The sequence below is a fragment of the Xenopus laevis genome, chromosome 3L (genome assembly GCF_017654675.1).
Source record: "Xenopus laevis strain J_2021 chromosome 3L, Xenopus_laevis_v10.1, whole genome shotgun sequence".
In the NCBI taxonomy this organism is placed as follows: domain Eukaryota; kingdom Metazoa; phylum Chordata; class Amphibia; order Anura; family Pipidae; genus Xenopus; species Xenopus laevis.
In genome coordinates, this window is record NC_054375.1 from 17,535,597 (window position 1) to 17,607,685 (window position 72,089).

The 72,089-nt window shown below is 41.9% G+C and overlaps 1 protein-coding gene across 2 annotated transcripts; it reads left to right on the plus strand.

The window, feature by feature from the left end:
- The first annotated feature begins 1,156 nt into the window (after window positions 1-1,156).
- itk.L (IL2-inducible T cell kinase L homeolog) lies at window positions 1,157-54,094 on the plus strand. Of its 2 annotated transcripts, XM_041586019.1 has the most exons (17): window positions 1,160-1,596; window positions 20,008-20,112; window positions 20,744-20,822; window positions 26,900-27,028; window positions 37,888-37,928; window positions 38,812-38,957; window positions 39,175-39,240; window positions 40,066-40,120; window positions 43,418-43,497; window positions 43,933-44,066; window positions 44,178-44,252; window positions 51,834-52,005; window positions 52,433-52,649; window positions 52,762-52,826; window positions 53,229-53,347; window positions 53,485-53,642; window positions 53,887-54,094. In XM_041586019.1, the coding sequence occupies exons 1-17, from the start codon at window positions 1,459-1,461 to the stop codon at window positions 53,956-53,958; spliced, it is 1,851 nt and encodes a 616-aa protein (XP_041441953.1). In that variant the 5' UTR covers window positions 1,160-1,458; the 3' UTR covers window positions 53,959-54,094. The 2 variants fall into 2 exon arrangements, with proteins under 2 accessions (XP_041441952.1, XP_041441953.1); XM_041586018.1 differs by having other exon boundaries at window positions 1,157-1,596; window positions 43,933-44,252.
- Window positions 54,095-72,089: the final 17,995 nt, after the last annotated feature.

The following is a 72,089-nucleotide window of genomic DNA, read 5'->3' on the forward strand; positions in this document are numbered from 1 at the left end:
TGGGGGCAGCCATTCAAACACAGGATACACAGTAGATAACAGATAACATAAGTTCTGAATAATTTTATTTAAACTAAAGAGTTTTTCTGTTATCTGCTGAGGAGCCTGTGCCTTTTCTCCTTTTTCATCTTTGAATGGCTGCCCCATGGCTACGCAGCCCCTTGTTTATATAAACTATAGTAGTACTTATCTGTTATCTACTGTGTATCCTGTGCTTGAATGGCTGCCCCCATGGATACACATCAGCTTGTTTATATAGTGAATAAAGTACCCCCTTTTGTAAAATATAGGGATATTATAAGTTACCGAGGAGTTTCATGACCATATAAAAACACGAGGCCGAAGGCCAAGTGTTTTTATACAGGTCATGGGACTCCAAGGTAACATCTAATATCCTCATATTTTACAACTGGGGGTACTTTATTTATTATAATACACAAATTTCAATGAGTCATGTGACAGAAATGACATCAGAACTCACCGTTTATAACTGATGACATCAGAACTCACCGTTTATAAGGATATAATTTACAGGATATTCATGGCTTTTGTGTATTATATAAACTATATTTTCTTTTTTTTTGAGGCACAGTTTAACCAGTGCAGCACAACAGTACATTATATTTGCATTACTTTTAATGTTTTGGTGTTACTGTTCCTTGAAGTTTAAAATCCTACAAACCATCCAACACGCTATTCCATTTTAACACTTTCCACAGGCCAGGGCCACATGATAAGTTCTCTGTATGACACTACTTGATGCAGATGACTACAAAGAAGAATTTGGTCATTTTAAGATTTGAGTCACTGCTGATGCTCTGGGGCGAGTGAGGGCTCAAAACATGAAGCTTTGCCTCCCAGTATATAGATGCTATGTACCAACTGTGTAATTCACCAGTTGCCTACTGTTTTTTTTTTTTTTTGCTAAATAAGCCATAGGGCTACCCCGTAAAGCATGTAACCAATATGGCCTAAGCCTTTAAATATGTCCGTCATAATTCATAAGTTAATTCTCATAAAGGGGATGGACCTGTTGATGTAAAGGTATAAAGCTCAGCAGTGGGTAGTACTATGTGTGAAATGTGCTAGAGAGAGAGCCCCGGCTGTACAAAAGCAACTTGATAAAAAAAAAAAAAAAAGAAGGATGTGGTTGAAACTTGAGGTCATAAAACAAGTTTTACACCTTGCTCTGCTCACTGATGGCTCGATAAGCAACTCCCCCGCTCTCTATGACAGCACCCCTTTCCCTACTCTGCCTCCTCCTTGAGTATTTCAGCTAACAGTCTCATATAGTCATGTAATGGTTTAGCCTTTCTGTCCTTTGCAGAGAGTATTCTCTAAAAGCCTCCTCGGTGGTCTCATTTAATTTTTTTTTTTCGACAAAGTTAAAAAGACATTTTCTATGTGATCTGCCTCGGGGTCATCTGGTGACTCTGGGAACAGGGTCTTGTATACCAGATGAATAACCCTGTTATCTTCCAGCAACAGCTTATCAAGAAGTCGCAGCAGAAGAGGAGGACGTCCCCGGCCAACTACAAGTCCAGGATCTTTATCCTGACCAGCACTTCACTCAACTACTATGAGCATCGGCAAGGGGTGAGCATATGTGGCACAAGGGTTTTTGTAAGGCACGAGGTTGGAATGTTGTTGCACTCTTTGGCTTCTTTGTTTTCAGTGTTCTTACAAACAAGGGTTGATGTGATGGTCCCATATATATAAATGCTTGTTCGTTTTATTCAGATTTGTGCTATGTCCTTGTCTGTCTCTGCCCCATCTTGACACCCTGTGTCTTTCTCTTGTCTTTATCATACCATTAACGACCTGCATAGCTATATTGGTTATATCCTTGACATACTGCTAAATATATTTATGAAGCTCCTGCAGTTTTATCTTACTGCAGAGCAAGGACTTCATAACTCTATTGTGATCTCTGGCCTCTACAAAACTGTCAACAAAAATTGCATAATATACCCCCCCCACAATGATAGATACCTTGAGAGCAGGTAAATGCATTCCATACATATTACTCTCATCTGGTTTTATCCGTCTGTTTTGCTTCACAGTCCAGACAAAGATATTTAAGTTTTTTCCAAACCAGAAGAACAAAATAGGCAGGGCACACCACCTCATAAAATAAAAGCAACTGGGGGTACTGAAGTGTAATGGCCGCCTAAGGCGTTTCAGGAAAACCCCTTTATCCCCTTGGAGCCTACGATTAAGGGGTGTTCCCGAAATGCGGTATGTGGCCATTACACTTCAACCACCTGGTTTTAATGTTACACCAGTTGTTTTTATTTTACGAGGCGGTGTGCCCTCCCAATTTTTTCGTCTAGATTTTAGTTACGCAATGGAGGAGATCTACATGATAGTGGGCACACCAAATCCTCTACAGTGCCTCTGGGATTTGTGAAGGGAGTCAGGGTGAGTCTATGTTGAAAGTTCCAAATATTTTCATTTTATAGCTACCAGCATTTTTCTTACTGGGGCATTGTGGGATTGTAGTTCTGAAACAACCATTGCATCATTACTTGCCGGTATCTGCTCGTTACCATAAATCATGTGCCCATTGTTTATTATGATATATTGGAGTAAACAGGGCTCATTTACATAGACCCTGGCATTTACATAGACTCTGGCATTTCTGGCCAGGGTCTGGGAATACTCTACACCTTGCATTTGAAAAATAAAAAAGATGCAGAATGAACAGATCTGGAGTGGAAGCCAAAATAGATCCTGGCATTCCAAGTATACAGAGGTCCAAACAGCCCCCACCAGCCCGATAAATAGTGACTCTCTGTGGCATCTTAGAGCAGCCCCTTTGGCATTTGCCAGAATCCACAGATTGCCAGTCCTGGCCTGAGAGTGAAGCATCAGCACCTGCCATAAGGCAAGTGTTATGTACAGGGCCCCAGTATGGTTTGGATCTGCCACCACTCCTTAACTGGCAAGTCTAAATGGAATGAAATATAGCGGGAAGTCTGACGTTTTCTACAGTGAGAGCTGTGAATATGTGGAATTCTTTCCCTGAATCAGCTGTACTGGCTGATACATTAGATAGCTTTAAGAAGGGGTTGGATGGCTTTTTAGCAAGTGAGGGAACACAGGGTTTTGGAAGATAGCTCATAGTACAAGTTGATCCAGGGACTGGTCCCATTGCCATTTTGGAGTCGGGAAGGAATTTTTTACCCTTCTGAGGCAAATTGGTGAGGCTTCAGATGGGGTTTTTTGCCTCAACTGGCAGTTAGACAGGGCAAAAAAAAGTTAAAAGGTTGAACTTGATGGACATGTGTCTTTTTTCGACCTAACTTACTATGTTACTATAACTGAAAACGATGCTGTAGGTAACACTGGAGTAGGAAGGGAGCTTCAGGTCCCCTGTTAACCCCAGCAGACAGAGTTCTGGTGAGTGAATACTTGGAAATGCACCTACTGCCCTTTCTTAAGCCTAACTTATGTGTCTGCCATTATAATGTGAGAGTGAACATTTCTTTTTATAGTTACAAAATGTAAACAAAGAAGTGTCATTTCATAGCGGTATTCCACATTTATACAAAAGGATCCACATAGCTACTCTATTCCAGGCTTCCCATTTTTGATCACATTTCCTAAGACTGCTACAGTTCTTAACTGTAATGTATCAACCCCTCTTGTGAAATTGAAAAAGTTAACAAATACAGAGAACCCTGGTCACTGTTCTTGTTTCCTGCTTGGTACAATTAATAATCTGGCCACAGCTAAAATATGTACAGCTAATGAATTTCCTTGTAGAATTCAAAAAAGATAGGTCTAAATTCAGTAATGCCAGTCTAGCCATGGCCACATTCAGACCATAACAAGGATGTTTCACCTTTAATTGAACTTTTAGTATTTTATTAGAATGATCACTTCTAAGCAACTTTTCAATCGGCCTTTATTACTTTATTTTTTTTTATTTAGGAATTATTTGCCTTCTTCTTCTGACTTTCTAGCTTTCGAATGGGGTCACTGACCCCATCTAAAAAACAAATGCTCTGTAAGGTTACAAATCTATTGCTATTGTTACTTTTTATTACTCATCTTTCTATTCACTCCCTCTCTTATTCATATTCCAGTCTCTTATTCAAATCAATGCATGGTTGCTAGGGTACTTAGGACCCTAGCAACCAGATTGCTAAAATTGCAAACTGGAGAGCTGCTGAATAAAACGCTAAATAACTCAATAAGAGATGAAAACCAATTGAAAATTGTCTCTGAATATCACTCTCTACATTATACTAAAAGTTAATTTAAAGGTAAACAACCCCTTTAAGGAACCCCAAAACTGTTCTACCTTACCATATTCCTGCCAAATTGGAGCCCTATTTTATACATTTCCTCCAGCACTAGTTGGAGGTGGAATGTGGAAATAATTTAAAGTAACGGGATCTAAGTGCCACCTATACATGAGTTTCGCAATACTTCCGACTTAATCATAGAACAAAGGAGGTGAAAATGCACCAATCCATTTTCTTTTCAAAACATTTTTATTGATTATCTGTAGATTTATTAAGGGTTGAATAGTAAATTCGAATTCAATATTTTTGGCGTCAAAATTCATACATTCCAATTTTAATCCCCCAATTCGAATGTAAATTTGAATGTAAGATTTATCACAGCTTTACCAAAGAAATAGTCCTAATTTGAATATTTGCCACCTTAAACCTGCGGAGTTCATTCACAATTCGATGTCAGTCCGTTTGAACCATTTAAATATGTTAATTGCCTTCCTGACATTTAAGTTTTTTTCAGAGGGAAAACTCAATTCTAATTCAATTCTAAATGGATTAGAATTTTCAGTTCGGGACTATTCAGTCAACTATTAGACGTCCTAAATTTTTGTTTAATAATCTCCCAGTCGAATTGTGAGTATATTAGAGTAAAAAATTATATAGATATTAGAGTAAAAAAAATTCACACAAATTCGACCTTTGATAAATCTGCCCATCAATGTGTTAAGCAGAGTTTTTAAATTTTAACATAAGGCATTCAAATGTTCTTCTGCGCAAAGGGTAGCACTTACAGTATGTTGTAGACAGTTATGGTGTACAGGAATATTATATAATACAGTAACAGTAAAATTATTACAATGAATTGAAAAAAAAAATTTAAATTGCAAATTAGACCTTCTCTATCTTCTTCTCCGTGTTTCATGCTATTTTTTTTAGAAAAATATTGGCATTTTAGGGTTCCATGTTAAATTTAACTAGGGAAACAACCTCCAAGTTTAATTTTCCGATTTAGAAGTTCCACCACAAACCTGCTTTTTATGGGAATTGTGATTACTTTCTACATATTGGTTCTGCTAACATATGATAACCAAGGGGCCCAAATTTTGGGATAAATATCTCCGGTAACACTGAATACTCGTTTACCATTATTCAGTTCATTTTGATGCGTAATGTAATTAAAGGAAACAAACTTTTTTTTTTACAAGAAGCAGCTATAGTTTGCTTTGCTGCTATAAATATAAATTGAATCAATTTTCGCTGATATTTGATACTGTAATTGGTTTGTTGAGTAATACATGGGAAGGGTCTTTTCAAAGTTTAACCCCCATGATTATATCTATTAATATAAATATTCTGCACCAAAATCTTATTGCTTCTCTGCATTGCCACCAAATACAGATTTGGATCTTCATACCTTTAGGGATATTCCACACGGGGAGATAGCGACGCGTTTGCGGTCGCGGCGACAAAGCGCCGCGACAGTCGCCGCGACCGGCGCAGGCGACAGTTTGTATGGGCGCCTATGTAAAAACGCCTGTGCTAACCACACGAGGCGATGCGCTTTTCAACAGTCGCCTGAAAATGCCTCGCCAGGCTTTTTCATGTAAACATAAAATTAACCAAATAGTCTGGTTTTGCCTCCAATAAGGATTAATTATTACTTAGCTTGGGATCAAGTACAAATTTTTCTTGCTTAGAGAGCCAGGGTAGTACAGCAGGAACTAATGGTTTAATCCGTTCAAATTCAATTTCTGCCCATAATGGAATATTAGGATGATTAGAAAAATGAATGATAATAATAGTCAATTAGGAACATTCTGTTAGAGCCATGCTTGCTTATGACCCCATATAAATCTTATTTTTCTCTGCATAGCAGTTGAGTCTTGTAGTGGGACCTCTATTGGGAGCACTCGAAAAAAGTATAATATTTTAGGCAACAATACAATTTTTACTGCATTTTTTTTTTTACCAAACCACAAAATCTGTAATTTAGACCATGCCAATAATATATTATTGAGTTCTTTCCAAAGCTGAGGATAATTTGCTTGATATAGCCCTTCTAATTAAGTGGTAACATTCACCCCTAAGTAATGTAAATATTTTTCTTTCCACTGAAAATCTAAATTAAGTTGGATTAACTTTTTAACTTGTTTATTCCAAGAGGTAAGGCTTCAGATTTTGCTGAGTTCACCTTCAGCCCAATCTGTTTTTGCAGTCTCAGTTCTATGTTAAAATCAGATTAATTTTACTGGTGTGAAGACTGTGAGTCTGTAGCAGGAATATGTGTGGGGAGCTATCTTCCATAACCTTGTAATCCCTCCCTTGCTAAACACCATCCAACCCCTTCTTAAAGCTTTCAAATGTATCAGCCTGTATGACTGATCCAGGAAGAGAATTCCACATCTTCACAGCTCTCACTGTAACACACACTTTTCAAATATTTCTTTATTCTAATCAGAATGAATGCCTTTGTGTCAGCTGGAAGGACCTTCTTGTATATAAAGCATTAGACAAATATATGATACCCTAATATACTTATACATAGTTATATATGCGCACGTCTTACCCCAACTCGGCCTGTTTTTTTTTTCTTAAAAATGAGACTTCCTGTAACCTTTACAAGCTTAGTTTCCCTTCTTTGGGCTTGCTCTAATTCAATAATATCCCATTTGAGAAATGGAGACCAAAAACGGCACAGCATATTATAGGTGTGGGTTCTTACCTGCGCTCTGTAAAGTTAGGGCACAATCTTAATGAAAATCTATCAAAGTGGTCTCCATCACTCAAACAGGACATTATTGTATTAGAGAGAGTACAGAGAAGGGCAACTAAGCTGGTAAAAGTTATGGAAAATCTTAGCTTTGTGATGTTCACACTGGAGAAGAGGCATTTAAGGGGTGATATGATAACTATGTATAAATATATAAGGGGATCATATAATAATCTCTCTAATGCTTTATTTACTAGTAGGCCTTTCCACAGGGTCACCCATTCCGTTTAGAAGAAAAGAGGTTCCACCTAAATATTCGGAAGGGGTTTTTTACAGTGAGAGCTGGATAGATGTGGAATTCTCTCCCTGATATCTGATACATTAGATAGCTTTAAGAAGGGGTTGGATGGCTTTTTAGCAAGTGAGGGAATACAGGGTTATGAAAGATAGCTTATAGTACAAGTTGATCCAGGGACTAGTCTAATTGCCATTTTGGAGTCAGGAAGGAATTTTTTCCCCCTCTGAGGCAAATTGGAGAGGCTTCAGATGGGTTTGTTTTTGGCTTCCTCTGGATCAACTGGCAGATAGGCAGGTTAAAAAAAGTTAAAAGGTTGAACTTGGACGTGTGTTTTTTTTCAACCTAACTTACTATGTTACTATGTTAAGCAATGAAAAAAATTTTTAGGCAGGGAGATCGGCCAAAATAAATATGAGATCTTAGGTAGTAAATAAATATCTATACAGGTATGGGACCTGTTATCCATAATGCTCATGACCTGGGGTTGTATGGATAATGGATATTTCTGTCATTTGGATTTTCATACCTTAAGTCTACTAGAAAATCCTGTAAACATTAAATAAACCCAATAGGCTGGTTTTGTTTCCAATAAGGATTAATTTGTAAGTTTGGATCAATTACAAGGTGCTGTTTTTTTTAAAAAAAATATTTTTATTTATGCAGTCTTTCACAGAAATATAATGCATTGTACTTTTTGTTGTTACTTTTATACATAATACGATATCTGTTGTCAGAGTACAATATGTTTTCAATGTTTCAGAACTACATTTTAAGTATAAATGCATATCATTGTTCCATCAATAGCGTCAACAATATAACATCTTGGTACAATATTTGTAAAAAAAAAAGAAAACAAAATAAACGGTTGTCGTAACCAAACTGATGGAGACTAACTTATTATAGACTGTTTATTGTATTTATTTAGATTTGGAGTATATTAATGCCCAGCTTCAGTAAACTGTCAAACGCTCCCTGAGATGGTGCCATTGAACCTATATCTGACCCAAGGTTGCCAAATTTTGTTTATCATCTGTAATCTATCTGTGGCCAACACAGCCGTTCATTGACGTATATCCAATCATTCTTATTTTTGAACATAGTGTAATTAACACTTGGGGATTTCCAGCATTTTGCTATTGTTTGTCTGGCCGCTAAGAATATGTGATTCAATAATTTGCAAGTCATTTTCGGGATATCTTTAGCAGGTAATCCCATTAAGGTTTCTTACGGGTTCTTTCTTAAATTTATCTGAAAAACTGGAAATATCAGTTGGTAACCTCTCCCCAGAACCTAATTACCTTTGAGCAAGACCACCAAATATGCCCCATCGTGCCTGGAATTCTACATCCTCGAAAGCAGTGGTTATTGGAAGTGTGATAGAGCTTTGCTATTTTTGCCGGCATTAAGTACCACCTTGTTAAAACCTTATATCCTGCCTGCAATAGGACTGTGTTAATTGAACTATATTTTAAATTAGACCAGACCTTAAACCATTCATCTTCTGTTAGAGCACTCCCTAGTTCTTTTTCCCAGAGTTTAATATATCCTAAATTAGTGACTACCTTGGGAGAAATCATATTTCTATATAATAGTGATACTGTTTTAGGAGGTATAGTTTCACCAGAGCACCATCTTTCAAAAAAAGTTTGAGCGGCAGCATCTGGGTTTTTTAACTGCCACCTCTCTTTAACCCAGTGTAATAATTGAGAGGCTCTAAATAATTCTGAGTCTGGGAGGTCTTGGGATTCTTGTAGATGGGATATAGAACAGGGGCCCCTTACTGTATACAAATTGGCTAATCTGGTTCGTTTTTTGGAAATCCACCAAGTAAAAGGCTGGGAGGGGATCCCTGGATTAAACATGGGGTTACGTATGATCGGGGCTACCGGGAGATGCGGGGATACTAATGCAAACTTCTTGGCATACCTGTCCCGAAGAAGGATGTGTGTATCAAACTTGGGCTTAGATTCAGTGGTCTGGCTTTTCGAGGGGCCCACACAAGTGCCTCAACTGAGTATGGTATGCCAAAAAGTTTTCGAGTTCAACCCAGAGCGGAGGTAGGTGTTGCACATGAAGTGTTGGAATCTGGGCTAATTGAGAAGCTATAAAGTATTTATTTAAATTTGGTAAGCCCAGGCCACCATCCAAGGGTCTTCTAAAGAGCGTAGCTTTATTTACTCTTGGGGACTTACCCTTCCAAATAAAAGCCATTATACTTTTTTCAAACTTTTTCAAATCATCTACTTTGATATTTGTGGGGAGCACCCTAAACAAGTAGAGAATCTTTGGAAGTAGTGTCATTTTTATCGCTGTGATCTTTCCTAGCCAGGAAATATGATTACCCCAATCTTCCATTGATTTTTGCAATTTTTTTGTAGATATACGGATAATTAACGTGATATAATTGGTTATATATCGGGGTAAAACGGATGCCTAGAATTGTAATGTACTTCTCGCACCAGTGAAAATCAAAATTAGTTGATAACAGTTTAACTACTTCTGGAGGGAGGTTTATATTTAGGGTTTCCGTTTTGGAGGGATTTAGAACTTGGCCAGATATAGATCCAAAAAGTTGTAATATCCTATAAAGATTAGGAAGGGATGTAAGAGGGCGTGAGATCAATGCTGTAACATCATCCGCAAATAGACTCAAGATATGCCCGTTGGGCCCTAAATGTAGCCCATGTATATCAGGGTCTGATCTAATTGCTATTGCCAGCGGTTCAATCATCAGATCAAACAGTAGGGGGGATAAGGGCAGCCTTGTCTGATTCCTCGAGCTATAGGAAACGTAGGTGAAGAATGTGGGCCTATAGTAATTCTGCCCAAAGGATTGTGATATAATGCTTCAATCCATTTAATAAACTTACTTCCAAACCCCCATTCGTCAAGTGTACGGTTTAGGTATGACCAATCTACTGAGTCGAACGCTTTTTTTTATGTCCAATTTTAATAACATTGTCGGGATTTTAAATCGAATAGCGTAATTTGAAAAATAGGGAGTCTACGGATAGCATCGGCTGCTTGCCGCCCTTTTACAAAACCTCCTGATACCTGTGAATTATAAGAGGGAGAATTTCATTCAATCTTGCTGCCAACATTTTTGCTAAAAGTTTTACCTCAATGTTTAAAACAGATATTGGGCGAAAGTTCTTACAATCTGAGAGATCAGTGTGAGGTTTCGGAATAGGAGTAATATTAGCTGTAAGGGTCTGCTGTGGTAGAGAATCTCCCTCTAATAGTAGATTGAACACTTTTGTAAGATGTGGGGTTAAAATGTGGGAAAGTTTTTTTATAATAAATGGCTGTGAGCCCGTCTGGGCCTGGTGCTTTGGAGAGTTTGAGTGCTTTAATAGCCAACCTGACTTTGTCTTCAGAAACCATGGATTTAAAATCCTCTGAGATTTTTGGAAGGTTTAGTTCTCTAAAGAAGGAGTCAAGCCGAGTTTGTGCCGTTGAGGAAGGCGAATTGTATAGCTGTCGATAAAACGTTAAAAATTCTTGTAGTATCTTGGGTATTGCATTAGTTACTTGCCCTGTAGAGGTTCTAAGGTTGGTTATTGGGGTGTAGTCAAGCCGATTTCTTAATCTTCTAGCAAAGAGCCTACTAGGTTTGTTAGAGTATTGGTAAAAGTGGTGTTGGGTCCATTGGTTCGCTACTTGGGCTGAAGTGGTGAGCACTAGATCTAATTCAATTCGAGCTTTATGTATTTGGCTAGAAAGATCTTTTTCAGGGTTATTAGTTTGAGCTGTAACCAAGTCCTCTAATTGGTCAGCTTATCCATTTCCGCGTTTCAGAGTTTTTTCCGAGCGACACCCAATCAAATTAAATGACCTCTTACAACTGTTTTATGGGCTTCCCAGATTTTAGCATAAGAGGGTATAGATCCCAGGTTATTCGCGAAATAGTCTTTGATGACCTTCTCTAATTGTGAGATATCTTCCTCCTTTTTTAACAAGAGGGCGTTTAATCGCCATTAGTCAAATGTTTTAATTATTTCCTGTATCTTAACCTTATACGATATAGGGGAGTGGTCGGACCAGTGTATCGTTGAAATTTTGGATTGGAGGCCATCGACTGAGATACCCAGATATGGTCTATTCTAGTATAAACTTTGTGAGGTGCTGAGAAGTGGGTGAATTTTTGACCCCCTGGTGTTGCTCTCTCCAGATATCTAACCATCCCATGTTGCTACATATTTTGCCAATCTTACAACCTTCTTTAACCGAAGGCGGCAAAGCAGAGTTAGTTGTTGTAGAGTATGTCTGTCTGTCCCAATATTTGTCGACTACAGCATTCGTGTCCCCCCCTATTATTAAGTCACCTTCCACCCAGTTAGAGGTAAAAGTAACCAGCTTTTCAAAGAACTTTGATTGGGCTGAATAAGGTGCATAATATGTGATCAACGTAATTTCAACATCATTGAACCAAACTTTAAGAGCCAGAAACCGCCCCTCTGAATCTTCATATTTGTCTATAATTTGAATGGGAAGGCCTGATCTGAAGCAGATTGCTACTCCTTTAGTTTTAGAGTCACTATTTGCCATATATACTACAGGAAATTTTCTGTGCAGATATTTAGGAAGAGACGTTTTTGAGAAATGCGTTTCCTGTAGAAAGACAATATCAGCATGGGCTGATGCATAGTAGGAGAAGGCTTTTCTCCATTTCAGCGGAGAATTCAGCCCCTCAGCATTATGTGAGATTATTTATAGACTCATTTTGGGTTTTAATGAGATTAGCATCACCGTTATTTACAGTTACAGGGGGGGTAAACTGGCTCCCATTTACAGTGAACATAAGGTATACAGGGCAATAATAGCAAATTACACTCCTTTTCCAAAATTCAAGTCTCCAACACTTATCATTTAACAAAAACTGTTGAAACATACAAAAACTTGTCTTGAAATTTCTAGAACCAACACAGGAAAGCCTGAAATCTGAACCACACGTCTATGTGTAGTCCACGTAGTGGATCTTACTCAGGACTTGTCCTGATACGGACACCCCTCACTACGATATAGGGGGAATCCAGACTGACCCACGCAGCCCAACTGAGTTGCCAACTGCCACTGAAAACTAATTTTTAAACTAAAAAAAATTAGGTAGAGTAGAGGTTGAAGTTTCATATATATCTGTTTAACTGAAATATATACTGACACTTTCTACAGCTCTCTGTCACATTTTTCAGGAACATAATCAACTATCAAGATGAACAACATTTACGGCAGACTTCACTTAGGATAGAGTTAACACCAAAATGATACTTATGCGTCTAGTAATCAGTCTTCAGGGTTTCCAGATCATAAGGGCGCGACAAGGAGACCCATAGTTCCCTTGTAGATGAAGTAGTTGCAACTTATCTTTGTATAATAGGGTGAGAGATGAGTCAATACTGGTTAGCTGCGTTGTATACATCCCCCATTGAAGGTTAAAACTGGAAGGAGTCTTGTTAAGTTTGCCATGATGGAGAGCCTCGATAAGGCTATAGTCCCCCAGTATGGAGAAAATTTGTATGTCCACTTGAACAGCAAAAAAAAAAAAAAAAACTTTATATATTGAGCATTGTGTGGCCCAAATCTTGAGTTGTAGTAGGAATCAGTTCTAGTCAAGTAACTAGTAAAATATAATCCAAAAGCACTTTATCAAGGTCAAGGAGGGTCCGACGACTGTGGCTCTGACTGAGGTTTACTCGGGTTGGACGTGGATCCATTAACCGTGGTCCATATTGGATAAATACGACTGGGAGATGAATGCTGGGATGCTACTGGGGAGCTGGGAACCGAGGCCTCCGTTAACCGAAGTTTACGTAGTAGTTTGAGGCCTTCTTGGTGTTTTGTTATGCGATAGGACTGACTATTATGTGTAAACGCAAGACCAAATGGGAACAACCAGCGGTATCTTAATTGTTGTGATTGTAGGATAGATTTGAAACTTCACTCCGTCATGAATAAGGGTGGCCGAATGGCACCGGGCAGCTTGAAGTGCTTCTGCCTGAGTTTTATGAAAGTGAAACCGTAATATAATATCCCGTGGGGGATCATTAGTTCTCATTGGTCGTAAGGCCCTGTGGATCCTATCACATTCAATTGCCTTTCGCATCTGGTCTTGCAGTTCGCAAATATCTTTTTCGTGAGCGTCCAGAACCATAGTGATATCATCCACTTTATGTTCCAATAAGTCGGTCCGCCGACCCAGCTCCTGTATCTTTTTGGTAATGTCTGTAGTAATGGCGGTAGCGGTCGCAAAAAGCTCCTTCTGTAATAAACTTTTAAACTTATCTAAAAGTGCTGTCTCCCGATCCGATTGAAGGTCTTTTGAGGATGCGCTCGGAATTTGGCTAGGCATCAGCCACGAGTCATCTTGCGACGCCATACTCGGAGGGGAAGGAGGTTGAGGCCTTGTTAACATGTCCGCTATGCTTCCGCGGGTCCGCGTGTGTTTGACTGGCGGCTCCTTCTGTTCCTTCTTTTGCCTCCGGTTTGCCATATAATATAGCTTCCGACTTCCCAAGATGTAATTTATTTCTTACCACTACTCAGAAGTTAAAACCGAGGTGATTATTAAGAGATTTTGGCTGCGTGGGTGAGGAGCGACCCTAGACTGCGGCCATCTTGGATCACGCCTCGCTAGCGCCCCCAAGTACAAGGTACTGTTTTATTATTACAGAGGAAAAAGGAAATCAATTTTAAAATCTGGATTTTTTGATAATATAATGGAGTCTATGGGAGATGGCCTTTCCGTAATTCTGAGCTTTCTGGATAACGGGTTTCCGGATAACAGATCCCATAACCATGGTATAAATAATATTAATATATGTAATATAGTTTAGTTAAGATGTTTTTTTTTCTGTAGACACAGTAAGCAGATTTACTATTTGATCCATATACTGATAAATGAAACAAAGGAGAACACTACAAAATTTGAAGAGCTTTGGAAGGCCCTAAAGATATTTTGCTATTGAGACAATAATATCTCATGAGACCACTGCCCATGGTATCCGTGAACTTGTGTCTGATACCCAAAGCAACCAATGATATCTTTGCTTTCCTTTCCCAAATACTAATTTGTGGTTAGTAATTGGCCAAAATGTAAATATTAGTTTCAAATCAGGTTATCCAAGACATCTAGTGAAATTCTTCATGTCTTTCAATTTGGAGTAGCACAATTTGCTTTAGTTTGGGCTTCAGGCCTATATCACACCTGGCATGCTTCTTCATACTGAAAATGCCACAAGTAGTGTCCATTCTGCAGTTGCAACTCAATTGATTTCATGTTCTTTTGGGAAGTGGTTTCGAGTCATACATAAGGCACTATTCCGGGGGCAATTTTCAGGGTATTTTGATTGAGCCTTAAAGGGGAAGGAAACCTCGTCGGCGCTAACCCCCCTTCCCCCCTCCCGTGTATTGCCCCCCCTCCCTCCTCCCCCCTGGCCTACCCCTCCCGCTGGGCAAATGCCCCTAACTTGTTACTTACCCTTCTGCGCAGGTCCAGTCCAGGGAGTTCACAGACGACATCTTCTTCCACGCGATCTTCTTCCTCCTTTGACCGGCGTTTTGGCGCATGCGCAGTAGGAGCATTTCGCCGGTACGGATCTACTGCGCATGCGCCAAAAGTCACGCGCATGCGCAGTAGATCGTACCGGCAAAACGATCCTACTGCGCATGTGCCGGTCAAAGGAGGAAGAAGATCGCGTGGAAGAAGATGTCGCCTGTGAACTCCCTGGACTGGACCTGCGCAGAAGGGTAAGTAACAAGTTAGGGGCATTTGCCCAGCGGGAGGGGTAGGCCAGGGGGGAGGAGGGAGGGGGGGCAATACACGGGAGGGGGGAGGAGGGTTAGTGCCGACGAGGTTTCCTTCCCCTTTAAGCTGGTCATTTCAAGGCAGATCTTGTTAAAAGGTGCTTAGAGGTGATCTTATAAAGGCACAAGGCTGAGTTATACAGGGAACACTGACCATCACTCATTTATTATAAGGGATAATGTACCCCCTACTGTAAATCATAAGGATATTAGAAGTTACTGAGGTGTTCTGTGACCATAGAAAGGCACAAGGCTGCAGGCTGAGTTATACAGGGCAGGGAACTCTGTGTATAAATTATGTATTATAAGGGATAATGTACCCACTACTGTCAATTTTAATTATAAGTATATTAGCAGTTGCTGAAGAGTTACATGGATGCATAAAGACACATGATATGCTGAATCCTCAATTTTTAGATCCATATACTTTACTTCCCCCCCATACCTCAATCCCAAAATATCTCCACCAAATAAATGTTACCTTCAGTTGTAGCACCCTAAAAGACAGTAACTGTAACTGCAGCACTGTGCTAAAAAAACAAGTGATAACTGTAGCTCTTTAGTCTCTATCTCTCAGCTAATTTAATATATTGAAAGGGCATTATTGTGAATACACTATAGAAAAAAAAGCAGTTTTTGCACTAAACCGTTTCACATACAATATAAAGAGCAAGAAACCATTTAATTTCTTACTATGGCCACATAATAAATACAGCATGGTCTAACACTTGAAAGGAATGTGGTATATAGGAGAAGGAAAACCATTAATGACTAAAGTTAGCTTTCTAAAACACACACACATATATATTATTCCTGTTTAGGGATGTTTCTCTTGCACTTCCTTAATTCGTCTCTTGAGCAGTTGGTTTCTTCGGTTGTAGCTTACATCTTTATTACACCACTGAGGAAGGATCTTGGTTTCTCCTGCCTTTATGGTCACAGAACCTCCTCAGTGACTTCTGATATCTTTATCGTTTACAGTAAGGTGTACATTATCCCTTATAATACATGAGTGATGGTCAGTGTTCCCTGTATAACTCAGCCTGTAGCATTGTGCCTTTATATGGCCACAGAACACCTTGGTGACATCTAATTTCCTTATCATTTACATTATAGGGTACATTATCTTTTATAATAGATGAGAGATGTTCCCTGTATAACTCAACCTGCAGCCTTGTCTCATCCTTATAATTTGCAGTAGGGAGTACAGTATCCCTTATAATACATGATACTCTGCAGCCTTGTGTCTTTATAGGGGCACAGAACCCCTCAGTAACTTCTAATATCCATATAATTTATAGCAGGGGTGCATTATCCCTTATAATAAAGAGTGATGGTCACAGTTCCCTGTAGAACTTTGCCTGCAGCCTTGTGCACTTATATGGTCACAGAACCCCTCAGTAGCTTATATTATCCTTATCATTTACAGTAAGGGGGTACATTATCCCTTATAATACCTGAGTGATACTCAGAGTTGCATGTATAACTCAACTTGCAGCCTTGTGCCTTTATACAGAACCCCTCAGTGACTTATATTATCCTTATTTATAGTAGGGTAACATTATCCCTTATAATAAATGAGTGATGGGCAGAGTTCCCTGTATAACTCAGCCTGCAGCCTTGGGTCTTTATTTGATCAGATAACCCCTCAGTGACTTGTAGTATTCTAATAATTTACAGTGGGGGAACAAAACCCCTTATAATACATGAATAAAAGTTCCCTGTATAACTCAGCCAGATGCCTTGTGCCTTTATATGGTCACAGAAACCCTCAGTGACTTCTCTAATAATCCCTTATAATACATGAGTGATGTTCCCTGTATAACAGTAGGGGGTACATAACTGTCTATATTTTTACAGTATTTATTAAATTAGGCTGTGTGCATAGACATAAGGGGTCATTTACACCCAGGAGTGCAAGTGCAAGAGCATTTGGCTCATTGAACACTGTAGTGTTCGTTTAACATCACCTGTGTTCCCTAGGGTTGTTGGTCTCTGTGCAAAGAGTGCCTTACAAAGTCAAAGCTAGTACTTTATATCAAGGCTATGTTAAAAAAAAAACAGTACATGACATACATATGCAAATTGAAGTATTACAAGCATATTGAGTCCCAGGGACTGTGAAAGGTAGAAATATAACTGCAACCAGAGCTCAGTATAGCTATTAACGTTTACTAGCAGGCCTGCTTTTTAGCTTTTTTCAATTGGGTTTTATGCAAATCTATGGCAGACAGAGGTGTCACACAATCAGGATGACGAATCACAAACCCTTGACAATAATTGCTATGGTTATATTAAATGGTTTCATCAAAACATTGAGAGGTGTGAAAAAAAAAAAATGTTTACCATATCTTTATATAGATATACATCACAATCCTTATACATCCCTTATATGGTAGCCCGCCAATCGTGCACGCGACGGCTTGATGCGATTTACCAATTTGTGTGATTTTGCTGTCTGGCAGTTGTTATTGTTCCAATTAGTGTTACACGCTGGCTACATTCATTGTGACATTTTGTAGCATGAATAAGATAATCTCCTGGCTTCACACCTCTGTTTCTCATTTTACAAGTGGCAGCAGTTTCCTATTGCGCTGCTGCTTCTGTTACTTGGAGGTATTTGAAGATTGCCAATCAGTGTGCAAACAATTTCAGCCTGTAATCTGTCTCACACTAAAGTAATATGCTCAGTATGGATCTGATCACCCCTGTGGTTTGCCAAACTGGACTGATCCAATGTGGCCAATAATGGCCAATTCTGAACACTTTTTCAATTGATCTTCGGTTTTTGAATTATTTCCAGCTTTCAAAAGGCGGTCACTGATCTAAAAAACAAATGCTTTGTAAGGCTACACGTTTATTGTTATTGCTACTTTTTATGACTCTTGTTTGTATTCAGGCTTCTCCAATGTATATCCCAGTCTCCTATTCAAATCAATGCATTGTTGCTAGGGTCATTTGGACCCTTAGCAACCAGATTGCTTAAATTGCAAACTGGATAGCTGCTGAATAAAAAGCTATATAACTCAAAAACCACAAATAATAAAAAATGAAAACCAATTGCAAATCGTCTTACAGTATAACTCTCTACCACAGTACAGACATAGGACCGCCATATGTCTTCGAAGTTTTTCTTGCTCAGAGAGACAGGCCCTACCATCTTATATTGGCTCCTCCGGAGGAGTAGTGGAAGGCTGCTGGGACGGTGCAGGCAACAAAGGTCTTTGAAAGCGTTGAGCCAGCATAGGTTGAAATCTCTTACTGCGCTACTGCGAGTGTCCACTTTAATGGTGAGAGCAATCAAATCCTCCAGCAGGTCAGGAAGTTCCCTGGAGACAAGGTCATCCTTAAGTCGAGTCGACAGACCTTGGTAGAAAACAGCCTTGTATGCTTCATCATTCCAAGAGGTCTCTGCCATTAAAGTTCTAAAGTCAATGGTGTACTCACTGGCACTGCGGTTTCCCTGCCGGAGTTGCAGGAGCCGAGAAGAGGCATTAGCGACCGACCTGGGGCATCAAACATAGTTCGTTAGGCCTGGAGGAATCCTTTGACATCAAAGGTCAATGGAGAATTTTTCTCCCAGAGATGTTGCCCACTCGAGCGGTTTGCCCTCCAGACGAGACATCACATACCCCACCTTGGCATGTTCACTGGAGTACTGCGAGGATTGAAACTCAAATTGGATCTGGCACTGTGTAGCTAAACCTCTGCAGGCGTGAGGATCCCCATTATAGGGAGGTGGAGGAGGGATACGTTGCTCACCAGCGGATGAGACTGCAGCAGGAGGAACAGCGGCTGTGGGAGAATTACCAGTAACTGGAGACGCTGGAGGTATACGAGAAAGGAGAGTATCGAGTACCTGCCCAATGCGGAACTGCTGAGCTTCATAATCTTCCTTGCGGGACGTCAATCCCAGTAGCGCTTGTCCGACATCAGGTGTAGCTTCCTCAGTGGGGTCCATGGACCAATTATAATGTCAGGGGGCCTATCGGCTCCCAGCAGGAGTAGTCAGGACCGAGGAGGAAGCCCATCAAGGGTTAAAGTCTGAGTATGCAGTACAAATAGGAATCAGGCACAATCGTTAGTTAAAGTCCAGGCAAGAGTTCAAACAGGCAGGCAGATCAGGATCAGAGTCAGGATCACAGCAGGAATCAAAACCAGGAATCAGACAGACAATAATACACCCAGGTACTCACAGGATTACAGCGTCCAGGGCACCCTTTTATTACAAAATCCCGGCACCAGCGATGACATCATCATGCAACGACGCCGCACCCATGTGTTCAGCATGGGCGCCGCCATCTTGGATTTTCATTGCGACCGCCGGGAAGGTAAGCAGCGCCGTCAGATGCTTCTGGCAGTCCTGACACTTTATTTCTGATTGGCAAAGCTATTTGTTTCCTGTAACAGGGCTTTTCCCAACTGGATGCTGGAATATAAATTATTACAATGATTAAAACAGATTTACTTCTAACTCCTGAATGGTTACACGAAATTTGACTTAGAAGTATGAAGGAATGACTGCTAAACATGTTTTAATATATTATTAATCTTGTTATGATCTAAGGGGGACCCTAACTAAGTCTTGGACCTCAAAGAGGGGCTTGAAATGATAAAGTCTTAAAACCATTGCTGTACACCAATGCAGCCAGACAACAAGTGCCTATTGAATGAGCATTAAGGCACCCCTTAGTGTTCTAGAACTTGCTTCTGGTGCCTTTGTAAATAATTGTCTAAATGCCTTGGCAGTTTGCGAGTTGCTGGGTTCTAAAGTTTTCATAAGTTGATTACTTTGCTGATTTTTCCTCAGAAGTTCATTTCAGCATGACCAAAGCATTAGCCTTTTAATAAAAAAAAACACATTCTTGTTTCTCAGGAAGGAGTGAACAATATTTGCATATTCCCAGAGTATGTTTTTTTACACTTAATTACTGTCTCTTCCTTCCCAGAAAATACGTGCTCTCCGTGGCTCCATTGATTTGGCTCGGATTAAATGTGTTGAGATTGTGACAACTGATCTCAGCATTGCTTGCAGGAACAAATACCCTTTCCAGGTAAGTCAGAGAAGTTACATAAACACCTACATGTAGTTAGTTATTACAAGGGAAAATGATTCAGATTAAATTAATTTAAAAAAACTCATGGTTTGGCCCATGAAGACTCTTTAAACTGTATGGGAAATCTGGGACTAAATTAGGAGTAAAGTTCTCTGAACTGAATCTGGCCCATTATTTAGAATGAAATAATTTTGTTTCTTTAAATCTGGCTTAAGCTGACCATAGACGCAGAGATACCATTGTATGAAACAAAGATCTGTATGATTTTCGGACTGTGTGTATTGTGGCATAATTTTTTGTGCCATGGCGATCGGTCGTTCAGTCGATTGGACAGTTTAAAATATTTATAACGGCTGAAGGTCTCCCTCTGAAATTTGTACGATTGGCAATACATGCAGAGATATCTTTTAACCTGTCCGACCGACCAAACGACCGATCTCCGCAGGACGAAAAATGTCTGGACTCTTCAAACACTGTCCGAAAATCGTACGAATCCTTGATTCGTACGATCAGATCTTTGCGTCTATGGCCAGCTTTACAAGTGCCCTGCCTCAATTTACACATTATAGTGGTATTAATCACATTGCAATCAGTTTGTGCATTCTGACACCCTTATTTCTCCTGTCAGGTTATCCATGATTATTTTCTCTATGTCTTTGCTCCGGACAGAGAGAGTCGACAGAAGTGGGTGCAGGCGCTGAAAGAAGGTAATACAACATTGCAGTTTCTTATAGAAAATTTATAGCAAAACAAGCTACTGGACTTCTTAAATATTTAATTGTATATTTGAGGAATGGTGATTATGAAAAAACCCTGCATCTGGAAACCCCCAGGTCCCAAGCATTCTTTATATCAGACATCTTACTGACACTGACATGGAAATATGATGGGAACAGCAGGAAGGGAGGCAGTTGCTTTCTTTCTCTCTTTGTATATGTATATATATTTATGATAGTGTATGACCATCCTTCTACACACACTTTCGCATACAACCCATAAAGTGGGCATTTTGGGCTTTATATTAGTTTCAGTGGGGAGAACCACATGAGCGGCTGTGTTTGCTTTTGGTATGTCAGGTTACATAGTTAAATCGGGTTGAAAAAAGACAAAGTCCATCAGGTTCAACCGCTCCAAATGAAAACCCAGCATCCATACACACACCCCTCCATACTTTTTACACATAAATTATATATACCCATATCTATACTAATTATAGAGTTTAGCCTTTGATATTATGTCTGTCCAAGAAATCATCCAAGCCACTCTTAAAGGCATTAACAGAATCAGCCATCACAACATCACCTGGCAGTGCATTCCACAACCTCACTGTCCTCACTGTAAAGAACCACCTACATTGCTTCAAATTAAAGTTCTTTTCTCTAGTCCGAAAGGGTGGCCTTTGGTATGGTGATCATGTTTATGGGTAAAAAGGTCCCCTGCTATTAGTCTATTTACTCTAATGTACTTGTAAAGTGTAATGCCCTCGCAATCGCCTTTTTTCCAGAGAAAACAACCCCAACCGTGACAGTCTACCCTCATAATTTAAGTCTTCCATCCCTCTAACCAGTTTAGTTGCACGTCTCTGCACTCTCTCCAGCTTATTTATATAATTCTTAAGGATTGGAGTCCAAAACTGCACTGCATACTCCAGATGAGGTGGTGCAGCTATTCAAAAAAGGATCCAGTTTTCAGCCTCAAAACTATAGGCCAGTTAGTCTGATGTCAGTAGTAGGAAAGCGTTTTGAAGGTTTAATAAAGGATAAGATACTGGACCTCATAGCAAATCATAATACTATGAGTGTGCCAGCATGGTTTTATGTGTAATAGATTTTACTAGATAACCATATGGGGTCTCATCTAAAGGGGTCTCATCTAAATCCGATCCATGCCCCCCTGCTTTTTCCCCTCATTCTGCCATTTAGCCTACATTACTGCATTTAATTCCACCCCCTTCTGCTGCCCAGTTGACATGAGAGAGGAACTATCAAAGTATACACGTGAAAGAATAATGAAGAATTGTTCATAATTTGGGTGCTGCTGTACAAATATCATGCATTTATTATCTAATACTATGCATCTCAGGAAATACTTTCCTTTGGCCAAAGCCAGGGGCAGCTGCAGCAATGTTGTGGGGGTTACTTGACAAATTTAAAGATACTCTACTATATATAATTGTAAGTATTTAATTACTGGCAGTTAAGCAGCTAATATAGAAAAAAAGGTTTGATCTTGATTGATGTGAGTAAACTTTTTTCAACGAGAGAGAGAGTTCCCGCAAAATGAAGCACATTACATTGGATTCAGCCCAGCTCTACCCGAGTTCCAGGGTCGGACTGGGGGGCCCGGGGCCCACCGGGACCGCTGTCCAGGGCCCCCCTCTGGCCCCCGCTACCTACTTTGAGCCGAAGCGGTGATCAGCATACTCCGTCAGGCGGCGCATCGCGCATGCGCAAAAATCACTAAGCGCGCATGCGCAAAAGGCGCGGGTGCGCAAAAGGCGCGGGTGCGCAAATGGCGCTGCGATGCGCCGAAATAGTTTTTTCCGAAAAACTGTTTGGGAGAGGGGGTCTGGCCCGGCGGGGGCCCACTAGGGTCGGGGCCCACCGGGTATTTTCCCGGTGTCCCGCCGGGCCAGTCCGACACTGCCGAGTTCCATCTGAGTACCCATTACAGCCATCCAAAAAAATAAACACCCTCCCACCTGCATTCCTTAGGCTACTGTTATACTGCAACACTTAACTCTCCCTAGCAGGAAAGAGATTTATAAAAGAACATATAGTAAGTAAAGATTCATCTTTAGAATGTGAACACAGGATTCATTGAGGTCTGGCATAGTGCAAAGAGACTGGCGCATTGTGAATGTGGTGCAGCTATTCAAAAAAGAATCCGTTCTCAGCCTCAAAACTATAGGCCAGTTAGTCTGATGTCAGTGGTAGGAAAGCTTTTCGAAGGTTTAGTAAATTAGTGTGAGTGTGTCAGCATGGTTTTATGCGTAATAGATCTTGCCAGGCTAACTTTATTTCTTTTTATGAGAAGGTAAGCAGGGACCTCACTTCTGGGATGGTAGTGGATGTGATTTACATAGACTTTGCTAAAGCATTTGATATAGTGCCACACAGAAGGTTACTGGTTAAATTAAGGAATGTTGGCCTGGACCATAGTATTTGTACCAGAACTGGCTAAAAGATAGACTACAAAGAGTGGTGGTAAATGGAACATTTTCTAATTGGACCAGTGTTGTTAGTGGAGTACCACAGGGCTCTGTACTAGGCCCCTTGCTTTTAAACTTGTTTATTAATGCCCTGTAGTTGGCTTGTGAGTCCTGGCCCATTCCACAATGCAGTGTAGCATCCTCCTAATACATGTATGTCTTTATGGGGTCTAAAGATAGGGGAATGCTCTGAGCCCCCCTAGTAGTTAGGATGGTAGAGTGAGGCACAGCAGGTGTTGTAGGGAGAGGTGCCAAAAATGGAGCAAGACAACAACAGTTTTAACGTTAGCCAGTCTGTGGCCCTAAAACTCCCTTTAACGCCCGCTACTGTGGCTTGTATTGTTAAACAAGTAAAGTACTACAGGAGGCTCCTGCAGCAGAATGTACAGAACAGGAGGCTCCTGTGCAGGAAGAGAAACACCCCTGAAGAGCACGTCCCTGAAGAAGAACATAAGGAATGACAATACTGACTCATTTTGCTACATTTTATTCTTTCAGAACAAGTAAAGTACTACAGGAGGCTCCTGCAGCGGAACGTACAGAAAAGGAGGCTCCTGTGCTGGAGGAGAAACACCCCTGAAGAGCACGTCCCTGAAAAAGAACACAAGGAATGACAATACTGACTAATTTTACTACATTTTTTTTCCTTCAGAACAAGTAGTCAGTATTGTCATTCCTTGTGTTCTTCTTCAGGGACATGCACTTCAGGGGTGTTTCTCCTCCTGCACAGGAGCCTCCTTTTCTGTACGTTCTGCTACAGGAGCCTCCTGCAAATCTTCACTGGTTCTGAAGAGGAAAAATGTAGAAAAGTCAGTAGTGAAACATTCTGATCATTGGAGGAATACAGGAATAATATACCTTGATCTACACATGTACCTAAGTACAAACATTATGGGGGTTATTTATTAAGGGTCGAGTTGTTTATTTTATCCAAAAATATTTTTCAGGCAATCTTGAATTTTTCTGTTTTTTTTTTTTTAATAAAAGAACTACATTTTTTTTAGATTTACTACACTCCAAATTTTAAATAGCTTGAATAAGAAAATGCTCTAACCAAAACCTGTCAAGGTCATGTAGAAGTCAATGGCCCTTGAAGCATTTGAAGATGGTTGTTGCCTTCATGATGTTCAAGTTTTTTTTTCATGGGTTTTGATTGAAAACTCGATTAATTAGAGCGATTCCTGTTTTTTTTTTCTGCTGAAAAATGTATCAGAGTATTTGAGTTTTTCACCCCGAATTCACTGATTCAAGTTTCTCTCATTCAAGTTTTTTCATTAATCAGAAACCATTTCAGTTGTGAGTTTATTTGAGGTATTGAAAACCTCACAAACCTCTAAAACTCAACCTTTGATAAATAAGCACCTACATGTGTTGCAGTCCTGTCCCTACTATAACTGTAACTGAGATAAAGGGGGAAAGTGAATTCACATATAAATAAATAAAAGAGCATTAGTGACACAATTGTAAATAAATCTAAATGCTGCACACAGTCAGTCAGTCTGGCTTCGAGAAGGATCGTGAGAAGGGTTGGGGATTTTTATGGAATAAGGGCTATGGCACATAGTGCTTGTTTTATTTGCCTGTTATCGAGGCAAATGGTATGGCAGCTCACACCTTTATGTATAACAGAAAGCAAGGACAGAATTTGGATGCTGTGCTGTTGTATAGAATAGTGAAAGGGAAATAGAGGTTCAGATGAGAGAGTGTTCTGTACAAAAGAAACAGGCATTACCTGAAGCCCAGGTATTCTCTCTTCTGCTCAGTGGCCTAAAGGCACAGATACAAATGGGCATTAGATTAGTAACAGCAGTGCATGAGTTTCAAATATGCTAATAATGCCAGGAGCTGCACAGTGAAGGGGGTCCCTCAAAATATTAAAATTGAATCCATTAGTTGATACATTTCTTAAAGGGGAACTCCGGCTTCCAAACCAAAATTTGATAAAGAGGCACACAGTTACCTGTTTCTTCATAAAGTATGAATAAATGCCATTTTCTATGCTGAACTGTTTAACAGTTCTTCTCTTTCTGCCTCATTTGAAATCCCAGCAAGGAAGGAGGGACTGATACAAAGTAACCAGATCAGCAGTAGTCAGATCAGCAGAAGAGCTGGGGCCTATATTAGGGAACTGTTCCAAACCATTAAAAATCATGCAAAGTCTGCATATTTTTTAATTGATGTATATTGCAAAGTTGCTTGAAATTAGGTTTTCTTTTCATAAAGCTTGTTATGTTTTTGTGAAGTTCCCCTTTAACTTAAGTGCTACCGAGCTAAAGGTCTGAGCGTTATTGATACTGGCTGTTACACTGATATATTAGTTACTGACATTCCTCTGATGCAGCATCATTATGGCATCTAATGTAATGCAGTGGAACAGTTTAGTCTGGGGCCCAGGTTAGTTTTCTGCTGGGTGGGCTGCCTCCATCTTCCCCCAGCTTCCTAGCAATTGGAAAAGTTGAGTACCACACATGCACTAAGCCTGACTAAGGCACAGGGGATGCTGGGACGCAGGGGGAAATATGGCGGCAGTCTGACCTGCAGAGTAGGTATGCTTTACTTTTTGAAGAAATGATAGGCCTTGGAGAAAGATATATGCGACCTTAACAATTGCTCTCCCTTGAATTTAGGGAAGATTTGGTGTAAAAGAAATCTTAAATTATATCAATTGGATTTGCAATAAAAGAAGCTCTGCAGATGTCAGATGATGTTACAAAAAAAGCAACAACAAAAAACCCCCAAAAGCCTTAGGTGTTTTGGCTTAAAGCTATTCTGAAACGTTCCTATAAAAATCATAGGAACATGTCAGAATGAAGAAAATGCTGAAAAGAATATTTCCCCCGCAAAGGCACCCCCACAAGGCCCCCCTCAAAGCCGCCCCCAGCCCTGTGCACCTTTCGCAGCTGACTCGCTCACATGCTGACTGATCTTCCGGGTTGCTTCACTGACACAGGGCTGGGGGCGGAGTGATCCTTCCATAGGCTGAAGTCCTGTTGTGATACGTAATCAGCCTATGGAAGCATCGCGCCGCCCCCAGCCCTGCGTCAGTGAAGCAACCCGGAAGATGTACGAAACAGTTGAGGAGATCTTTTAGGTTGGACGGGTGAGTGCGGGTTTGCGGGGGCTGGGGTCGGCTTTGCAGGGGGCTTTGTGGGGAAATATTTCTTGTGCAGCATTTACTTCATACTGACAAGTTCCTATGATTTTTATATGTCAGTATCACTTTCAGTAGAGGGGGCTGGTGTAAGGCAAGGGTACCCCAAGGGGTCTCCCTCTTTGGATATGGACTGTCCTTGAATGAAGAATGTAAAGATCTGAACTAAGGAGATAACAGGAAAATCAAAATTGCTCACGGTTTCAAAAGGTTGGGGACCCCTGCACTAGGGTAAAGGCTTATGCTTACCTTTAAACACCAGCCATAGACAATCACTTGTGTGACTAAAGCTGACAACACATTGAGCTAGAGGGTCTTAAATTGTCTTATTTTTAATTGTTGAGGTGTTGGTATATGTAATTTTAATATTATAATATTACAAAGTGCCATGAAGTTCACTCACTGTCCATTTTCCTCTGCAGAGACCAAAGATAATGGCTTTCTCATGGCTAAATATCACTCCAACTTCTGGATGGAAGGGAGGTGGAGATGTTGCTTCCAGACAGAGAAAATGGCCACCGGCTGTGCCTTGTATGACCGGAGCAAAGATGGTGTGTGACATTTTTCACTCTGTCTTGTTATGCTGTGTGTCTTGCCTGCTATAGCATGCCATTGTTATTACTGGTAACTGATGCACACTTGTGGTTACCGTTAGAGGTAGGTATTCAAATAGGGGGTCTGTCATTAGAAATTGTAACCTGTGGGGGTTGCCTAATAAATGGGCACTCTCAAGTGATCATCCCTTTCTTCTTTAAATCGGGTTGTTCACCTTCCAACACTTTTTCCAGTTCAGTTGGTTTCTGATAGTTCACCAGAAATAAAGCCTTTTTCCAATTACTTTCTATTTGTAGACGTTTTTCTAATATTTTAATGTAAAGTGTAATTTTTCACCTTTCGCTGACCTTGTAAACTGTTCTAAGTTGATACATTTCTTATCTTTGTCCCTGCTGAGCAGAATCCCTAGGTTTCATTAAAGGCAGCTGTTAGAATTGATACAATAGTTGCCAATTCTCCAGAGATGCTGCTGAGAAATGTATCAATAAAATATTGCAAAATTGTAACAGTTTAGAGTCTGCACCTGAATTACTGAGCTGCCAGACAAAAAAACAGACAGAGGCATTAAAGAAACAGTAACACCAAAAGATTAAAGTGTTTTAAAGTAATGAAAATATCATGTAGTGTTACTCTGCACTGGCAAAACTGATCTGTTTGCTTCAGAAAAACTACTTTAGTTCATATAAACAAGCTACTGTTTAGCAGTCGTGTAAATTGAAAAAAGGCAGGTTAAATAGCGGATAAACGACAACACCATTATCTGCTGTGTATCCTAAGCCTTTTCTCCTTTGAATGGCTGCCCCCATTGCTACATAGCAGCATATTTATATAAACAATAGTAGTGTTTCTGAAGAAAACACAGCTGTTATACCAGTGCAGGGCAACAATGCATTATATTTGTATTACTTTAAAACACTTATTTTGTGATGTTACTGTTCCTTTAAACTGAGATTTTGGAAAAACTGTAAAAAATAAGTAATGGAAAGTAACTGAAAAAAGTCTTTCTTCTACGTCCCTCCATGTTAGTACATATGGGGGGCATTGCCCCTCCCAGACCTGGAGGTAGGACCTATAACATAGCCAATCAAAATTAATCATGACCTATAAGACCACATGACCTCCTCCTCACCACTGATATTTTTTGTCCTACTGGACATGGAGGTAGGATCTCCCTTCTCACTCTTTTTATTTTTTGTGAATTTTGAGAGAAAGCAAACAGTTTTTGTTTTTTCTTTTGTATTTTTTGTTTATTTTTTACTTCTGTGTGGACACAGAGGGATGATTCCCAGATAATGGAGAAGAATTTACCTGATGCCTCAAGACGCATAATCTGTAAATTATCGCTTATTGGGAAGAAATGCAGGTGTAGGCATACCCATGGTCCTAGCCCTGGGCTAAAATAGCCCCCTGCTATATGCCCAGCGAGGCACAAGATTCAATCTAGTGCTTTTTGGGAAGAGACACAGTTGTGGGCTTCCCACATTGTTACCTGTGAGCTTTTTGTTTTTTCTTTTGTATTTTTTGTAAATTTTTTTACCTCTGTGTGGACACAGAGGGATGATTCCCAGGTAATGGAGAAGAATTTACCTGATGCCTCAAGACGCATAATCTGTAAATTATCGCTTATTGGGAAGAAGTGCAGGTGTGGGTATACCCGTGGTCTTAGCCCTGTGCTAAAATAGCCCCCCTGCTATATGCCCAATGAGGCACAAGATTCAATCTAGTGTTTTTTTGGAACAGACACAGGTGTGGGCTTCTAACATTGTTACCTGTGAGCTTTTTGGACTCTCCATTTTGTTTTGAGTTACGTGAGGCTTTACAGAACTTTACAGAACTTCTGCAAAAGGGCAATGGGTATGCATATGGGCTAGTTATAACAGCCTGAAGCTGGTGAGTATGATTCTTCAGTATATACTGTGTGTTTTAAAATGCTCAGTGCACTGGGAAGTCTGCATGCTAATTATGTCCCTCAGCTGAGAGCTATCAGGGCTTTGGCTGGAGTTTCCATCCAGCTAATTAGTCACCTTTCAGCCCCGTTGCTATTGCTGTTTAATATTTTAAGCTTTGTATGGGTGAACCTGCATCTTCTGTGCAGCCACAGAAGTTATATTGGCTCATGTTACTAAGGCTCTTAACAAGCAGTGTTCCACCGGACTGGATATTCCTGCTGACAAGCCTGAGCTATCTGGTAAACTGCCGATGTTCCTTTGACTTCTTGTATTATATGATGTCTTATGTTGTAAGCTGGAGTCCTCTGTGCAAAATGCACACAAGGTACTTTCAGTACTGGCTGGTGAATCTCTCTGCTGAAGCAGTGTGGTACCTGAATCCGGTGAGTATGATTTATCAGTATCCACGGTGTGTTTGAAACATTCATTACACTGGGAAGTCTGCATGTTAATAAGCAAATTATGTCCCTCAGCTGAAAGCTATCAGGGTTCTAGCTGAAGTTTCCATCCTGCAGACTAGTCATTGCTATCAGGTAAGGTGCAGATACTCCTCTGGGCCTCTTTGCTATTATTGTTTCTATTATCCTCTCTGCAGACACAGCGGTTATATTTGCCTTTTATTAAACAGGGTGCTTGCAGGGTTGGCTGGAGGCTTGCACTGCTGAAGCAGTATGGTAGCCCCTTCCTTCCTTACAATGAGTCTGCTCAGTGCTGTAACCTGATGTCATTGGGCCCCACAGCAAATTCATTTTAGGGCCCGTAACATATCCAGCGGTTGTGCTCTTTTACCAATATATATTGAAATTGCTCTTTATTTGGGCCTCATGGGGTCCCTATACCTTTTGGGCCCACCTGCAGCCACAGGGTCTGCTTCCTCTGTAGTTACACACCTGAGTCTGCTCCTAAGAAGCAGCCTGCCACCAAGTATCTGACTGGATTATTCCTACTGTCTAGCGCATATTTTCTGGTTGTGTGCCGGTGTTCCTCTGATTTCTTGTATTGATGTCATCTGAGGTCTTAGGTTTGTGAGCCTGAGTTCTCTGTGCAGACACAGTAGGTATGTGTGCTTTTATTACACCTGGTATTTCCAGGACTGGCTAGGGGTTTGTTCTGCTGTAGCAGCATTGTGTACCCCATTTTTTCCTAGGATGTTTCCACACTTAACAGGCAGTGTTCCGATTTATATGGTGTCTTTTTGTGTGATGTAGGCCTTCTCTTAGATATTCTATTCCTATCTGGTGGTTTTTGTTGGGAGCTCAGTTGTAGTTATACTACATCTACTGAGTTTTGGTAGCTGTAGGTTTCCCTTCTTTAATTGTTGGTAGATTGAAGGGCACTTACTGTTATGTCTGCTGGCACCTTAACAGGCTTGAAGCCAGCTTGTAGTCTATGGCCCTTTGTGTGGCCTCGGGCCTCTCGCCAGGGAGCTGGGTTTGTGTGGCCTCTGGCTTTCATTATGGCCCTTGGCTTGGGTTAGAGCGCTTGTTTTGGTCCATGGCTAATCATGGCCCTCGGCTAATGGGTCTGCTGGCCTTTTACCATGGCCCTCGGCTCATGGTTCCTCTGGCCTTTTACAAGGGCCCTTGTTCTGCTGGCCTGTTGCATGAGCCTTTGGCTCATGTGGTCTTTTACCCGTGGCACATTTCTTTGGTTGGCCTTTTAACTTAGGTGCTTGCTTGCCTTTTACCAGGGTTCTTGGGCTGTTGGCCTTTTTCCGTGGCCCTTGGCTAAGGTGGCCGCTAGTTTTTATTATAGTCCTTGGGAGCTTGTGGCTGCCAGCCTTTGCTGTGACCTATGGTGCATAGGCCACTGGCTAGGCGGTGGCGGCTGATAGACGTGGTTACTGTTCTTGCTGCGGCCCTTGGCGGGCATGTCTGTTTGCCTTACGGCAATCCTTGGCAGCACAACAGCCATTGGTTTTGACTTTTCTACAATCCTTGCAGGCTTGGTTTTGGTTACACCAGCAGTAGGCATGATGGGCTATTTGGCTGGATCTAATATGGGTTGTACCAACAGCTGGTGTTTGCTCTGAGTTTCACAGCCCATAGCTAATTTTGTTGCTGATTGGTATTCAGCAGCTGCGGTTGGTTATATGTTGTCGGCTTACAGCTAATCTTTGCTTCTGCCTTACATGCATTGTTTTTGGTCTTGTATGCCTCTGCTTATCAATAAGGCTGGCTTGTGGACCAGGGTTTTGCAAGTTCAACAACTGGCTTGTGCTCCGTTGTTGCATGTGTGGAAATTGACTTTTGTGTCGGGTGCCAGTGCAGTTGGTGACCTTGCCTCCAAGGGTGGCATTCACAATAGCTGGCTTATGTACTATTGTGTACTACTTATGTATTGCTTTGTATTAGAGTTCCACTCTGGTATTTTGCATACACTGCAGCTGATGGGCATCTTGGCCTGTTAGTGTGAGTATGGCCTTGCACATCTATGTTGTAATACATAATAGCTTGCTGGTCCACCACTGGTTTGCATGTATGGTGGCTGGCTCATTGCCAGTGGATTGTGCATCATTGCTGGTTGGTACCAGTGTGTAGGCTATAAGCTTCTGGCATGCCTGATTTTGGATTGTGACCCCAGCTGTTTGCTGGTTTAGTAGCCTATTGGATTCAGTATGTATGGTCACAGGTTTGGTTCAGTTTTTGCATAAACTGTAGCATTGTGCTGCTTGAGATGTAGTGGAGCTTTTGTGTGTGTTTTTCTAGAACTGTAATTGGCTTGGGTCCCATTTGCTTGCTTGTGTAGCAGTTGGCTGGGGCCTTAAAGGAGAAGGAAATACCCTGGGTGCAAAAACCCTCCCCTGTGTTGCCACCCATCCCTCCTCCCCCCTGGCCTACCTGTCCCGCCGGGCAAATGCCCCTAACTTGTTACTCACCCCCTCTGCGCAGGTCCCGTCCACGGAGCTCACAGGCACCATCTTCTCCCAAGCGGTCTTCTTCCTGCTTTGATCAGCGTTTTTGGCGCATGCGCAGTAGGAGCATTTACCGGTACGGATCTACTGCCATGCGCCAAATGTCACAAAGTTTTCCGATTTCACTTCATGACATTCGGCGCATGCGCAGTAGATCCGTACCGGTAAATGCTCCTACTCCGCATGCGCCAGAAGATGCCGATCAAAGCAGGAAGAAGACCGCTTAGGAGAAGATGGCGCCTGTGAGCTCCGTGGACAGGACCTGCGCAGAGAGGTGAGTAACAAGTTAGGGGCATTTGCCCTGGGGGACAGGTAGGCCAGGGTGGAGGAGGGAGGGGGGGCAACACAGCGGAGAGATTTTTGCGCCCAGGGGGTTTCCTTCTCCTTTAAGTCACGTTTGGCTGGTCCAGCAGCTTATCCTTGTGCTGTTGTATGCCCAATTTAGATTGGTGGTTGGTGGAGCTACTGGGCAGTACCAGCAGGGCTCCACACTAGTTACAATTATATGCTGATTTATGATAACCCAGAGTTGGTGTTCATCTAGTTAAGTCTTCATTAGGTATTATTAGCATGGAGTTGGTGGATCTTGGGCTGATCTCTGGTGTGGAGTTGACTCCGGCCAGCACTGGTGTGAGCTGCTTCCATTAAGCTGCCAGACTAGGCTAATGGGGGTCAAGTCTTTTTAGGGCCACTCGCTATTGCTGTATTTCTCCAGCACTAGTGATAGATGCATCCAAGTTGTGTTTCTGATCTGATTGGTTTCCTGGTGGTTTCGAGGGTGTTTTAGTTCTGAGATGGCCGTTGCCATCATTCTGGTTATTACTAAGGAACCTTTTGTTTTAACAGTTGCAGGATTTTTGTTCTTCCCCAGGTGTGGTTTTATGTCAGATCCTTTTTTAATCTGCAATGCTTGACCCTCAAGTGCCGGTCTCTGTAATTTAGTGGTTGATTTTGTAGCTCTTGTTGTCAATTGCTTACCATGTCCTAGGAAATGTTGTTCATGTTCTTGTGCCTTTTATCTACTTTTATCTACCTTTTTCAGGAGCTATACATTTTATCAGCTTCCTTGTTGGATGGATGTGATGCTGGCCTTATTATTCAGGGCCTCCTTAGTATCAAGTTTGGTTATTGCCTTATGTTGCTTATTCCCACCCCTTGTTTTTGGGGCATGGCTTGGTAGATCCCATGTGTACTGACATGGAGGGATGTAGAAGAAATAGAGAATTTTACTTACCTACTTGACCTAAATTACTTTTCTTCTAGTCCCAACATTTTCCCATCCCAAGTTAATTATGTTGGTTACTGTACTGCAATGGCAAAAGTATAACTGGTGAGGAGGAAGTTATGTGGTTTTATAGGTCATGATTAATTTTGATTGGCTATGTTATAGGTCCTACCTCCAGGTCTGGGAGGGGCAATGCCCCCATGTGTACCAACATGTCGGGACTAGAAGAAAAGGAATTTAAGTCAAGTAGTTAAGTAAAATTCTCTATTTATTTCTGGTGAACAGTTGAACTGGAAAAAGTATTTGGAAGGTGAACAAACCCTTTAAAGGCACTTTTATTGTTTTATTTATGTCCCCTTTAATTGTGCCCCGGGGAGACACTCATTCAGATAGCAGTCTCTTTGGGACACAGCAGGTAAGAACATAGGGCATTAAAAACCTTAGTCTGTGAACCATGCTCCATGTGATTTCTCCCCAAACTCTTCCCAGTCTTAGTGTTCCTATCCGCTTTACCCATAAGAATACTTGTGCCAGAGAATAGTAACTATTTTAATTTCTAAAATCAGCATTTTGGCACCCTGTGAGTTTAGTGCGTGATGTAAGGAATTCACCTATACTCCTGATTGTTTTCATAAGCAGCGATGTACTGGTCTCATATGTGTTTGTAGTTATGATTTCAGTTGTTAATCATCAGGAATATTTACCATATTTGATCTTATCCGTGCTCTATAACAAAGCTGCACCATATAATATAGTATATCATGTACAGTATAATATATCTGAGCTTTGCATTTGCACCACTTGCACCATGGCACATACAAAGTGCATTGAGCTCACATCAGACATACAATATAAGGCTCTCAATACTACTTGCCCCAGCAGAATGGCATGCTGGTACGCTGACTGGAAAACAAAGTGTCCACTTTTTCATGGCAGGAGCAAGTTACGATGTAAATGAATGACATTTATAGTAGGCAAAAAACATGGTGCAGTCATATTGCCCCCTGTACCTGTGTCAGCAGCCATCATACTACCCCCTGTACGTGTGCCAGCAGCCATCATATTGCCCCATGTACCTGTGCCAGCCGCCATCAAATTGCCCCCTGTACCTGTTCCAGCAGGCATCACATTGCCCAAATGTATCTCTACCAGCAGCCATCACATTGCCCTCTGTACCTGTGTCAGCCGCCATAATATTGCCCCAGTGTACCTGTGCCAGCAGCCATCATATTGCCCCCTGTACCTGTGCCAGCAGCCATCATACTGCCCCCTGTACCTGTGCCAGCAGCCATCATATTTCCCTAATTTACCAGTGCCAGCAGCCACCTTTGTATATGAGCCCCTAATGTCTCCTAGACGTTGGCTGATATGTTGGCTGGTACAGGGAGACATTTCCCTTGCCACACACAAGTGCTTCCTTCAGTAAATCAGTTTATACACCTAGCTTCTTGCTGTGTTTGTCCCCCACCCTCAGCACCTTCCTGAGCCACAGATACCATCTATTTTCCTTCCTCTGTCTCATTTCCCACCTCTTTGTATGTTTTCTTTCAGCATCAGCACATATGGGCGCTTTTGCTTTGTGGTGGTATATACTTGTAACTTCAGCTACTGCACATTGCTTTTTGTCTTGGGAGAGGAAAAATACATTTCTAATCACTATCTCACTGGCAAATCGATTTGAAGGCTTGTTAAGGGATCACATTTAAACTTTTGTCCTAGTGAATGGCATCACGAGCAGCAATCAGCATGGCTTTATCAAGGATAGTAACTCAATACAAACTCACGTGCACACTCAGGCCCTTTCAGTCACGATTACGCTCGGTGCACAGCTCCTTAGGGAGACGGCCCTCCCAAAAATTACTGGTAGAGAAACAGAAGCAGGCTGGCACACACAGCTATTCAAACCGGGGTGCAACCCCTGGTACGTTTATTGCGTCACAACGTTTCGGGGGCGTGGCCCCTTCGTCAGTAGATGTGATCGATTTGGATTTTGCCAAAGAGTTTGATACGGTTTGCACATGGATAGGAAACTGGCTACAGGATCGGGTATAGAGGATGGTTGTTAATGGTACATTCTCTACTTGGAGTAAGGTTCTTAGTGGGGTCCCTCAGGGTTCGGTATTGGCTCCACTTTTATTTAAATTGTTCATTAATAACTTAGCGGAGGGTATTGTAAATAATGTATCAGTGTTTGCAGATGACAAAACTATCTAGCCCAATCGTGGCATCCTTGCAACAGGATCTTGACAAACTAGCAATCAGGGCAGCTAAGTGGCAAATGAGATTTAATGTTGATAAATGTAAAGTCATGCACCTGGGATGCAAAAATATCCAAGCTTATACCCTGCACTTATACACTACACTAGGCAAATCCATTATGGAAAAGGACCTTGGAGTCCTTGTAGATGATGAACTTGGCTGTAGCAAGCAACGCCAGTCCACAGCATCAAGGGCAAATAAGGTCTTGAGCTGTATTAAAAGAGGCATAGAGTCACGGGAGGGGGGTGTCATTCTTCCACTGTATAGAGCACTTGTAAGGCCCCATCTAGAATATGCCGTACAGTTTTGGTCTCCATCACTCAAACAGGACCTTATTGTATTAGAGAGGGTACAGAGAAGGGCAACTAAGCTGGTAAAAGGATGGAAAATCTTGGCTATTTGCAGATGGCACAAAACTATCTAGCCCAATCGTGGCATCCTTGCAACAGGTTCTTGACAAACTGGCAATCAGGGCAGCTAAGTGGCAAATAAGATTCAATGTTGATAAATGTAAAGTCATGCACCTGAGATGTAAAAATATCCACTTATACCCTTAATGGGACTGCACTAGGCAAACCAATAATGGGGAAGGACCTTGGAGTCTTTGTAGATGATAAACTTGGCTGTAGCAAGAAATGGCAGTCAGTAGCATCAAGGGCAAATAAGGTCTTGAGCTGTATTAAAAGGGGCATAGATTCTCGGGAGGAAGGGGTCATTCTTCTACTGTATAGAGCACTGTAAGGCCCCATCTAGAATATGCCGTACAGTTTTGGTCTCCAGCGCTCAAACATTATTGAATTAGAGAGGATACAGAGAAGGGCAACTAAGCTGGTAAAAGGCATGGAAAATCTTAGCTATGAGGAAAGACTGGCCAAGTTGGGTTAAGAAGAGGCGCTTAAGGGGGGATATGATAACTATGTATAAATATATAAGGGGATCATACAATAATTGTACCAGTAGGTCTTTCCAGCTGACGCGAGGGCACCCATTCCGATTAGGTGAAAAGAGGTTCCACTTAAATATTTGGAAGGGGTTTATTTTTATAGTGAGAGCTGTGAAGATGTGGAATTCTCTCCCTGAATCAGTCGTACAGGCTGATAAAATTAGATCTTTAAAAAGGGGTTGGATGGCTTTTTAGCAAGTGAGGGAATACTGGGTTATGGAAGATAGCTTATAGTACAAGTTGATCCAGGGACTAGTCCGATTGCCATTTTGGAGTCAGAAAGGAATTTTTTCCCCCTCTAGGGCAAATTGGAGAGACATCAGATGGGTTTTTTGCCTTCCTCCCGACCAACTAGCAGTTAGGCAGGTTAAATATGGAAAGGTTGAACTAGATGGATGTGTGTCTCTTTTTCAACCAAACTTAGTAATGTTGCTATGTAAAAGCAGTGAGTCACTTGACTTCCCATGAAAGCACTGTTAGTAGCCCACTTGTATGGTTCCCAATTAACTGATATGGCTACAGGCTTCAGGTCCCATGTATGGTAGAAAGTGGCCATGGAATTATATTTTTGGTAGGGTTGAGGCAGGTCATGACACCCCCCCTGCTGAGTTAAACTGCACAAATAAGCAAAAATCTTTTGAAAACAAGTTATTGATAGCATCATGTTGTCACAGTCCCATGAAATGGGTATAGAAATTTCCATGACAGGGTAGATATCCTATTACTGTACATGAAACTGACTGGTGTTTTGTTTACCATTTGGGGGAAATAGTTTGTGGCTTTGATAGAATGTTCCTGTCTGCATCTCTCATACTAGTGCGAGTTGTATCTTTTCCTCAATCAGCATTGTGGTGACTGCTGTTAAATCACCCACTCTGCTTCTATCTATAAGGGGCACCTTACCCTGTAAACGGATGCACCCTATCACTCTCTGGTTCTGAATTTTTATCAGCATAGAGGTTTCTGTAACCTATGTAACAAGCACCATTGCAAAAGTACTGCGTCTTTAATTTCTGGTTGTTACAATTATATAATTAGCCTTTATTTAAATAGTTTGTCAAATTCTGCAGCTCATTACAGAGATTATACATCATTCCCATCAGTCCCTGCCCCCGTGGAGCTTACAGTCTACGGTCCCTGTGACTTTCACACATGCAACTCACTACAGTCAAGTAACATGTTCTTTGTAATGTGAAATTCCCATTATAAAGAATCCCCTAAATATATTGAATACACACAAAGGGGCAGATTTATCAAAATGTAAAATTAGAGCTCACTGCAGAACAAGCCTCCCACTTCCTATTCTTTCACCCAATGATACACCCAGTGTTACATCAGTAATGGGCTACCTGCACTGCTGCAGATGTAGTACTACAATTCCCAGCACCCCACAGTGGGTAAGTAATAGCCCCTGGCTTGCCCTTCCCTGGACAATTAACAGAAACTGTATATACAGCAAGGCTGGAGACTGAACTTACATTTGTTGATTGAATTTACCAGTATTACTAAGCAATTCCTGTACTTGTCTTTCTGTAACTCACTGCTGCTATATGCTTCCCTTGCAGCCTCAAAGAAGCCTCTTCCCCCCACACCCAATGACAACACGGTACGTATATTGGTATCTACTGCCCCACACTCTATATTCTACATCACTTAAAGCTTTCCTAGTTCCAAGATATCTATCTATCTATTTATCTATCTATCCTATTCTATCTAATCTATCCTGTTCTATCTAATCTATCTTCTATCTAATCTATCTTCTATCTAATCTATCCTCTATCTAATCTATCCTCTATCTAATCTATCTGCTATGTAATCTATCTAATCTATCTATCTATCTATCATCTATCTATTTTTATTCTACAGCATTTACAGCTTTCCTAGTTCCAAGATATCTGTCTGTCTGTCCGTCCGTCCATCTATCTATTTATCTTTCTTCTACCTATCTTCTATCTAATATATCTAATCTGTCTATCTATCCTTGTCAGCATGCCTATTAGTGCATATGTCAAACTGGGAGATAGGAGGTCACAAGCTCTCTGCAGACTGTGCCCCTTCTGGAGACAGACTTACTATTATATTGCACATGAAAGTGACCTGCAAATGTGGCTTTGGAATGACTTGTTCCTTTTCTCACTTTCAAACTGATGAGTTACAGAACAGAGAAATTCATTCAGAAACCATAAAGAGAATGCAAGAATAAATTGAGCATTTGCATGTTTTTGTCTCTATTATGTTATAAGCCAATTCTCATATAACATGAGAAAGGTTTACATTGTAACAAGTTAATGCATTGGTAAATCCCAAGCAAGTCAGGTGTACTCTATTGCACTGGAATTTATGGGAAAACACTACATTGTGGGAAAAATTTTTTATTGTTCCTAGCATATCACATTCTTAAATGGGTCCTACAGATATTCCTATATTCCAGATATTATGTATTTCTTTTTAATGACCAGTTAGGTTCCTGTGTTTTTATCTCTCTCCAGGTGAGCCAGGGGAGCCAAAGCTGGGAGGTGGCGCTGTATAATTACAGAGCACAAAGCAGCCAGGAGCTGACACTATGTAGAGGGGAAGAGTATATGCCGCTGGATACTTCAGAGCCTCATTGGTGGAAAGTTCGGGACAAGAATGGGTGGGTATTGACTTTAATTGAGGGCTGCATTCTAGGGCTGAAAAGTGCTGCTTTAATCCACTCTAATGGGTAAAATGGCAAAGGGCCTCTCTAGGGCAGGGACTGCAGTGAATAGTTGGCCTGTAGTTTTCATCCATGTATAAAACTTTTTTTCTTGTATATTGGTGACAGTGTTCCTTTAAGTCTGTACAAATGGCATTTGATGTGACTGTTGCAGGCATGTGGGACATGTACCCAGCAGTTACCTGGCCAAGAAGACAGAAGACAGCCTATTGGCTTATGAGTAAGTGACTGAAATGGGTCCTATTTCCTACCTTAAGTTGCCCTTGAAATTCAACTCCCAAAGAGCCAAGATGTAGTCCAACTTCTATAAAGAGAGGCCAGCCACTCCATGGAAGCTATGGACAGTAGGCAGTGGCAGCCAATGAGACTGCAAGAGAGGGGTTCGCACACTCCTGAAGCGTTAATAGAGGAACTTCCTACGTGTTGTATGTACATGTTGTTTGTGGGAGCCGAACTTCTATTCTACTCTCTTTGCTATTCTTAAATGCTTTCCCACATCCTGCTACACTATATACAGTATTTCTACTTGCCATCATCATTACTGATTTATACAACGTGTGGCCTGAAATCCTATGCTCTGATGGCATGGTGTATAATAATAGTGATGACTATCTACGGCCAGTGGTGAACAGTGTAGTTACCACTACCAGCCAAATGACTGATTTTGATCAGTCTATTATAAAATAGATAATAAAGCAAAGATCATATTGGTTGCCATGGTTAGCTTCATTGCATAATAGCCCCTAAATAAGTGTATCAGTGTGTTTCTAATTCCATCCATTCAGCATGCGGCACACATAGCATATTTATTTATAGGGGTAGGGTAGTTCACCTTCAAAATCAATTTTTCTATGATGTAGACAGTGGTATTCTGAGCCATTTTGCAATTGGTGTTTTTTTAATTATTTAGCTTTTTGTTCAGTAGCTGGGTGCTTGGGCCCCAGTTAACTTAGAAACAGGTAGTATTTTGGAAAATGAATAGAAGAGTACCTGAATAGGAATCTTAAATAATGCTGATTATCCTTTTTTTTTATTTATTTTTCAGTTGGTACAACAGAAACGTTAGCAGGAACTTAGCAGTAAAATTATTGACAGACAATGTAAGTATTTCAGTTTGAGCAAATATGCTGTTTCTCTGCATTTCTGTATTATTATGTACCGTATATAAGCCGAGGTACCTAATTTTACCTACAAAAACTGGGAAAACTTATTGACTCGCGTATAAGCCTAGGGTGAGAAATGCAGCAGCTACTGGTAAGTTTCAATAATCAAAAATTGAGGCATGAGTGGGTTAAATGTTTTTGAATATGGTTTTATTTCAAATAAAAACAGTAAACTACCGTAACTCTGTAAGTGGAGAAAGGGTCAATATGGTATCAACAATGATACTTTAAAAGTACAACCACCTGAGCTCAATCAGCAACCAAGTTAAAACACAAAAAGTTAAAATCCTTCAAAACTGGATTCCTCCTCATCATCTGTTTGTCCAAACAGAGCTTTAATTTCAGCTGGTGTGAGGATGTCAGCATAGACATTGTCATTATCATTGAGTTCGCAGGCATCACCATCACTGCTGTCATTCTCATACAATGCGCAGTCTTCACTGCCATCCATAGCATTACTAATGCCACATTTCTGGAAGGCGCGTTGCACCATGTCCTCTGGAATATCTTCCCATGCATCTCGAACCCACTTTGCTATTAATTCAATGTCAGGCTTTGTTAGATTTCCAGCTTTTGTCAGTTTAGCTTGACCAGATGACATCCATTCATGCCACATCTTTCGCACACGGTCTTTGAAAGGTTTATTTAAAGACACATCGAGGGGCTGCAATACAGATGTAAGCCCACCTGGAATAACAGCCAAAGTAACTTGAGAAGACTTTGCCAATTGTTTTATGTCATCAGATGTGTGGGCTCTGAACATATCCCAAACTAGCAATGATGGTTTCTTTTTTAAGGCTGCTCCTGGTCGTGCATTCCAAATTTCTTCCAGCCATTTTTTTGTTCCGTCTGCATCCATCCAACCTTTAACATGTGCACGCACTGTAATTTTTGGTGGGAATTTTACCTTTTTAGGCAAGGTCTTTCTTTTAAAAATAATGACAGGCCGCAGCTTAGTTCCATCAGCCAAACATGACAGAACAACTGTGAAATGATTTTTTTCATTTCCTGTGGTTCTGAGGAAAATAGTTTTGTCTCCTAAACTTGCCACAGTTCTGTTGCTTGGAAGATCAAAAGTCATAGGTGTTTCATCCATATTCCCAATATTTCCCAGGTCATAGTTATGAATCCTTCTTTGTTTTATGATGAATGATTGGAATGACATCACTTTTTCTTCAAGGTCTTGCGGCAACTTCTGTGAAATCTTTGTTCTCTGTCGCAAACATAGGTCAAACCTATTCATGAAGCGGGTACACCATCCTGCTGACGCAACAAAATTTTCAATGCCTGGTGCTTTATATTTGTCATCCTTAGCCATTTGAAGGGCACGTAAGCGAATTCCCATGCGTGTTACGCAGTAACCATTTTGACGACACTCCATAACCCATTTATGCAATTCAATCTCTAAAGCCCCATAAGAAGTTGTTGAACCACGTCGAGCTTTTTTAGCCTTTGGGATCTTTTCCAAGTCAGCCTTCATTTTCCGCCACTCCCCCACTTGTTTTTCATCAACACAAAATTCCCTACTTGCAATACTGTTATTGCTTTCTTCTGCTCTTGACACAACCTTCAGTTTGAAACTAGCTTCGTATGACCTGCGTTTTTGTTTTGGTCTAGGATTAGCGGTATCGGTATCCATTTCTAACAGGATAAAAAAAAAAAGTCAGTCCCCCCATATATACAGTAAAATAACCTTATAAAACAGCCCATGTATGGTACGGTATATATTTATGAATTCAGTTGGTGGTTAGGAATTTCCTAATGTATCACTGGTTGCCCACTAGAGAAACTCACCCCTTACATGGCTATGCTATAGACACAAGCCTTTAATGTGTGTTACCAAAAAGCCAGGCAGGACTGCTGCTTATAATGGGGATCAGATAGGATCTGTGCAGCCACTGGGACAGAATGTTCTGTTATACAGATAGCTAGAATCTCAGCTGCCATAAAGCAGGACAGGACTGCTGCTTACAATGGGGATCAGATAGGATCTGTGCAGCCACTGGGACAGAATGTTCTGTTATACAGATAGCTAGAATCTCAGCTGCCATAAAGCAGGACAGGACTGCTGCTTACAATGGGGATCAGATAGGATCTGTGCAGCCACTGGGACAGAATGTTCCGTTATACAGATAGCTAAGGGGGGGCAGCCAATTATTTCAGTAATGTTATGATGTGCTCTGCTGTACTAAAAAATTTACGAAAATAATGCTACCAGGGCTGCAGGATGGCAGAGCAAAGTAAAAGTACTGTGCCCACCCCCCCTCCTTGCCCCTATTTGCTGATGCAGAGAGAAACCTGAGCCATGGGCATGCTGCCCAATCTCCATGCTACCTGCCATTTAATCTTGCTAAGCTCTTAACTGTAGGAGTGATGGGAGTTGTAGTTCAGTTCAGGCATGATAGGAGGCGTGTGGATTAGGGAGGGGAGCGTCATTGGGGCAGGCAAAAAAAGGTAATAAATACAATCACTGACAGGTGTGAACGAGAGATAATTCAGGAGAAAGGATTCGCACACCTCTTACCCTCTCTGAACTTTGCCTGACTACGGTACCGTAATTATGTCACATGGAATCCATAAACACACTTCTGAGCATCTGATTGGACAGGGATAAAGGGGAGGGCCTTTTTTCATTGGCTAACCGACACCATTCAGGAAGTGCGCAACTGCCGAGTGCCCTGCTCACAGCTCAGAGACGCGCCAAAGATTTTACCGGTAAGCAGGTCAGAAGCGCAGCTGCAGGTCAGGTCCAGGACAGCTGCAGGTCGGAAGCGCAGCGATCAGCAGGGGAGAGGCTCGCGCATCGCGCAGCAGTCAAATAGGTAATTTTTTTTAACTGAACCGGATAACGGATCCCATACCACTGTGTTGATTTCCTGCATTTCACGCTCTGAGTGAATATCTACCCATAATATTTAGTGGGTGCCCGACCTCCCCCCCCCAAAGTCAAATAGGTAATTTTTTTTAACTGACCCGCGTATAAGCCGAGGCAGCGTTTTTCATCTTATTTTGGGTGCTGAAAAACTCGGCTTATACGCGAGTATATACGGTATTTGTGAAAACTTCCATACTGTTTGGCAGTACAGTATGAGGGTATAGCTTATGTGTCCAGAACATTTCTTCTCTCTATATTTGTATTTATATGTATGGGTAGGCGTTGCAGTATTGTATCCCTCTCACGGTTCAGTATAATGTCTCTCATCAGCACTGTGTCTGCCTTTTTTTTCTCCTTAGGGTAAAGAAGGGGCCTTTATGGTTCGAGACTCAAGGCAGTCAGGGTTGTATACTGTTTCCATCTTCACCAAAGCTCTGGGGTAATGGAGATGACTTACCTATTTTTAACCCCTCCCCAAAGCTCCATCTAGTTCAGTTAAATCATAGATATTGATTTTCCATGTAACTGGAACTCACAACCAAAGTATTAATAATGCTAGAGTAACTATGCTGTAGGGGGCATAAAGCAAAGTCTTATAGCACCCTCAAACCTTAGGGTAGACAAACAATTGAAATACTGAAACTTCATATGAGCCATTGCCTCTGTTGAGCCCTTTATATTCCTGTCCCCCAGCAGTCAGTGCTGTGCTTGGTTTTATGGCCCTGCCTTTAAGATGGGCTTGGAAATCATTTTGACTTTGTACATTGATCCATGGATAGTTTTTCCCTGCCATAGAAAATAGGGAACACTTGTTTGTCATGTGAAATAAGATTATTAATCTGCCCTATTAATGTTTGCTTTCATTTGTATCCAGCGAGAACAACCATGCAGTGAAACATTACCATATCCGCCAGACAAGTGACTTCCCAGCCAAATATTATCTGGCAGAGAAGCACATCTTCAGCTCTATCCCTGATCTCATTAAATACCACCAGCACAACGGAGCAGGTACGTATGTGTCTTTCTGTATCATCACACACATCTTATACACAAACATATATGACCAAAGGTCTCAAAGGAGAGCCCTTAGTTCCCTTGCTGTTTGTATGATTGTTTCAGGCCTGGTGACCCGTCTTCGCTATCCTGTGTGTTCCTGGAAGGAAACTGCTCCTGTAACTGCCGGGCTCAGCTATGGTGAGTTCCCTTTTCTGTACATTGCTTCCCTGCTCAGTGGTCTCTATGTCCACAGTAGTGTTGGACTGACCCACAGTGGTACCAGGGAAAATCGTGGTGGGCGCTGCGCTAATCCAGTGGATCTTTTTACCAAAGTACACCACCATCGAATGCACCTGATAGGCATAATGCCACTGCACTGCCAGTCTGCCTTTGCTGCACTTACTTTTATTCCTGCAGGCAGGACTCAGACACCCCCAATTTCTTGTATGCACCTCTACGCTGGTAGCCATCTCTGATGATGGCACCAGCTGGGCATTGGGGCCCTTGAGGTTAGGTTCTCAGGTGTGCTTCAGGGGCTCCAGTCCAATACTAGTTAAAGAAGACTTTTATGTAAAGGGGAACTTTACCCAAAAACTGCTTTTTTTCCCAATGAAAGATAATGTCATGTTAACCAGTGTATTTTAGTGATAGTTTCCAATGGTTTTTAATTCTAAATGTAATTACAAATGGAAGCAGTACTCTTCTAGCTGATGTATTCTCTACACTGCTGGTTCTGACTTCAAACAAGGATAACAAACTAGTAGGAGAATGGACTGACCTAGACATGGTTTTGCACATATAAGTAAAACAGTTGGTTATAAAGTCAGTAAAACAATTAGTAAAATATTTAGTAGTATTTAATATATAGTAGTAGTCAACGGGAGTTATTTTCAGTTAGAAGAATGTGATCATGCCCCCTCTACTGAACAGAAAAAATAGCATCTATAAAGGTACATATAGCATCTGTGTTCTCATAGCGGAAGGCCAGTCACTGTGTAGCAAGGTAAGTGATATGCTATATACAGTTCTTTCTCAGTCGGCCCTACCTGTCAGTGCAGGACGACTGGGGTTAAGTTGATCCTCTCTGGAGGCAGAACAAACTGAAAGTTTTCTCCAATCCCCTCATTCCTCCTGGCTCTACCTCTTCCTCCAGTTTTTTCAGTTTGTCCTGTTTTTTTCTCTTTTTTTATTAATCTTTTTTTTATTCAAGACAACACTTCAAACAAGGAAGAGGCTCCTGGAAGAGAGCCTCATTACAAGGTAGAGCCCTCATTGTGTGCTCCCATTCCTGACACACATCCAGATTATGGTAGAGCCCAGATAGCGTGCTCCTTGTTTTTCTCATATATTAGGATATACTCGGTAGAGCCCCTTAGTGTGCTCCCATGCATCACAGCAGAGGTAAGGGAGTCTGAGAGCTCCCGGCTTCACACCCAGGTTGAGCCCTTGTTATTATACTGCCCTGCACCAAGCCTGGAGTGCTCCCTGTTTTTACCTGGTTCAGACCACTTGGTAGGCTAAGCAGCAGCATGGGCACATTCATTAGATGACGTCACACGCCTCTAAGCGCCATTTCCAGCGCTTCTTCCAGGTTCAGGAAATCCAGCAGAGCGTCACAGCACAAGCGCTGCTTCACTTGGTTGGCGTGCAACAGACACGCTCCCGGATTAGCCGCGCACAGTCAAGGCAACTCCTGGTTTCAGCGGTATTGCGCTTAAGTCTATTAAGCGCCACTACAGCGATATCTCTTCAACTGCCAACCAAGGTACCAGTAAGAGTGCTACCATATAAGGTACTATATTTTCTATCATGGCCAATACAAATGAGGACTTAATATACTTAATAGAGGAGATTGATCTCCCAGACAAGACACGCAAAGTAAAGGCTAAAGTTAAGAAGGCAGTAAGAGGCCAGACTAAACTGAGAGATCACTCACCTTCTCCTATACTAAATGAAGAGGGTACTGAATTTGGTAGACAAATTACTGCTGCAGCAATTGTGCATGCACCTCAGGAGTCACAACAGCCAACTGTTGACACTACTCCGGCACAGCCCTCCACTGATTTATCACAATTAATGTCCTGGATACAATCCACTATACATACATCTGTTAAACAGGCAGTATCATCTCAAGCTATACCACCTTCAGGAAAGGTAAAGAGGAAAAGATCTCCCTCGCCTACACCACACCTAGAATCTAATTCAGATTCATGTCACTCTTCAGAAGAGCTTAGTGCTATAGATTCTGATAATGACTTTTCTTCAGATGACCAATCCACAGGTTCAGATGAACCTTCTAGACAACCTGAGGATATTAGGTTTCTCCTTAGAGATATATTCACCACCTTAGAGATCAAGGAGGAACAAATATCCATGTCTAAAGCAGAAATAGGAAATACCGCAAGAAAACCTAAATCCTTTCCAGTATGCAAATATCTTGCCAATTATATTGAAGCACAATGGCAGCAACCAGAAAAGAAATAAAATATTCCGCAAACATTTTTTAATTCATACCCTTTACCAGATGAGTACAAGCATTGGGACAAAGTTCCCAAAGTTGATCCACCTATTGTCAGGTTATCACGCAATACTACTCTGCCAGCAGAGGATGCAGGAACACTAAAGGATCCAATGGATAAGAAAATAGATTTGGCCCTCAAGCATGATTTTCAAAACGCAGCAGCCATTTTGAGACCTTCAGCAGCATCTGCCACAGTAGCAAAAACAGCAAAATTTTGGTGGCAAGAGTTAAGAAGACAACCTCCAGACACCCCGGATCAGGTAACACAGGAGCTAGAGAAAGTTAATGCGGCACTATCTTTCATAGGAGATGCAGCTAAAGCTTCAGCAGCATCCATTTAATCTCGCAGAGCTCTTTGGTTACAGGGGGCAATGGTGCCTTTCTACCTCAGGGTAAGCGACCTAGACAAGAATTTCATAGGCGCAATTACCACCATAGGCCTTGGTCCTCTAATAACAGACAACAGAGGAATCCTAGATCTCAGCCCCAACACCAGCCAACCAGAAGGTTCAAATCTCCGTGGCACACCCAACAAAAGTTTACCCGCAAACCAAAACCAGCAAAAGGGCAGGATTCCTCACATCTACGTTCCGGCTCTATCTCCAGTAGGAGGAAGGTTAGGCGACTTTACACAAAAATGGCAAGATTCCATAACGGACTCTTGGGTTCTAAACATTCTAGAGCACGGTTAATCGATTCCCTTCACCAGAAAACCTCCAGAACACAGATTTGTAACATCCTTCATACCATCCGATCCTACCAAACAAAGAGCCCTCTTCGTCATTGTGCAAGACCTACTAAACAGCCAAGTCATAACTCCAGTTCCTCGACAATTTAGTGTCAAAAAAAGATGGTGGCTTCCGTCCAGTTCTCAATTTACAACCACTGAACAGGTTTGTCAGATGCAAAAGATTCAAAATGGAATCCCTTCCCTCAGTCAAAAAAGTCTAAAACCAGAGGTATTCATGACCAAGATCGATATCTGTCAGGGAGCCGGGAGCTCCCTCCAGGGAGGTAGTCAGGATCAAGGAGGAAGCCCTCTTGAGGGATCAAAGTCGCGGTGTCCAAAGGGTTAATCAAGCGGAAGGTCAGAGTCCAGGCAAGAGTTCACAGGCAGATCAGGATCAAATAACAAGTGTTCAGGTAGAGGGTCAAAAACCAAGACAGGAAACAGGCTGGAAGCTGGAAACAAGGTGGGAGCAGGCAACAAGCAAATAACAGGAACCCAGGATTCTAGATAGCAAATCCTATTCTTGGGGCGCCATTCTGGTGCCACAGTGACGTCATTGACATTCTTATGCTGGCGTGCTTGCGCCGGCGTGTTTGCGCATGCGCGTTTACACATGTTGCGGCACTGGCATCCCATCGCCCACGTGGGCCGACTGGGCGCCGCCATTTTGGATTCTTCGCCGCCGGGAGCAGACGCGCCTCTTCGCGCTCCCGGCGGCCTTGACAATATCAAAGACACGTATCTGCATATAATACACAAAAGCCATTTATATCCTTATAAACGATGAGTTCTGATGTCATCCTTTATAAACGGTGAGTTCTGATGTAATTTCTGTCATGACTCACTGAGTTCCTTGACCTGTATAAAAACATTCGGGCACGTGTTTTTATATGGTCATGAAACTCCTCGGTAATATTCTTATATTTTAAAAGAGGGGGTACTATATTCACTATATACCGATCAACCGTTTTCACCAAAGGTTTCTTCGGTTTGCCATAGGCTGTCCCCTTCGGCCTAACTTCTGCACCCAGAGTATTCACCAAAGTACTGGGGGCCCTATTGGCAGTTCTTTGACTCAAGGGTATGAGAGTCGCAGCCTATCTCGACGATCTTATAGTCATAGCAGACTCAGAATCAGAAGCCGCGTCCCACACAAGACAATGCCTGTTCACACTTCAGATCCACGGTTGGCTAATAAATCACAAAAAAAACATGCTCCAACCAACACAGGTAAAACAGTTTCTGGGGATGCACATGGACTCACAGAGCAGAAAGTGACACTACCACTTCCAAAAGCGCTAACACTACAAAAGGCAGCCCGAGACATCATTGTTCAACTTCAGCCATCAGCATTAGACATCCTCCATCTATATGGACTAATGGCAGCCAGTATAGAGGCCCTCTCCAATGGGAGTTTCTGAGACTGGAACAAGGATCATCAAAATCTCTCCCAGTCAATCACTATCTCACCAGTTGCAAGACAAAGTCTCACTTGGTGGGCTCATCTTCCCAACTTTACCAAAGGCAGAATATGGGACCGTCATTTACAGGAGGTAATCACAACAGACGCCAGCCGAAAGGGTTGGGGTGCAACATGGCCACCCATGGTGTGCCAGGGCGTGTGGTCTGCTCAAGAGCTCTAGCTCCACATAAATGCCCTCGAGTTGAAAGCAGTTTACTCCTGCATTGGCAAGCAGACCTAAAAGGCAAATACGTCAGGATTCAATCCAACAACAGCACCACAATTGCTTACCTGAATCGGCAGGGAGGAACGAGAAGTGTCTCAGCGCTTCAAGTAGTATCCAACATCATGTCATGGGCGGAATTCCATCAGGTCCTCCTATCGGCAATCTTCATTCCGGGAGTCCTCAATTGGGAAGCGGATTATCTGAGCCGCAACACACTAGACCCATGGGAATGGCGTCTAAAACCATCAATCTTTCAACAGTTAGTGAGGAAATGGGGTCTTCCCTGCGTGGATGTCATGGCATCACGGTTCAATGCTCAACTTCCGAACTTTATGACAAAAGTACACGATCCAATGGCAGTAGGTTTAGATGCACTCACCTGCCCGTGGCAATGTTGCCTAGTGTATGCATTTCCTCCCATACCACTTATTCCACACCTCTTACACAAGATAAGATTGGAAGGAATTCTCACAATTCTCATTGCTCCATGGTGGCCACGCAGAGCGTGGTTGGCAGAGCTGATGCAAATGTCAGCAGCGCAGCCCTGGTCACTTCCCTTACTCCCAAACCTTCTGTCACAAGGACCAGCACAAGCAGAGCACATACACAAGCTAAATTTGACGGCTTGGCTGTTGAAACCAACCTATGGAAACGGGAAGGTTTCTCAGACCCAGTAATTTGCACATTACTATCAGCAAGAAAATTGTCCACAGCCGCGGCTTACCACAAAATTTGGAACATTTTTATTAACTGGAGCAGAGAACGCAACATTTCCTGGCAATCATGTCTTTCCACTCATATCTTAGACTTTCTACAACATGGAGTAGAGAAAGGCCTCAGCACTTCTGCTCTCAAAGTTCAAGTGTCTGCCCTATCAGCCCTATGTCATAAACAATGGGCCTCAGTACCAGAGCTTAGGCTATTTTTTCAGGCACTAAAGAGAATTCACCCTCCAAGGCGAGACCCTGTCCCGCCCTGGGACCTTAATTTAGTGCTTCAGGCTCTCCAAAGACCACCCTTCAAACCACTGGCAATGGTAGACCTCAAGTTCCTGACCTGGAAAGTAGTTTTCCTTCTTGCCATCTGTTCTGCTAGACGAGTATCTGATTTGGCAGCATTATCTTACCAACAACCTTGGACTATATTTCATCAAGATAAAGTGGTCATTCGAACAGTTCCTTCTCATCTCCCCAAAGTCACATCAGATTTTCATATCAACCAAGAGATTGTGCTCCCTTCCTTTTGTCCTAAGCCAACGAGCATTAAGGAGCAGCAATTACACACACTAGATGCAGTAAGGGCTCTCAAGTTCTACAGCCACAGAACTGCTGAGTTTCGAAAATCTGATGCCTTATTGGTACTGTTTGGCTACAACAAAAGAGGGCTACCAGCCTCAAAACGCTCAATAGCTAGATGGTTAGTAGCAACCATACAAGAGTCATATAAGATTATGGGATAAGTGGCACCTTCCCAAGTTACAGCACATTACACTAGGAAGGTCAGTGCCTCATGGGCAGTACACAACAATGCTTCCATGGAAGCAGTTTGCAAAGCAGCTACTTGGAGTTCATTGCACACTTTTGCCAAGTTCTACAATTTAGATGTTATGGCTTCTTCAGCAGCAGCCTTTGGCATGAAGGTGCTACAGGCAGCAGTAGCACATAGATAGCTCCTGCATAGTTAGTCAGATGTTAATGTTTTTTCTTACAGTTCTGTATAATGCCCACCCTTTTTGGACGGCTCTAGGACATCCCCAGTCGTCCTGCACTGACAGGTAGGGCCGACTGAGAAAGGGAGATTTTCTTACCTGAAAAATCCTTTTCTCATAGGCCCGTACTGTCACTGCAGCATCCCTCCCATGGGGTGCCGGGTTTTTTGCTGCTCGTTCATCAAGTTAGTTAGGTAGTTAGGTTCTTCTGTCTCCATTGGCAGGCTTTGTTACTAAACTGGAGGAAGAGGTGGAGCCAGGAAGAATGAGGGGATTGGAGAAAACTTTGTTTGTCCTGCCTCTAGAGTGGATCAATTTAACCCCAGTCGTCCCGCACTGACAGTACGGGCCTATGAGAAAAGGATTTTTCAGGTACGAAAATCTCCCTATAGGGCATATCAGTTTGGCTTAAAGGGCAAGTCAACCCCAAAATAAAAATTTACCTAATAACAGAAAACATAATTCTGAGCAACTTTGCAATATAAATTCTTTACACATTTTCTATGGTTTTTAAATTATTTGTATATGTATTTCTGGTGAAAGCAATGTTTGTCCCTTTTCTATTCTCTGCCCTGGTGGCTTGGATTGATCCAATGTAAGTTAATTAACAGACCTGTCTTCCCTGGGGATTTGAAACTTTGCAACATTGTTTAAAAAGTAACAACCAGGAGTTAAATGCTGCTTTCAATAGCAGTTGTTTTTTTACAAATAACTTTAGAAAGCACTGACATTTTTTAATGAATGTATTTCAGAAATTTGCTTATAATTATGTGTTCTTTTATTAGACACATTTTTATTATTAGTTTGGGGTGACGACTTTTAATATGTTGTAGAGAGTGCTATTCTGAAACAATCTGCATTCGGTCTTCATTTTTTATCATTTGTGATTTTTGAATTGTTTAGCAGCTCTCCAGTTTGGAATTTTAGCATCTCCCTGATTGCTAGGGTTTTAATTGCCATAACAACCAAGCAATGGTTAGAATGAGAATCTTTTTATAAGCAGGAGTGGGTCTGAATCCCTTCAGTTAAACACATTTCTAACCGATTATTGAAATGTATTCTTATTGACATGTTTACAGTTGATGATGCTATTAATGGTATTTTGAGCCCTCCTTTGTTCTGTGATCAATAGGCAAATGGGAAATTGACCCCACACAGCTGACACTCATACAAGAGATTGGCAGCGGCCAGTTCGGGGTTGTACACCTGGCAAAATGGCAGGGCATAACCAAGGTGGCAGTAAAGATGATTCGAGAAAGGATGATGTCTGAGGAGGATTTTGTGGAGGAAGCACAGGTGCTTATGTAAGTAGAACTTATCCTTTTTAAAATCAAATAGATTTCCAAGCCCATAGCAGCTAGTGATGTGTTTGGGACCCTCCCCTGTCTCTATCCATCCTTTATCATACCTGCAGGGGAAGAACCCCACCACCTACATCACCAAGGCAGCAGGTGTAAGGGCTAAGGCGGTCGGTCTTCCAATACCGGTGCCTGTACCCACCTCAGCTTGAACCAGCAACACTGTTTTGTGACCCGAAACCAAGCACATGTGCATCACTAATAGCAACTGATAAGCAGTTGGCTTTTGCTGGTCAGCGTCAGCTATAATAATGATATCTGATATCTGGTTGATATAAATATTAATTACAGGGCTAGGGCCTATATCCCTATAAGATTACTGTTGACACATACCCACTAGATGCAATGTTTTCCTTTTTCTTCTCTTTTACAGGAAACTTTCGCACCCTAAATTGGTGCAGTTCCTAGGAGTTTGCACCCAACAGATACCCATTTTCTTAGTGTTTGAATTCATGGAAAATGGCTGCCTGTATGAATACCTGCGCAATCATCGAGGGAAGATCTCCAAGGAAACAGCTTTAGGGATGTGCCAAGATGTGTGTGAGGGAATGGAGTATTTGGAAATGTCCAATTTTATTCACAGGGACTTGGTAGGTTTAATAAGTCATGCTATGTGCATAGATGGAGGCAAAGCACAAAAGTGATCTGGGTCTTGGTTGTAACTTAGTTAATTTGATAATTTGTTAATAAATTCTCCAATAGGCTGCTCGCAACTGCCTGGTGGGGGAATCATTGGTTGTCAAGGTTTCAGATTTTGGGATGACCAGGTAAGCACAACTCATTTCAGGTTCAGAAACCATTATAAAAAGAGAATTTCAAACTCAACCATAAATTACTGTATAAAGAAGCAGTTGTCAGACATTAATAAAATCGCTACTTGAAGGTCCCCCTTAGGATATGAAATGGGTACAGCTATAGGAATATGAATATTGGTTTATCAGTTATAGGACAGCAAATACATATTCACGCCAGAATCTCATTCTAACTGCCTTTTCTTTTAGGCATATCTATGAGCTCAAATGGCCACTGTAACTAATCTTCAGGCTGAACCCCTCCTCTAAGTTCCATCCTGGGGAGCAGCCCCATTAACTATAAACCAATCTCAATGTCATGGGCAGGAAATATAGATAAACGTATTTCATTTATCTTATGATATCATGTATTGGCAGGTTTGTTCTGGATGATCAGTACACCAGCTCCACTGGCACCAAATTCCCTGTTAAATGGTCGGCTCCAGAAGTTTTCCGTTTTGGACTTTACAGTAGCAAATCTGATGTGTGGTCATTTGGTAAGTAGCTGAAATTAATTTTGTTCTGTGCGTTTCCCGGCAGACTGATGACCCCCATTCACATTCTGATGGTGGGGGTCAGTGTTTAGCCCACTTCAGTTTAACCATATGTTACCCTGCTTTTCTCTCTCCTTTAGGAGTGTTGGTGTGGGAGGTGTTCAGCGAGGGTAAGATACCGTTTGAACATCTTTCTAATTCCGAAGCTGTGGAGAAAATCTCAGCTGGACTGAGGCTCTTTAAACCCAAGATGTCTTCTGAAAGGGTGTACAAGATGATGAACAACTGCTGGCAAGAGGTACTGGGAATTCACTATGTACACAGATAACCTGTTGTATCCCTAAAGCAGTCACAGATACACTGGTCTAAAACATAGGACTACTGGCAGTATTAGAATGACAGTGGCATGTTGTATAGTCAAAAACACTGACCATAGAACTGGCGATGTCGGCATCATTGCACTGGGTGGGTAGGGGGCTAGGTGAGTGGCAAGTAAAAGGGTTTTTATCATTTTTTAATTACTTTTTCATTTAATATTCTAGAAAACTGATATACGCCCGACATTCCACCAACTTCTAAGAGAGATCATGGACATTCTAGAATGTGACATGTGACCTGCTGGCCATGATGGGAGATATGACATATCCATTGTCCAGTGGCTGGTAAACAGCCATTGATGGGGAAAGCTGGACTCTGGGAGTCAAAGCAGAACTGTCAGGCACCCCACATTAAAGGACACCAGTGCTTACATATAAGATTCTGAATTGATTAAAGTTTTCATAAGAACATTTTGCAGAATCCATATTGCTACAAGTTATATCACCGGAATTATTTCAGCTTCATTTCTAACTCTGCTCTCTTCAGACGTTTTGACCTAAAGATCTTTGATGGGCAATATGGGGGTTGAAAACATCATTAGCAAGCTATACAGCAAACATTTTGTGGTTCTCTGGTTTTCTTGTAGCTCAACAACTTTCCCATCCCTGCATGACACATTTTTAAAGATTCTTTAATGCCAGGCTAGACTTTTTTTTTTTTTTTTTTTTTTTAATTGTTTTTATTGAAAATCAGACATGTACATCCATGAAAACATTTGGACCTACCAGAGGCCCACGTTAATAAGTGGAAAAACATATAGTTACATGTACATGTGTCATAAAGTCAATAATGAAATAGAATGACAAACTGAAGAATAAACAAATAAACCGGGAGTATATGCGCTGATATAGTAAGGTAGATAAAAAAAAACCCAAAGTATTTCCTTAGGTCAAGGTCGATTACCGCAAATATGAAGCCAAAAGCCTGTTAGTTCGTTGAGTCCTGGGGGGCGAGGTTAGAGCTGTTGCGTTCCCACAAAGAGTAGTTTGAACATAATGAGAAGTTTCCCGTAGTAGTGGATTATCCCTAAGAGTTTCTAAGTCATACCATGTAGTGTTTTGAAAAGTATATGTGGTTAGATATTTAAGTGGATATGGGAGGCTATTGATGTAAGTTCCCCAAACAGAGAAGAATTTGTCTACCTGTTGTTCTTTTTTGGCCGTGGCCTCCAGCCAGCCCATATGAAAGATTTAATGTAGCTTTTGTTTAGTAAGTGGAAGGGGTGGGCTGTCCATAGAGAGCCATTGGTGTAAGATTGCCTTTCTAGACGCTGCTGCCAATCGGGTCGCCAGGTGTTTCTCTTCTCTAGTTAAGTTTGTATATTGTTTTACCGAGCTAAACAATGCCCATTCTATATTAGGTTCAATCAATTTGTTAGTTATCTGCGTCCAGTAGGAGGAGACATCCAGCCAATAGTCTGTAATTTTAGGCCAAAACCAGAACATGTGCAAGAGATCTGCTTTGGGGGTTTGACATCGAGTACAACCATCCGAGGGGAGATTACCCATTTTATAACGTCTTTCGGGGGTTTAATATGAATTGTGGAGAATCTGTATGGTCATTTCTTGAAATCGACTGGCTGGGAGCAACTTCATCATTCGGATATGGAGTTTCAAGATGTCCGTGGGGTTCATTTGTGGTATGGATAGCGTCCAACAGGCTAGACATTTAATATTCCCTATTAAACATGTATATATGCTTAACCAATCAGAAAACTGATTTTGTAATAGATATGTTTTTTTACCTATATATTAGAATAATAGTAGCTAGTGTTTTGTTCTATTAATGCCGCAATATCTATGCAGCATCCTTCCATGTTGATTACAGTTCATAGACTGCACAGTACTTAGCGGTGGGAGTAACAGCAGGTACTGACATATATGGGGAGGACAGAGTCCGTATAATAATAACAAATTTATATAGTGAATAAAGTACCCTTATTGTAAAATATAAGGATATTCTAAGTCATCGAGGAGTTCCATGAGCATATAAAAGCGCAAGGCCAAAATATCCTCATATTTTCCTACAAGGGTACTTTATTTATTATACTACACAAGTTTTAGTGAGTCATGTGACCAAAATCACATCACTACTCACCGTTTATAACTGATGGAATAGCTAATCACCGTTTATAAGGATATAATGTACAGGATATTTATGACTTTTGTGTATTCTTTCCAAATAAACTGCTTTGGCAATTTATTTATTATACATTTTATTATATGTTTCCTGATATTTTTCATTTACTTATATTCTATTTCTGCATTTTAAATCTATGATTTTGCCTTTAATTGTTCTCTGTCTAGTTCATGTGACCTGCCCCTATGTCTACCTGGACACTCCTGTTGGCCAAGTTCCTATTGGCTGTCCTGTGTGTTGTGATTGCACCTTCACCTGCAAGTGGTAGAAATGGCAACTGGCACTTACCTGTAAAGTTAATCCTTGGACCTGTTCCTAGTCACCCCCTCACCCACCCCATGTTAAACAGTGTCTATTTGCAGCTAACTCTTCCAGACAACGGATAATGTTGTGATGCGACCTGGGAATGGTGGGCTGCAGAATTCCATCCTTGTGTTGGGTGCAAAAGCTCCTTGGCTCATATCTGCTGCCCAGCCTATGCTAGAAACTTGTGGCTAGTTATAATAAATCGGCAAATGGTGCATTTGCCCAGGGACCACCAAAACAGAGGGTCCACCAACAGCCTTTCATCTGCAGTTTATTCATTGCGCTATAGACACAGAAATGGCAGACCCCTTCATTTTGTCATTTGAAAGGCAGACCTGTTTAGTCAGAGTCTGAAACAATTTTTGGTATCTGCAGTCGGAGTTGCCAAAAATGTACTGACTACAACTCCTAAAAACTTTAAATACAAGCACTGAAAATTTAAGATTTAAAGCAGGGAAAGTTATTTTCTTGAGAACTGTCACCTGACAGTAGCACAGATTTCCCATGGGCAACACATTTCCTCGTTTGCCATTGCCCTTTTTAGGATTGACTAGTTTTTGACCAAAGGATTTAACCAACTGGCTCCTATTTACACATCAGAAACGCAGAAAATTTCTACTGATAAAGTTGATTTAGGTTGAGTTAGGTACCCGCTTAAAAAATCTACCTTGACCAAAAGTTACTGTTCCGGGTTCATGTCCATGTGAACTTTGGTACTGAGTGGGGGGGGGGGTCGTGGGTCCAGGGGCAGGGTTGCCCCTACTTTCCTTATTACCCCTAAAAACACTTTAGGTAGGGCAGGCTAAAAATGTTAAGGTTGAACTTGATGGACGCATGCCTTTTTTCAACCTAACTTATTATGTTACTATGTTACTTGCTCGCCTAGCAAACAATGGAGTATGTCATTGTGCGTGGCCTCCATCGCTTTAGCAGGAACCCCCCACCCCAAAAGGATGTCTCATTCCCCAATATCAAACACCTTCATATACTTAATGTTTGGTATAGCATAAATAGGCTGGTGGGAAGTGGATGGAATTCCAATATTAAGAAAGGGGGCCTGAAAATACTTACATTGTGGCCTATGGAGTAAAGCAATAGTGTAGTTCCTTCCAATCAGTATGTGTCCCTCTGTCTTTCACCCCCATAATGTACATATTAAGCAATTAACGCTGCAGAGATATTACCCCATTCCCTTCTTCAAATAAACCCCTGTATCAGCACCACCACCACCCAGTTTTACCCTACGCTGCTCTTGCCCATTTTGACTAGCCCCCAGCAGTATTAATTGCCCTGTCACACAACCGATCAGTCATCTTTAGGAGAACGTGGCACAGGAGCCCCTTCTCTCAATATTCAACATAGGGATTAAAGAAAAACACAGAGACATAGTTATGGGGAAACCTGGCAGAGAGCACAGGATTTATTAAACTTAATAGCTAATTTATATTTGGGCATCCATAACAGCCAATGATCCAGAGGAAGGAGAAAAACCCTAGAGTGCTGTGGGGGCCAAGCTGCACTGAAGGTAAAAATTCCTTCCTGACTCCTAAAAACGGCAGTCGGTTATACACCCTGGATCATGGCTAAGCACCACCACCCCCTCGTATACACCTTTTCCTATACATATACCCTTACATACACACCCCCTCAACCTCCTATACATAACCCTCCCTCCTGTACATAACCCCCCACCATTCCTCCTACCCCCACCCTCCCTCCTGTACATAACCCTTCACCTCCCCTCTTTTACATAACCCCCACCATTCCTCCAACCCCACCCTCCCTACTTTACATAACCCTCACCCTCCCTCCTGTACATAACCTCCACCCTCCCTCCTGTAGATAACTCCGCACCCTCCCTCCTGTAAATAACCCCTCACCCTCCCTCTTGTACATAACCCCCACCCTCCCTCCTGTATATACCATTCCTCCAACCCCACCCTACCTCCTGTACATAACCCCCACCCTCCCTCCTGTAGATAACTCTGCACCCTCCCTCCTGTAAATAACCCCTCACCCTCCCTCTTGTACATAACCCCCACCCTCCCTCCTGTATATAACCTCCACCCGCCTCCTGTACATAACCCCACCCTCCCTCCTCTATACAACTCCTACTCTCCCTCCTACCCCCACCCTTGCTCCTGTACATAACCCCTCATGCTCCCTCCTGTACATAACCCCCCACTCTCAATCCTTAACATAAACCCTCATGCTCAATCCTACATTTACCTTTCCTCCTGTACATAACCCCCACCCTCCCTCCTGTACATAACCCCTCAAACTCCCTCCTACCCCCACCCTTGCTCCTACCTCCACCCTTGCTCCTGTACATAACCCCTCCTGTACATAAACCCCACCCTCCCTCCTGTACATAAGCCCTCACCCTCCCTCCTGTACATAAGCCCTCACCCTCCCTCCTACTCCCTCCTGTACAAAACCCCTCACCCTCCCTCCTGTACAAAACCCCTCACATTCCCTCCTGTATATAACTCCCACCCTCCCTCCTGTATATAACCTCACCCTCCTTCCTGTACATAACCCCCACCCTCCCTCCTGTACATAACCCCCACCTTCCCTCCTACCCCCAATCTTGCTCCTGTACATAACCCCACCCTCCCTCCTAAACATAACCCATAAACACCCAGACATACGCTCTTGGGAGGGGTAGAAACTAAAGAATTTAGGCCGTGGTGTTGGGTCGGCGGCAGCAGTAGGTGAGTCTTTGGATGGAATGCTGGAAAAAAAAAGATTTAGAAAGTGTTGACATAAGAATAAAGACAAATACTGGTTTCTTCATGATATTAAAGGTTCGGTCTTGCTTTAAGAACGCACTATACGTTGGGTCTGGGGGACTGTTTGGGTCTCTCTACACATGGAATGCCAGGACCTATTATGAATCTCAGTCTGAGCCTGCGCCATTTATTCTTTTATACTCTTTGAACACCTGGTGCTAGTCCATTACCCAGTGGCAACCCATCTATCTAAGTCAGATGTACAGCAGCCCTATAAGCATTACCTACCTCCCCAGTTATTGGCCTACTATAGAATCAACACTTTATCTGCAGACTTAGATCTCTGTCAGCAACCTCTTAGAATCTAAAGGCAGCCAAACATTGTTCTATGGGGTGCCCTCAAAGTTATCAGCCTGCGGGCTCAACAGACGACAAATGACTTCCTTTTATTGTTCTGATTTTAAAATGCTCAGAACAGGAGGGAGTAAAGTGGAGCTGCATTGGACAACATGAGGTATCTCTAGATGAAGGGTAATTGTCAGTAAACTAATACATTACCCAAACCCTTCGGAGCCTCTTCATGATGTCCTTCCTGACCCGTTTTCGGAGGGTCGGCCTCTCCACCACAGGAGGATCCTCTATGGTCTCTTCCACCTCAGGAGGTTCTTGTCAGGACTTACCAGTATAATCCAGACGTAGAAGGAGCCGGAGCAGAAGACAATGAACCCACAAGCGCCTCACACAACTGCTACCCACCTGGAGTGGAACAGGGAGCAGGGTTGTGGGGAGTAGCCAGTGAGACGGTCAGCGAAGTACAAGGGATTAGGCAAAGTCGTAGTCAGGAGATCCGAGGTCAAAAAGGCAGGCAGCAATATTCGTAAACGATGAAACAGGCAAGAAGGTCGAGACAGGCGGCAGTAATCAAATCCGGGTTCAGGCAAGGGTCAATAATCAGGAATCCAAAGTTCAAAGTTGCTAGGGTTTCAGTCAAAATAACCTAATAACCAGGCAATGCATGTTTATCTGGTTTGGGTTTAAATACAGAAGCTTTGGCGCCAAACTGGCGTCTCTGCGCTGACGTCGCGGAACTGACGCCAGCACGTCCGTCACAGGCGTTTCCGCCTACGTCCTTGCGACCGGCGCCTCCGCGCCCGCAACCGGCGCCAGCGTCCCGCGCCTGTGCCGGACAGGACGCAAGCGTGCGTTCTCACATTGCCCCCCATCAAGGAGCGGCCTCAGGACGCGACCACCAGAAGGCTTACCAGGGTGAGTAACATGGAATTTCTCCAGCAACTCTGGAGCGTGGATGTTAGACACTGGTTCCCAGGAATTCTCTTCCGGACCGTAACCCTTCCATCTTACCAGGTACTGGAGCCGCTTGCCTCTTAGTCTGGAATCCAGGATCTCCTCAACCTCAAATTCTACCTGACCGTTGACCACCACAGGTAGCGGAGGAGGAGCCGAACGCCCAGGAAATCGGAATGTTGAGGCCGGTTTTAGAAGAGCAGCATGAAACACTGGATGGATGTGCCAGGAAGCTGGAAGTTTAAGTTGAAAAGCCACAGGATTGACTTGGCGAATAATAGGGAAGGGACCCAGGAAACGTTGACCCAACTTCCTACTGGGACAAGAAAGCTTAAGGTTAACAGTTGATAACCAAACACGGTCACCCACCTTGAACTCTGGGTCACCTCTCCGTCTCCGATCGGCATAAATCTTGAAATTTTGTTGGGCCTTCTTCATGTTTTCCTGGATCTTTTGAAAATTATTGGATAAGAAAGTTAATCGGTCTTTGACAGCAGGAACTAGAATGTCAGAAACAATGGCAGAGGGAAAAGTTACTGGATGAAGACCATAGTTTGCGAAGAAAGGGGACTGATTGATTGAAGTATGATGGGAATTATTATAAGCGAACTCGGCTAAAGGAAGAAGATTCACCCAGTCATCTTGGAGGTATGAAGAATAACATCTCAGATATTGCTCGAGAGTCTGATTAGTTCGTTCGGTCTGACCATTGGACTGAGGGTGAAAGGCAGAGGAAAGGGACACCGAAATCTTGAGTGCTCCACACAACGATCTCCAAAACTGAGAAGTGAATTGTGGTCCCCGATCCGACACCACCTCATCCGGAAGACCATGAAGTCTTACTACTTCCTTAATGAAGGTATCAGCAGTCTCAGAGGCAGAAGGAAGTCTAGGTAACGACTTGAAATGAGCCATTTTAGTTAAACGGTCCACAAAAACGACAATAGTGGAACAATCACAAGACAATGGCAAATCAGAAATGAAATCCAAAGAAACGAACCCCATGGACGAGAAGGCACAGGCAGAGGTTTGTAGAAGACCAATAGGCCGAGAATGAGAGTCCTTGGACCTAGAGCAAACTTCACAAGAAGTAACAAATTTAAAACAGTCTTTAGCCAACCCAGGCCACCAAAATAGTCTCTTAGCCAGGATAATAGTTTTCTTGATACCTGGATGACCTGCCAATTTAGAATCATGAACATTCTTGAGGACCTCTAAGCGCATTGGTTCAGGAACAAAAATTTTACCTTGATGAAGAAGACCCTCCTTGGAAACTAACGATGGTTCAGAGAGATTTAAGGAAGCGTCTTTAATTCCATCAACCAGGAGGAAATTATTAGAGTTTAAAATCGTTTCAGGAACCAAAGAAGTCTCATCTTCAGACGAAAACATATGGGACAAAGCATCTGCTTTAACATTCTTAGACCCAGGTCGATATGTGAGATGAAAATTGAATCTCATGAAGAATAAAGCCCACCTTGCTTGTCTAGGTCTCAACCTCTTGGCCGAACGTAAATACTCCAGATTCCTATGATCCGTAAAGATGAGGATTGGATGTTTAGACCCTTCAAGGAGATACCTCCACTCTTCAAGTGCTAACTTAATGGCAAGTAGTTCACGATCGGCAACATCATAGTTACATTCGCTCTTGGCCAGTTTACATGAAAAAAAAGCAACAGGATGAAGATCCTCCTGAAACCCAGCTCTTTGCGATAACACAGCACCCACCGCAAGTTCTGAAGCGTCAACTTCCAGGATGAAAGGAAGGGAAACGTCAGGATGATGAAGAATTGGGCCTGAAGTGAAGAGTGCCTTCAGTTTCTCAAAGGCCAACTGAGCTTGTGGTGACCAACAAAACTTTTGATTATTACGAGTCAACTCAGTAATTGGGAGAATGACCTGGGAAAAATTCTTTATAAATTTCCTATAAAAATTTGCAAAACCAATAAAATGTTGGACAGCTTTCTTGGAAGATGGAATTGGCCAATCAAGAATTGCAGAGATCTTCCTGGAGTCCATCTGAATTCCCTGCGGAGAAATGAGAGAACCCAAAAAGTCCACAGATGTTTGTTCAAAGACACATTTCTCAATCTTAGCATAAAGCTGATGAATGCGCAGATGAGCCAGCACCTTCTTTAAATGTGATCTGTGTTCCTCCAAAGAATTAGAAAAAACAAGGATATCATCCAAGTATATGATGACGAATATGTCGAGGAAGTCTCTGAAAACATCATTGACAAAATGTTTGAAAACGTTGCAGGAGCGTTGCAAAGACCAAAGGGCATGACCAGGTATTCAAAATGCCCATAACGAGTACGAAAAGCCGTCTTCCACTCATCACCTTCTCTTATTCTGACGAGATTGTATGCGCCACGGAGATCTAGTTTAGAAAAGATCTTAGCCTCCGCCAAACGTTGAAAAGTTCAGGAATAAGAGGAAGTGGATAACGATTCTTAACAGTATCTTGTTCAGATCCCGGTAATCAATGCACGGCCTTAAAGAATGATCCTTTTTTCAACAAAGAAGATCCCAGCCCCTGCTGGAGAAGAAGATTGTCGAATGAAGCCTTTGGCCAGATTCTCATCTAAATAAGAACGAAGTTCCGACAGTTCAGACTCGGATAACGGATAAACTCGTCCAAAAGGAATCTGAGCCCTGGAAGAAGGTTAATAGGGCAATCGTAAATACGATGAGGAGGCAACTTGTCTGCCCCTTTCTTATTAAAAACGTCCGTGAATTCCCAGTAAGCTTGAGGAAGAAGATTATGAATTTCGGAGGCAGGAGATAAAGAACAGACTCTATTGAAAGAGAAAATGCATTGAGAGGAACAAAAATTTGAAAGAAAGTTCACTTCACCGGTAGTCCAGTTGATGGACGGGTTGTGTTTTCTGCAACCAGGGTAACCCAGAATGACGGGAATAAAGGCGAAGAAACCACATCAAAGTTCATGACTTCAGCATGCCCTTTATTTAACACAACAAAAAGTGAGACGGTCTCTTGCACCACAGGGCCCGAGGTAATCAGAGAACCATCTGCCACACGGAGGGCTATGGGGTTCTTTTTGGACTGGAGTGGGATCTGGAACTGTAGCGCCACTTTATTATCCAGGAAACACCCGCTGGCCCCAGAATCAAGAATTGCTTGAAGCTCTACCCGCTTGTCTCCCCACTGCAAAGATAAAGAGACAGTCAGGAGAGGCACGGGAACATGGCAACTGGAAAAGTCTCTTTCGAATATCCTCTTACCCGTTGGACGAATCGGACAACCCCGAAGCAAGTGACCTGCTTGTCCACAATAAAGGCAGAGGTTGAGTCTGCGACGTCTGATCCGTTCCTCTGGAGTTAACGCAGATCTAATGGCTCCAATCTGCATCGGCTCTGGGGCTGTACTGAAGACGGGTGGCGGAACAGCTGGAGGAAAAGTGGAAGGCATTCGGATAGGAGGTGGAGCGGTTGGTAACATCCAAGACTGAGGTGGAAGACCTGCTCTCTCTGCCTCTTCTTCCTCTCTGCGTTCCCTGAGCCTCCGATCGAGATGGATGGCCAGACAGATGAGGTCCTCCAAACTGTCGGGAATGCCAGTACGGGCCAATTCATTCTTTAATTCAGAAGAAAGGCCGAAGCGATACTGGTTCTTAAGCGCAGCGGATTCCACTCCGTGTCATCTGCCCATTGCCGGAATTCCAGGTGTAGTCTTCCGCTGGGCGGCTACCTTGCTTCAAGGCACGCAGGGCGGCTTCAGCAGTAGTGGCTCTGTGAGGATCGTCAAAAAGAACTGCCATGGCATCGAAGAAGGAGTCTACTGTGGCCAATGCAGGACTGTGGCGATCCATAAGACGAAAGGCCCACGTCTGTGGTTCTCCCGTAAGAAAAGAGATAATCAACCCGACCCGGGTCTGCTCAGAGGGATAGGTATGAGGCTTGAGTGTAAACAGCAGCTTTCAATTGCTCCTGAAGTTCCGGAACAACTTTCGGTCACCCGCAAACTTCTCCGGAAAGGCCACCTTAGGTTCCGAAATTTCAGAAGTGATCACCTGGACTTCTGCTGGAGCCGGAGGAGTTGCAGCGGCCGTGGAAGGGAGAACAGCCGGTGGTTGGGTCCTAATGTGCTCCTGTAGCTGAGCATAGCCACTTTGCAGCTCCCGGACGGCTTGCGTAAGAGAAGACAGTTGTTGCGTCAGGACTGCAAACGGGGACGCCCCTTCAGCTGGATCCATCTTTGGGCCTGGTTATACTGTCAGGACTTACCAGTATAATCCAGACGTAGAAGGAGCCGGAGCAGAAGACAATGAACCCACAAGCGCCTCACACAACCGCTACCCACCTGGAGTGGAACAGGGAGCAGGGTTGTGGGGAGTAGCCAGTAAGACGGTCAGCGAAGTACAAGGGATTAGGCAAAGTCGTAGTCAGGAGATCCGAGGTCAAAAAGGCAGGCAGCAATATTCGTAAACGATGAAACAGGCAAGAAGGTCGAGACAGGCGGCAGTAATCAAATCCGGGTTCAGGCAAGGGTCAATAATCAGGAATCCAAAGTTCAAAGTTGCTAGGGTTTCAGTCAAAATAACCTAATAACCAGGCAATGCATGTTTATCTGGTTTGGGTTTAAATACAGAAGCTTTGGCGCCAAACTGGCGTCTCTGCGCTGACGTCACGGAACTGACGCCAGCACGTCCGTCACAGGCGTTTCCGCCTACGTCCTTGCGACCGGCGCCTCCGCGACCGGCGCCAGCGTCCCGCGTCAGACGCCGACGCGCATTAGCGCGCCTGCGCCGGACAGGACGCAAGCGTGCGTTCTCACAGGTTCTTGTTCTCCATCTGCTCCCTCTTCTTTCTCCTGCACTGCAGGAGCTTGGTCTTGGTTTTGTTCAGGTGGTCCTACCTGTTCTTCTTCCACTGCAGGAGCTTGCTCCTCTGTCTTCTGCTCCTTCACTGCAGGGGCTTGATGGTCTTCAGTGGGAGCTCCTTCTGCTTCCTCTTCTGCTGCTGCAGGGGCTCCATCCTCCTTTTCTTCAGCTGCAGGAGTTTGTTTTTGTTCCTTACTAGGTTTGATGGGAAGAAAATGTAAAGAAATTTGTCATTATTGTAATTTGTTTCCAAAGTATTGCAACTACAATTCTGATCACTGGAGGAAAACATTTATTTTTTTTAAATGTTATGTGCCAGGAAGTGTAATTGAAAGTGTTAATTGCAAAATACATACCCAGCAGCTTCCTGCAGCTTCTGCTCCCTCAAGAACTCGTTGTGAAGCTGGTCAAGGTGATGTTCGATAGTCTGAAGGGAGGCACAAGGATAGGAGCAAAGGGGAAAGAAAGGAGGCAATTAGGATTATATACTGTATATGTGCTGCTAATAGTACCTTTATATGCTGAGGGCAGTGTGTAGTTGTCCTGATTGCAATGTACCAAAGTTCATTATCTAGTGGCTAAACACCCAAGAAAAGCATCACAGACAGTGATTCCAGATGAACTTACATTCTGCAGCCGCAGATACTCAAGTTGCTGCCTCCGGTTTTGCACTCGCGTCGGTAGATCCTGTGGAAGAAGAGAGTCAATGTTAAATGCTTCTTTGTACCAATGCCATTATTGTGCCCATGTGGCCCCTTGTGATAAAACTCTATGCCATGTCTGTGCATAACCCCCATTTATGTTGCTGGTGAAAGTGGCACTTGGATGGGTGACTTTAGATGTCCCCCCCCAGGGGAGCAGGAGATTGAATGATAATGTTCTTAATTATTATACAGACACACAGTGAATAATAACCTCTCCTATAATAATACTAGTGACACTTACAGGAGGCAGCAAGACAGAATTCCTGAGGGCAGCATATTCCCTCTCGAGCACTTTCTGTAACAAAAAGAAAGAAGCAGCGTGAGATAAGAGCTGCCAATCTAATATTTGTTCCCTATATATCTAAACATCTATTTGGCATTACATACCAGTGAGACAAGCATTACCCAGTAATGGGTGATGTTCTCCTTAGCCCTCATCCTCGGGTCCACAAAGCACATAAGAAGGAAGTGCTCTCTGAAAAAGAAAAATATCACTGAGCGTTAATAAAACATTTTCCAGCCTTATTGCCCTTGCACTTACCCACCGGGGCAATAGCAAATGATTCCCAACATATAATAAATCCATTTATGTTTTACTTACAGGTCGACGTTCTTGCCGCATTCGACCCGGTAGTGTTGTTCTGCAGGAAAAACACATTTCCGTTAAATACTGAGCTAAAAGGGGAAAGGATTACACATATAATTAAACTAATGGCACAACCTTAGAAACTGATAAATAATATAGGATTTTACCGTAATAAGAGGCGAGGGCCTCAAAATCCGTATATTCCGCCCTGAATTCCTTTAGGACGGAGTACAGCTTCTGTAAGTGAAAGGAAAGAGCATTAGGGACAGAATACTAAAGTTCTCTAAATGCTGCTCACAGTCAGTCTGGCTCTGAGGAGAATAGAGACAGAAAAGAGTTTGGGGTAACATGCCAGCAATAAGGGCATTTCATTCTGAAAAGGAAATAAACGTAGTGATTGGATTCCCTGTGAAGAAAATTGGGTATATTAGTTATAACCTGGGAACAGGCCTGAGTTTAATTCTCACTAGTATAATGAATGGTGTCTAGGGATAGATGTTAAGGATCTGATGTAGACTGGGTGTCTGAGAATGTTGGCAATTGTATCTTGGAGAAACAGATGTAAAAACAAAGGAATATTTATATGTTAAGAGAATAGTTGACATTTAAGGGCATGAGAACCTATACTAATAGATATCCCAGATGCCTGGGGTCAAAGGGGTCAAACAACTGTGAAATCATAGACAATTGGTTAAAATTCCAATCCTTTTTAAGAAGGAAGTATATTTATACATACATGTATCTCTGGGTTTTTATTACATATTCATTGTATGTTTTGTATTTTGTATGTAGTTTAGGTTTTTAATATTAATACTAGTTAGTTTTATGTGTATATGTTTTCTTAAATGGTTTTTTGTTATAATGGTAAGATTTCGGGATGTTGTAAAGACTTGCAAGATAGGAAAATGTGGACTCTGTAACATAAGTGATACGACATTGCCATCTTCTGGTGGTTACACAAAAGGACTTTTGCCTTAAAGACAAAGAACTCTTTTCTCATTGGTTCAAAGTTCATCAAAGGAATTCTTCAGGAAAATTTGTATAAATGGACTGCTCTCGAACAGCAGTTCAGCTCATCTTGACTTCTGATACCATCAAGAACCTGAACATCCAGAGCTCACATATAAACGCCGGGAAAACAACTATCCACCAGAGGAAAAGGAAAGGTATTAAATTACCACTACTGGGGAAAGAAATAGATTGTCTTTTAAAGCATTTTTGTTTGTAGTTTTTAAGAACTGTTATATACAAGTCATACTCTCTGTCTTGCATTGCTTGAATAAATCCTTCCATTGCTAAGCCTAAATTGGACTGAATTGTTGTTAGACGGATCAAATTTCTAACAGATTTGGCAACCCAGCCAGTTTTTGCTATTTCCCCAATCTTGGGAGCAAACCCCATATTTTTTCCTGTTCAGCAGGAGGTTTAAGATTGAAACTTTCAGGTTTAAATCTTAAAAAAGGGGGGAGTTCGATAACCACAGAGAGTTATCTAAATAACCACAGAGAGTTATTCAAGAGAAGAGGATTTTTTGCAAAGTAAAAGAACCTAGAGTCAGCAGTCCATTGGGCAAAGAAAGGAAGGGGAGAAGAAAAACAGTGGCCACTGTGTAAAGCGGGAAGACGCGTTGTATCTTCATATTTTTTCTTGGATCCACGGAGAGATTCAAGAGGCGTAGTATCCTTCCTTAAAATAGTGCACATTTTAAAGGCAAAGGGACTACGAAACTTCATATCAGGTGAGTATGGAGTTAATTACTAAGCATGCAAAAAACAGTAATGTAATGTTTGAATTTAATGGTTGTACTAGAGCAGATGCTGATTTATGGCATGGTTTATATGAACAATGTGATCATGCAAACCAACTATTGGATAAGAAATTATTATGCATAAACCGAGATAAGAAAAAGTTAACAAATATTCTTAAAATGATACACATTTTTAATACCATGATTTGTAAAAAAGAATCCACACAAGTTGTTTGCATGGCCACAAAAACAGAAGTCATAAATAATGAATCAGATGTTGCCAACACAGATATGGGAGGAAGTCCTGGAGTTCAGGATAATGTATCTGATTGCCCTAACTGTGACATATTAATGCAACACGTACAAGAGTTAGAAGATCAGATACAAGTAAGGACTGAGATGGTATGCCAGCTCAGGAAAAACACAAGGGAGATATGTGCAGGGAAAAAAGTTAAAGGACCCTTAGATATCCCAGAAATAGAAGAAGAGGAGGAGGAGGATGAAGCAGGAGGGGGGGCTGAGGAAGAAAGAGGCAAACAGAAAAGGAAGAAAGAATTGTTAACAAGAGCAGCCAAAATTAAAATACATGAACAGTTGATGAAGATAGTTAAGGATTTACCTTCATACAATGTTGCTAAGGATGCATTTTTTAACCATGATGTGTTTCAAGCACATGTATCCAGATATGATTTGTCTGATGAACAAATCAATAAAATTTTTAAATTTTGGATTCCTACTCATATGGCTAGAAGACTTGTCATTCCTATTAATGCCCCAGAAATTGATCAAAATGGCCAGGAAGTACATGGCACAAGTAGGGATAGACTTAAACAGTTAATACAAATCACCACAGGGGAGAGTGTACCAACTAATGAGGTTCTTGATAATTTGAAAACTTCTATAAAGGAAGACCCATTTGCATTTTTAGTAATGTTTGAACCAGCTTATAGACTGGTTATGGGAATTGAAGATGATCAAGTTCCTCAACAGATGGTACATGCCTTTGTTAAAAAGTTTAAATATCTAGATACAGGTGCCATTGTATTTGCATGTGCCCTTGATAATCTTGAAGATGCTGCTGCATATATTGACAAATTTAGGAGACATTTAAAGGCAAGCACTCCAAAAGCTAAAATAGCAGAAATTGTAAAACCAGCAAATAGATCCTCCTATAATAACACATATAAGAATGGGAAGGGGGAGAACAGACCATTCTCAGGCCTACAGAACCTGAAGTGTTTCAGATGTCATAGAAGGGGACATTTGAAAAGGAACTGTAGGACTCCTGAGAATGAGATAAATCTCAAAGATTTAGGAAAGGAAAATGGATTTGTGAGGCAGGCCACAGCACCTCCTGCAGAGGCACAAAATCCAACACATGAGTCACCCTATGCACCTCTGTTGAGACAAATTAGGGAATTAGTAACTGAAGCAGGTTATAATTCTGTTAAAACATCTACTGAACATCACAAAATGCCAAATAACCAATGACTAGAAACGCCTAAATCTCGTCCCCTTGAATACCTAGCGCCAGTCTATCTTGATGATTGTGGTAGGCCGTTTGTTAAAGCTGTATTAGGGGAATTTGAAACTGAATTTTTGATTGACACAGGAGCACAATTAAGTGTTACTAGCAAGAAAATTCCTTTACAGACAGGTTCACCTTCTTGTACCATTGTAGTTTCAATGGTGGGGGAAGTCCATTGCAACCATGGTGTCTGACCATTCCATTAAACAAATACCAGGGTGGCTTAAAACTAAGATTGACATCTGGTATTGTAAGGGAGTGGACAGCATACTTGGAACTGACATTATGGAAAAACGTGGTTGGATTGTGGATCTAGGAAACAAAGCCATCTGGAAAGATGCAAAAGGTAAAAATCCTGTTGTAATAGATCCTACTGATTTTGAACATGTGAAAGCAATTTGTCCAGTGAATGTTTCCCCAGAGGAATTCATGTGGCCCAACACTGGGGAAAATCCTAAACTTAAAGAATTGGTGAAAAGATTTCCAAAATTGTGGGCCCAGGGCAAAAATGATTGTGGCAATTTGAAAGGGGTTCTGGTTGATATTAAAGGCCCAGACCCTCCACCACAGAGAGGCAGTACAGACTCCTCCTGAATCATTTTGATTCTATTGCCAAGGTCATTTCTGATCTGGAAGCAGCAGGTGCCATAAGGAAAGGAAATTCAAAATGCAATAATCCTTTATGGCCTGTGAAAAACAAGATGGTCATGGGAGATTAACATTTGATCTGAGAGATGCTGAATTAAAATACACCTCCCTCAGCTCAAATTGTTGCTGATATCCCTGATGTTATGTCTAGATTGATGGCAAATGCACGCTTCTTTTCAAAAATAGACATAGCGAATGGATACTTCAGCATTAGTCTAACTGAGTCCTGTCAATACAAATTTGCTTTTACATTTCAAAATCAGCAATTCTTATTCAAAAAATTACCACAGGGTATGAGTTCATCTGGGAGTTTTTTTCATCAAGGTTTGGCAAATGTTTTATCCATATTTTCAAAACCAGAATGTTTGTTACAATATGTGGATGACATATTGCTCCAAACAACGAACACTTAGAATTGTTAGAGGAACTATTTGAGCTGATATGTAACTCAGGACTCAAAATGAACACAAAAAAGGTAGTGTTTTTGCAACCAGAGATTGAATACCTTGGTATTCAAATTGGTCCTGGTTACAAAAAGCCACTACAAGAAAGAATTAAGGCTATTTCCAAACTTCCAGTTCCAACAACCGTAAAAGCCTTGAGACAATTCCTAGGATTAGTAAATTTTTCCAGAGACTTCATTGAATCATTTGCAGAAAAGGCAAAACCTTTATATGATATTCTCAAGGGTAATGATTCTGTATTTGGTCCTTGGACTCAGGAACAACAAATTGCTTTTGAGACACTTAAGAGGGAACTGCAAATGGCTCCAACATTAACTACAGTAGATTCCTCTGCTCCTTTTGCATTACAGGTGCACACTTCTTAAACGGCTGTTTCAGCAGTGCTCCTGCAATTGCAAGGTAGTGTATGGAGACCAGTAGGATATTTTTCAAAGGTGCTGTCACCTGTTGAAAAAGGTTTTGATATCTGTACAAGACATTTGTTGGGGGTCCATTTTGCTGTGATTGCTTCAGAACATATAGTGGGTTTTAAAGGGGACCTGTCACCCAAAAAAAATATTCAAAATCCTATTTTATCACATTAGTCAAGCAAAATTAACTTTAATTAGACTCTATAAATTATTTGAATCTTGTTTCCTTCCGTCTGGGAATAAATAATTATAGCAAACAGGCAGCAGCCATTTTGTGGACACTGTTATTAAGACAAGCCTTGTATCATCTCAGAATCTTGTTTGTGCACCAGAATGGGGGACCCGATGTCCAACCCCATGCCCTGGTTACACAATTAAATCGTGAAGAGAACGGGGGGGGGGAATGTTTGGAGAGCAATAACATCTAGGAAGTGCTGAATGGAAAGTGAAAGTAATTGTCTGCCCCGCCTCTATGCCCATGGCATAGAGGAGGGGCAGACAATATTTGATTGACAGCTGAGATTTTTAAATGGGACAACCATGAAAGATCTTGCATCAAATCCATAATAATGATGACTTTTCTGATGATGGGATACCTATTGCCTTATGGTCAAGCCATTATTCAACAACAAAAGGAATCTATGTACTTAACACAGGATCAGTTATCAAACTTTAATCTAACAAATGACATAAAGGGCCAAATATGTATAGGAAGTCAAACTGGGGTAATATTAACATGTTGCATCAAAATTAAATTCGATTCAGGTGACAGTGTGTATATTAATGCATCTATAGGACCAAAAAAAGGATACAAGTGGTTAAAGGGTTTATATACACAAAATAATCATACAGAGTTTTCGGAATGTAATCTTGGTGATCCCATCAAATGGATTTTAATGGTTAAAGGGGAAAGCTCCTTACAAGTAACCAGCAATCCTGAAATAGGTGAACCAGG

What these genes read in the sequence shown, in the direction of transcription:
- itk.L (XM_041586018.1), top strand. Translation starts at nt 1,459, where the DNA reads ATGAATAACCCTGTTATCTTCCAGCAACAGCTTATCAAGAAGTCGCAG. An exon ending in ATTTTATTCACAGGGACTTG is followed by an intron (nt 52,650 to 52,761) that starts GTAGGTTTAATA and finishes ATTCTCCAATAG; the next exon opens with GCTGCTCGCAACTGCCTGGT. An exon ending in TGAACAACTGCTGGCAAGAG is followed by an intron (nt 53,643 to 53,886) that starts GTACTGGGAATT and finishes TTAATATTCTAG; the next exon opens with AAAACTGATATACGCCCGAC.